Genomic DNA, 54,867 nt, shown 5'->3' on the forward strand with positions numbered 1-54,867 from the left:
GCTGAAAGGCGTTATTTTAGAGTTTTTAGAGTTTCGCAAATAGATGTCTGACAATAAGTCCGTCGCAAACAAATTTATGGATTTACCATTATTCATAAGCTAGAAATACAATTGTAACCGGCAGCGATCTGTAAGAGTAAAAAGGTGCCAATCTTTTAATTCGCCAATCAAAACAAGCTTTAAATAAAGAATTGGATAATGTCTTCATCAGCACAACCAATCGAGATGTAGTTGGTGGAAAATTATGTTTATCATGTGCATACCAACTCAGTATATTTATCTGGAGCTATTTTGGTATGAAGACCATGCACAATATTCATCTGGGGTTCAAGAAACGATGGTTTTGGTCGAGAAGGATTCACGTTTCAGGATTTCAGTAATCAGTGTATAATTTCTGATGTGAATTTTGCATGAAATATGTTTATACAGATTGCGGGTGCATAGATTGCAAAAAATATTCAAGCATCAATATATTTTGAAATTGCACCGAACAAAGGTCGATGGCGAGCCTCAGTTCACTAAGGTGTACTTCGTGGTCATGCAACACAGCCATTTGCTTCCTCCACCTCTGAACGCCATTTTCGTAAGACTTTCAAAATGCTCTTGTCTTTAGTGGTGCCATTACGGATGCGCGATTTGCATGAGAACTAAACCTTGTTTCCTGGTAAACAGGGTATGTGCAATATTTTAAGTGGACGGGTCCTCTTCATATGTCAGCCACTCAAAAGAATGTTTAGTGCCAAAGAATCGCTCCACACATCCATCCGCCAGTCTCATCGGAGTATTTGTTTAGTCTCAAACTTCGAGAAACATTTTCGAGGTCTGCGATAGACCTTAAAAATGTTTCATCAGAAACTTTTATATCCTTGAAAAAATCCATAAATATCAATGGGAAGATTGACCAAGCACTGATTGCTTTACATTCAAAGTCAGGGCCTCCTACATCCTTTTCCCAAATTACAAAAGGCAAAACGACATAGGAAAGTCAGTAGCCTGGGATATTTAAACCATCATTGAAAATATTTTCAGTTACATTGACGACCTCGTGAAGAATAGCCCTCCCTCTTACCCACAATATAAATTATTGACTTTGTGATTCATGGTCATCCTCTTCTGGGTACCCTAGATGTCGCTTCACTGTACCTCCACATTAAACATGCTGATAAATTAGATAATTGGTTTGTGCTTATTAGGGCTTGCAGAATAGTTGCGGAGCTTGTATAAATAATGCGTCATTTTAGCTATTTTTATTCAATGGTGAGCAATCCATCCAAATAATGCACTTCTATGGGCATAAGCATTGGGCAAAATTATGACTCTATATTTATAACTATCTTTGAGGTTGATTTACTGGACGGTGGTCTGTACAAGCTAGTCTCGTGCAAAGTGCACGTTGGTAACATATGTTTGTCCTGGACGCACCAAATTGAAATACGTTAACATTTTTATTGTCGACTGCAATAGCGCACAAGCTAGCAGAGCAGGTCGTTATTTTCTTTCTTTTCGGTCTGGACAATCAGTTTCTTGATGTTCAAGTCATTCAAATTGGAAACAAACTTCAGACACCACTTCAACAGAAACCAAACAAACTGCACTAGTGCTTGCTGTTACAGAATAGTCATACGCGGCATTGAAAATCCTTCATTCCCTACAGTCAGCCTCTACGCTTGCGAAGGATTTGTTCCAAAGTAGATAGCGTTAAGTCAAATTGTATGCTCCCTTCTCCGTACGGACTTGGCACGTTAGAAAAGTTCGCTATCAGTGATAAACGACTAAATCCAGAAGCTTTCCAAAAATAATCGACGCGAACTCATACAGCCCAAAGCAGCAATCAGTAGACATCTGCGTAAACTTTGTCATTACTAATCCAGAATCTAATCTCAATGTTATTGCGGTTACCAAGAAACATAACAAAATCTTCTGCAAAACTAAATGATGCGGAAAGTGCACCCCACGCCATGCGTTGTTTATATAGGCGCGCTCAGAACATACGTAATAAGGTTACGTCATCTACCATCAGTAGTCGCCTGTTCATCTGATATCGCCATGCAACAAACCACTGTTGTCCATGGCAGCAACAACTAACTTTGCCAAAAGCATAGAATGAACCTTCTCATGTCAGATAAGGGGAACTTTCAATCGACAGCGCTAAATGTGTCTACCTCCTGGAAAGTGCCAAACGCAGTGCTCAGACAAACTGCTACACCATTTAGGACTCAGCTAAACAACGACACTTAACGTCCCGTTCATTAGTACACCAGAATTCTCCTCTTTCGGAACACCAGTATCCTGGGGCATCAGTTGGATAACTTCAGAACGACTACCCTCTAATCAACGCTCAAAACTCATTATCACCGCGAAAGGTCTCAGTTATATCTCCTCCATAAACTCTATACCATCGCAGGCAGTATCAACGAATCAGTAGGAAAGCTCTCTTGGCTTCATACTGGGGATTTGTGAGACGAGTCTAACATCCTTACTATAATGAACCAAAAATTAGTTTGAAACCTATCAGGATCTAGTAAGACAAATAGGTGACTGTGTAATATTTTGCTTCTACATATTCCTTCGTGACTTACCTTTACGTACCTTTACCTTTGTAGTTACAGATTCTATGTTTATGGCCTTACCCTCTAGTTATGGTATTACAGCAATTCTTTTCATGTTTTGTTGCTGCTATTGTTATTAGCTGTCCCGAAGTGTGGCGGTCAATCTTAGATTGATGTAATATGCTTTTGTTAACCACAGTTTCGTTGTTTGTCATTTCTGTTTTAAATATGTCTTGCCCCCCTCTTTTCAGTTTTGTTCAGTTCTTTTTTTTTCTATGCTATGACGCTTGACAACAATGTGTGATTGCTTTGAACGCATTTCGGATCTCCCAATTGTTTTCTAACGTGTCCTTTGTTGACAATAATTTCTTAGTTACTGCAACAGCGGCATGCTTAGTTTCACTGTCTTTTACCCCTACGCTTACTTGTATAACCAACTTTACCATGTCGTTATAATGTTTTAAACTTTGGACCTCGCCTCTTTTTGGGCGTCGCATGTGATGATGTCTGAAGCTACATCAGCATGCTTCTATACCCTTTGTACTCTTGTCTAGTCACCTCGACGGAATACACCAATGACTGGGCCGGTGGTGGTATAGTCGCGCTGGACTGGCGCCCCCGATCATATTTTTTCTCGGGTGCTCAACTCCCCTGCTTTCGTTTCCCAAGTCTTTTCCCTTTATTTGTCATCTTTCGCTTGCCCCTCCTTTCCTCTCTAAGACAAATTAGAATGGACGCTCGGCGCCTCCTTACGCTCCTTCCCGTGTTACTGTTCGGCGTGTGTGCTCGCTTTTTATAATCCTCAGTCCTCAACATATCTACCTCCCCAATTAACTTACTTCATTTTCGCCCTCGCTGCGAAAACTTATTTTAAAAGGACATCCTTACATCCTTATTTTAAAAGGATTACCCGCTTGTGACGCACTTTATATAAGTAAATCTGTGTGTGTGTGTGTGTATGTGTATGTGTGTGTGTGTGTGTGTGTGTGTGTGTGTGTGTGTGTGTGTGTGTGTGTGTGTGTGTGTGTGTGTGTGTGTGTGTGTGTGTGTGTGTGTGTGCGCGTGTGCGCGTGTGCGCGTGCGTGTGCGTGTGTGTGTGTGTGTGTGTGTGTGTGTGTGTGTGTGTGTGTGTGTGTGTGTGTGTGTGTGTGTGTGTGTGTGAAAGAAGCGAACAGTCGGCGAGGCCAAGGCAAGCATTGGTTTTCTACTTTATGTTTTTTTTAGTTTTTACTTCGGTAATCACATATATTTGTAATGTAATCTGTTTATACATAGATACTTTATGTATGCGTCTATTTGTGTAAGAAATAGTGGTGCAGGAACAGGTAAAAGGGACAAGAGGGGGTATTTGTGACCAATCCTCCGGGAAGCCAAATCTGTACCCCAGTGACAGAGAGTGGAACGTTTCTTACAATATAAATGACGCGCTCGGCGGTTTACATAGCGAGCGGTTATGTTGAAAGAGCTGAAACACATCTTATACATGAAGGTATGCAATTGGGGCTCAATTGGTTATCAGAGAAGAAGACCAAATTAGAGAAGAATAAACAGCAAAATAGTGCGCGCTGTTAAATGCGTTCAAGTTTACAACGGAAAGGCATTAACCTTCTGCATTTGTACTTGCACACCACTATAATGCGCCGGAAAGTGTCGGTTCGTCGGTGCAGACCGGCCACAGACATCACAGCACGAAGACCGTGCATGGCCTTTTAATCTCTGCGTTCATACAATGAGGGGCATGATCTTGCTGTGAGTGCGCTCTTTTTGACCTCTCGCCTAGCTCCATCCGTACGTTTGACATTTGATAAACAATAAGCGCACAAAATCTGGCTACGACTGAATCAAACCTTAACTTGTCAATATGAGTGAAATAAATCATGATTTTGTAAAAAGACGAGAGCAATCTGAATATGCGACTGGTTTACCTTGCAACTCAGTCCGTGGTTGCTTCTTAAAAGCCCCTTATTGCAGGTGGCCTTTGCATAAAAACGCTTCAGTTTGAGATCTTCTCTTGCTTCCATGAAACTTTCGCTCTATTTTCCATTCACAATGGGATTTTTATATGTTATTTGTGGTGCTTTCAGGCCAAAGCACGTTGATAACATCACACACAATATGCGCCACGCTCCCAAATGAGGTTTTCATATACCTTTCCGCATTCTATTTCCTCGTAATTCTGCCCCATTTTTCTCGTACCTGTGACTGTCATCTATTACATTGTTCTTTAAATTATTATATTTTGCCTCATATATCGCTGTACACTGCATATTTGGCAGCTATACCAATCCCTAGAAAGACACAACGATATGTGGTTTCTGAATGCAAGCTTTATTTACAGTCCTTTATCTCGTGCTCATCAATTTAAGCTGTAGAGGCAAACGAACTTCATATTGAGAACGTTCGTGGCAAAACCAATCATACTAATCCGGCAGACATGCGCTTCCATACAACCTGCGTAGAGAATAAAATAAATAAAGCCAGAACCGAACAATTAACACAAAAAACGCGTGTAATCTACAGAGTCTACAGCCTGTGATTACGGCATAATTTGCGATATAAAGGCTAAAAGAAGCGACTTAGTAACGTGATTTGTACAGACCTTCAAAAACCGAAATTCCAATTACCTCTCTGCTGGCAGTTAGAAACAAAATTAGCAAAACGGCACTGTTTATCTCCGCATCACAGCGAAGGACTCTGATATATTTCAAGAGTGCATCCGTCGCCTGCAATTTTAATTATTTTTTTACAGCGGGCTTCTTTTCGTGCACTCAATCCTTCACCAAAGAGTGGGTTTTGATAAAGGCAGGGCGTCATGCTGCAACATCTTATGTATCCTTTACTTACTAGCAGCCGTAAGTCCCCGAAAGCACTCTCAACATACAGAAACCACAACCAACTAGTTTCGCATACGTATAGAAACATCCTATTCGCCTTCCAGACTTAATTACATCAAATCCGGTTTATCTCCGGTTTTAGGGGACTCTAGTTGCTATTTATGGTTTTGTAGCTGCGCCAGTCATATTGCATTGCTTTGTTTGAAGGCTTTTAGGCTTTGACTTTCTTTGATCAGATTTATCTCATTTCATACAATTTAAGTCTATCTGGTATAATTATTCTGTCGCCTAATTAGACCGGCACACTTCAGTAAATCATGTATGAAAATATTCTCCATTTCTTCAACATTAAGTTCGTCCTAACAATGAACGCGAATATATATATATATATATATATATATATATATATATATATATATATATATATATTTTTTTAGATCCTATGTTCTTTAGTGTTTTTCTTATCCCTTATCGTTTGTTCAACATCATTATGGGTAAATTCGTTCTGCCAAGACGTTTACAGTAATTAGACACCTAACTATACTTCAGCCAATATATTACATCTTTCTGATGAGTATGAACAATGACTCATGAACAATGACTCAAGCCTTACACTGTTTGCTATTTTATGTCCATATTGTCCAAATTACGGTATTAAGGGTTGCAAATGTATCCGTTGTGCTAGCAACACCGACCCGAGAGTCGCCGTTTTGCTCGCGTGCCTTTAGCCGAAATCGGCTGAAATAAATGCTTCAACTTGTATGATTGCCCAATTGCGTGCTCTCTTTATTAAAGCTACTGCTTTCAAAACTTGCTTCCATAGTAGGTTATTGTATTTTTTTAGCAATTCGCTGGCCAAAAAAATGTTATATTTACGTAAAACAGTATCGGCAGTCATACTACCGATTATTCTGTTGAGAGTAACACTGCTGGTTGCACTGCGGACTGCACTGTCGATAGTGAAATTGGTAGGTTGTCGATATTAATACTATCATAGTTGTTTACATTGCTAATATTTTCAGAAACTATCAGTTTTAAGGATATACAATTTAACAATAGTTTTACATCACTAATAATGTCGACAGCGCACAGCTAGAATGAACGTCGGGCTTTCTGTCGTCTGAGACACATTCGTGCTGACATGACATCCGGCTCTCCTGGTGCTACAGTGAATCGGTTAGCCCAGTGCAGGAAAGGCCAAGGACCCGCAAAGCTTTGGAATCCTTCGCTTCATAATAGAAGTGAAAGCGCGGTTCCATCCAGCGTAGCTAGATGAACTGACGAGAGGGGAGTTGTCTTGCAAGGGAGATCGTTCTTTTACCGAAAAATTCTTTTGATTCGGGTTAGAAAAAGGAGAGCCTCAACGGAAACGTCGATTTCTTCAGTCGAAGCCTCTAACGTATAAAAAAAATCAAAGTAGATGCTTGCTGGTGTTTTTGTTTCTTACGTAGGAGTTCGACCATACTAGATTTCCGATGAATCTCAAGTGATGATGTCGTTTCCAGAACTATTTGCAAATTTGTGGACGCGTTCCATGTTCAGCTGGGCTAATGTACGAGGATAGATGGCTGTATATAAATATCAGCCTGGAATGGTTTTTGGAACTATTGTCGTGCTTCGTGACTGGGTGTTTTCTGTGTAGTTGTGACAATTCATGAAAAGGAAAAACTCTCTCCCACAGTTCCTTTGCATTGTCGGCGAGCCCGAACTTTCGAATACAGTCTGAGCTGAGCTTACCACCGAGGACAGCTAACTTCAGTTCAATAATCACCGCGATCAAACCACTGTACAGCGATGCAACCCACTGCCCATCGGGATCTTCATCTTCCGTCGGGGCTGGTTTGAGTTATTTGTCGCCATCGTGTGACATTGCCGGCGTGGCGCAGCGAATGGGATGCATTAGTCAGTGCGACGAGACATTTGGAGTCATTGCAGCGCGCCTTACACTGTCCCCGAAAGCTTTCTAAGCCGGCATGTTCCGGCGTTTTAATTCTCCACATGCCTTTAAATATCCGCGACGCTTCGCTTTTTCCGGGACGGGCTGATGCTTCCTGCGCTAACCTGAGCCACCAAGCCTCATATCCATAGGCCTTACTAGCTCAGTGAAACAACTGTTGCACCGGTTTGATGTCTGGCAGACTTTTGCAACAGCCTGCATTCTTTAGCTTGATAAAGCAAGCTCAAGACACTCAATATGTGTCACTGTCGTTGGTCTTCAAGTTTATTGCTTCGAAAGGCCCACATATTGTCAAGCTGGCCGACTCCGCTCATATTTTGAATTTGTTTTGCAGAAGCTGGGACAATGGTTTGAGCACGAGGGCGAGTTCCTGACCGCTGTCTGTACGCATACTAAAATAAGGTTTTTGACTAGTAACAACCACTACGCAAAGCGCGCAAATTTCTTTGGAGAGAGCCTTTATTTTTCAATCCTCTCCACGTACGTCGCACAAAGGCAGCGGTATGGGGGCATTGGGCGTAGAAGGGTCGACGTGCCGGGAAGAAGGGCTCGTGTAGTGCCTTAGGCACGCTTTGGTTTTGCAGGCCTTGATATTTCGTTACCCAGATGTTAAATGTATTGTGTCCTGATTGGCTATAATTTCAGATCTAGCTTTGGTGACTGGCCATGTTGCTATTAAGCTTAAACCAAATGGCTCAGTGAAAGGGAGCAAATAAGTGATGAATTGCCGCCTCTGAACATTGTCTGTTAGCCGTGAAATTTAAGAGAAATGTGATTCCTGATTGTTTCAGAACCAGTTTTTTCTTTATTAACTCTTGTATTGAGGATTCTGCCGATGTACCGTAAAGGCCAAGTAAAACGCGAACAAAAAAGCTGAAATAAGCAGCTATGTGACCGTATTCGATATAAGATGCTCATTACTCGGGCAGATAATTCGATTTTCCACAAGAGAGTCTTTTCGAAATATGAATCTGTCTGGAATCAAGCCATTTAAAGATGGTGCTTGTTTATTTTCCTCCACATTTTAGTCATCTAGGCGGTGTTTCATTTGAGGTGACACTAATAACTTAAGAGGTGAGTCTGTAAATCGTCTCGTCCAATAAACATGCAGCATTTGTGTCCTACTTCATAATAGATTGTTTTTGCATTTATGACTTGTTTGGCGTATATGTGCGAGTACCTATGGCCATGACTATTCAGTAGTTCACAGAAGAAAACCCACTCAATGAGGCTACCTATACACAGAAGGAGCGACACACATAAAAAGCGCGTAATTCGCAGCATTATTTGAGCGCTGAATATACCTACATGCAGGTTCCTCATCCGATATTCTTTCTTACTGCATGTAATATGCAAAATGAAAATTCAGTTGCTCAGATTCTAAGATAGGCTACCATCATTTGCTCTTCCAAACTAACTTGAAAAAATATTCTAAACGCCCCAGATGCATATTCGCTCTACAGTGGCCCTGAGCAAAAAGGATCAAAAGTGGGCTATTTTACTCTAGAGCCTTTTTCCAAACCCTTGTAGTTAGTCTATGTGCAGATACCGGATGTAAAACCTCAGAAACATTGCTGTTTTTATGCTAGAGGGCTTATATACTGACAGGGAATTCTGTGGAAACACATAGAAAAGAATATGGGAGTAATTACTCATTCATATCTACACAAACGCCACCACACGGCTAGGAAGGAAAGCTATATAGCTTTCTCAGATACTTCGCATTTAAATATATTCATCCTTGCCCGGAGAAGAAACCTGACACAACTGCTTTTCCTGAGTAGTCGTTCTCCAACTAGCCAATCGGGACTGTCAGCCGAACAAATCATATTGCTAAAGCGAATCGATCAATATTTCGAAATGGGGAATGATGTTGGACGATTCGTCAGGGAAATTCCCCAATGTTAAATGGATTTTTAATGGAGGAACAATTGCTCATTTACATCTACCCAAGGACAGCGTTACAGCTACAAGGGCGAGCAATAGAGCTTTCTCAGATACTTTGTAAATAAAAGAAATAGTAATGTGTTACAAAAAAGAACACGAAGCCGAAAAAGGACTCCAGCTGTATTTACTACTTAGATGCAGTCGACTAGAAGCCAAAAACACACATAAACCGCTTCCAAATTCCAAGCGCGTACTAAATTCTCCCGTTTCTACCTCAAACAAACTGGGATAAATTTTCTTGAACCGTTTTGATCATGGCTGTTGCGATTTATGCTAGCTGATACCACTGTCGGACACAAATCATATTTCAGTGAAATATTGCAGTTTATTGGGCACAGGACAGGTCTTTTGGATGCTCAATAAATAGTCGATCGCGAATTCCTCATGGTGTTTTGCCACCCTCGTCTCTCTTTTCTACTCCTGGACGATCCTATTGGCGAAGCAAGTAGAGTACACAAATCCGGTGCGACCAATTATTTCCTTTGGTGGCTTTCCAAACATCATATTCAAGATAGGGAATTTGTCGGTAAGCAGCATGGTTTCCTATTCTGGTGGCATGCGACGCCATTATAAATTATTCGAGACAGAATATCATGATTTATCACTAACATTTGTTATTGGTCAAAAGAGCCAGCTGCTCACATGACATCACTTTGTCAATGAATCGGACATACAGGTCTAAATCACTCCGGGAATTTTACAGCGTAATTAGCAGGCCGCGCTGCAGGGTGCTTGTAGCAATTCCACGAATCACACGTTAACACCCTTATCGCCACAAAGTTAGAATGTGGGTGTGCAGCGGGGAAGGCTCTTTTGCTAGAAAAACGTGCTAAGGATGAACCGAACACCATCTCTTTTCATTTTCATACTAGTGCACTCTGTCTATCGTACCAGGCGACAGCAGAGCAGTGATTTATATCACAGCGGTCTTCTAGCTCCGCCTTATATCGTAGTGTACACAGCAGATCAATATTGCTTCGCGGAAACGGAGTAAAAATTCTAAAGGTTACTAATAACGCAACCAGCTGGCTTATTTTTTACCTCAAGTGAGGAATTTTAGTTAAAAGTTTGTTGGCACTAATAATTAGCATTCCAAACGAAGCCTTCTCGTTTCTCAATAACTAAGTTTATTTCTTAGCAAAAGTAAACATATTTATATACAATGCTATCATATTCTTAATAGTTAGCATCCCCTAAGACCAGTGCTTGCTGAAAGGGACATATTGGAATCTCAGGGAATCTCAGGCTTATCACGAGGTGATAGAACTTTAAGAGGGCGGATGAGATCACATGTTTTGCGGAGACCATGAGAATGCATCTTAATTCGGAGAATTTGTGAGAAGTTTTTGTCTAAAGTGGGCGTAGGCAGGTCATTATGGTGATTATGAAGTTTACTCTATTCTCCTTAGGCCGGCTGAACAATACAAGTCTTGTCTTATCCCAACAATATTAAGACATTAGTTAGTCATCGCCACGGTTAAATATATTTACCTAATAGGAACAATATGGACTGTTAATACTCACAATAATACTTACAGTTTGGCAAGAACCTCTGCCAATTGATCTATCATGAACACTTTTTCTTGCGGTGCAGCCACAGCCGTTACGTAGCGGTCGCTACAACCTCCCCCACTGCTTGTGGCTTCTGTTAGAGAGTAGAAAGCGTACTGGCTAATTATAATTGTTACAAATGTCTCTTGAACAATGTTAGTTTTTGTGCTAGTTGACTCATGATTTGAAAGGGTATACTATTTATAGCTAGAGGTTTCGTGCAAGATTGGAATTAGGTGGGGTTACTGAATTTAAAGGGGGAACAGCAAGGATGATAGAGGGGAAGGTTTTAGTAGTACTATGTGGAAATTATTATCATATACCCAAAAAGCAGCCATTTTTGCTTTTATTTCTGTCCTTGATGTATTGAGTAGGACTAGCAATGACTTCGATACACAGGAGGAAAACGCGTGCGATTAATTCTTTTTCAATTCACATTCATGTGTTGGAAAAACAAGGAATAAGGCCTAAAAGAATGAGCTGATAACCAAAGCGGCAGTTTAGGGTATATGCATTTAAATATAAAAACATGTTCGTTACGGCAGTGCAGATATTAGGGTGGTCTAGTCCTGTGCACATCAATGCAAGATGAAGAACCCCAGAGGAACGAAATTTTAGGAGCCTCCGACTACGGCATATCTCGCAGCATGAGTTGCTTTGGAACAATAAACGCCATAAATTGAACGACACTAAATATCCTATTGAGCACAACACGCGGAAAGAGACCTTGAAAATTTTGAAATACACGCGCACCCTTACCCTGAACAATAAATCGGCATATTCTGTTAACACAAATCATTAATTTGAATCCATATTCAGCAGTGCACCCGCATCAGAAAGGGGAATTTCGGAAACTTCAACATCAGCAACAATGGTTTTGCCACTTGATTCCGCTCAATATATTATGCCACGCATAGAGTTGGCCATCTTCAAGCCGTTATACGTGATGCTGTCGTTTTGTTTCATCTGGAGGGAAAATCACGGAACTTGGAAAATTCATTTCTTAGTCTGTATTTGGACTAACCTCTATTTTGTGAAGATGTTTTTCACATCTTAAGTGCACATCCCCCCTCCTGGCTATGTTGTTAAAGAACGTTTGAATTTTTTCCGAAACTACTATGATTTCTATTTGTCGTTTAGCGCTCTATAAAATGACATAAGCATGATTATGTTTTCGTCCGCTCACAGGTGCACTTGGTTAGGCCCGTAAGGAAGCAGACTTATGAGATGCACCCTGAAAAGTACATCTATCTCGTTGGTATGGTAACAATGGCCATGCAGATAAAATGTAGATTTTTATTTTCCTTCCGAGCGCTACACACAAGTACCTTAGCATCCAAGGACGTAATAATTCATGCAAGACATCGCGAAACCCTTACGACTGCAAACTCACAGCTCTAAGCCAACGACAGACAACCTGACGTAGGCTTTGTTGGGTATAAAAACGTCGACCTAGCGTTCTACGAGAAACGAGTTACGCTTGTACTCTCTTGAAATGTATTTGAAACCAGGGCGGTAGAAATCGTAGTTTCTTGCACCACAAGACACCTATGAACTACGTGTGCCAGTGTGCACAAGCCCGTCCTTCTGGAGCTATTAAAAATATTCCCCGTGGTCTGTAAAATAGTTGGGCAATATTAAGGCGCCATCAGAAAAACAAAGGGGATGTGTACAGGGCCATCCGCTTTTGGCTATTACGTTATCACTGCTTTCGAAGCAGCATTGCGTCCGACGCAGGCGCCTATTGAAGCAGGGCGACAAAATCAGAGACATCTGAAGGTGGTACTTCGCGTGGCATGCCACTTAGCATCATGGCATCGATAGGTTGGACATAATGGTGTCTTGAAATCAGTTGTTATATTCAGCTGGAAGTCGACAGCCCTGTACATCCCCTTGGTTGGTTTGTAGGGAGATTAGAGTTTTACGCGCAAAAGATGTGGGACAAGACAGGCACTGTATAGCTGTCTGTTTTGTGTCATATATGTGTTGCTATAAGCGATTTCTCTTTGAACATTCAGCTTTTGTTATCGCTGTGAAGGAAGGTCTTCATAAGCTGAGAGGTATCTGGCATTTGTATTTTATTTCTCATTCTGATAGTAGCTCGGCCAAGATATTGTGTAAAAATGGCATTGGATTAGCTCAGCAATGCCAGGATATGCGTAGGGAGAGGTACGCTTCTCTGGCGGCGCCTGTTGTGGCCCTCTATGTTTAGCAATGAGAGCCACATCATCTTCTGTTGGTTCTCTTTGCCTGAACTCTTGCATAGGCCCCATCGTGGCGGTTATGCTCCGTCTATTACGCTCGGCAGTCTGGCATCACTGTTTGGCAAGCCGCTCGTCTATCTGCTCGGGATCTCCGCTGCTTCCTTCGCTTTCTTACTCTCATTCTCGCTTTACGGCTGCTCCTTCGTTCCAAGTTGCCTTAAAGAAAATGTTTTCGTTACAGATTTAGATTTTAAAGTTGATGGGTGACTGTCACGTTAAAGATTTTTATGACAGATTCCCATGTCTCCTCAATTCACAGCTGCTACGTTGACAATTGGACACTCTGGTAGCAATCTATACCACATTCATCACAGCAGTCTACATAACGTGGCAACTCGAATAACAGAGCAATATTATTAATTTTAGGTCAGCGTCCACGACGCTGACCGGTAGCGTCTACCCTCCCTCTCCGCATTCCAGCTTATACTACCAACGTTTATTTTCGGCTGCTACTGACCTCACTCTACAGTTGCTACACCAGTACCGTACATCTGTTCATAACGCCGGCCCCAGCTTATGAAGTTTGCGACAGCTTCACAGCCGGGCCCTCTGCAATAAGCACATTTAAGCTTCATCTTTATGTAATGGAATGGCTTTTCAGATCTTTATACGGAGTAGCACCACATGTGATCCGATTTTAGCGTCAAACTTGTATTTGAACATTCCATGATTCCTATCCCGTGTTTCCAGCTGTATTCTGAGCCGGGTCTGCTGTCTCCAACATTCTTAAACATTATCAACCAGACTGTTGAAGTCACCATGCTCAACAAACACAAGATAATTATCCCTACATTAGAGGATGCGTTTTGCACGGACCCAAAGTTTATATTAATGTTTTTCTGTGCTCAGTGACGAATACACATCTTTATTGAATATTTCGACTACCTTTTTACGAGATGCCACACATAAATCCCATATATTGTTCACTAGCCCATTTGTATTCAAAAGCGCCGCTGCCTTCTTTCCGTATCCGCATATGAAATTTGCGCCTTCAATTTCTGCCTTTAGGCCGTTAGTGGTCGTCCGTTATTTACCGCTAGCAACCGCGCCTCTGTACTCGTTCATCTCATCTCGGAATGTTTGTCCCCTTGGCGCAGATTTTCAACTTCTATAGCTGGCCTTGTATCATCACGCTGCTACAATCTTTCTCGAATATCAACAGGCCTATCAGGAATTGTCAGTCCCAGCCCCAGTTTCACACTGAGAATACATAATGACAGCGCTTCTCTTCATGAGTCAAAGTTGCAAATTATGGGAGGTGGACATACCCGTGTGAAAGGACGTTTGGTTCCAGTTAAGGTGGACATAGCCGTGGGAAAGGGAGTTTGGCTAAAGTTAACCTGGCTGACAGCAAACGTCATAGGCGGGCTTTAGCAGCAGGTACGCCTGCGCAGTGTTCGATTACAACCCTTGATTATTCAGTATACGACAGGTGCTAAGCTACGAATAACTGTGCAGAACATTTTCTTTATGTTGACAGCTATATTCTTGTTTGCAAGACATTTCATACCTAGTTCCCGCCTGTGTTCGAACGAAGAATAGCCTAGCGAGAGGCCATCCTTCAACATTGCATATTTTACGTACGTCATCGCAAACAAGCTAGCCTATTTCTATACCTTTTGTGCCCAAAAGTTCACTGAACAGCATCCTACACTACCTGCTTTCGCAAGTTCATTTCCCCTTGGAACGTCTTTATGGTGGCATCATATCAGCCCATCGTGCAAGTCGGGAGAAAAGGTGCCCTACGCCTGGTTTGGATCTGAAAAGCTGTCTTATTTTAGCTATGGCGGACTCACAGCACAGCATTTAACTCGCTTAGAATTGTCAAAGAGGAAAATTGTTTACCAAATTTTGTTCTCAATACTTTATGCCAAAGATTGTTTTGTCAGGGTGCAGAGCAGCCACAGAATAAGCAGATTTGTTTTCTATTACCGTTCCCTCTCAGCGCTTTTTTCAAGAATTTCAAGAACGGCCGAAAAATGTGGGAGAAACTTCATGATAAATTACTGCTCAGTGCAGTGCATCATTGCCAATGCTTTTTACACACACAACACATTCATACCTAACGTCTCCAGCTTAAAATCGGCTGACGCCGTTCTCAACAAGACGTCAAACGTGCGCCAACCCTGACTTCATCAACGCCAGAAACCCACGTGGTCATCTATGTTGAGAGATAAGCTGACCACAGAAAGGAATTCAGCAGCAGTTTTTTCTGGCAGTCACAAAAATTAATTATATGCATGGGAAGCAGCGAGACACATTAGTTTCAAGCAGTCTGCACTTTATTTGTGTTATTTATGAATGCCCCCCCCCCCTCCCCTTTCCGAAGCAAAGCTTATCTGCAAGTTTGTCGGTAAAAACAAAAGTGTTTCATTTGCTTACAGCTCCACTCCCAGCACAGAGTAGCAAGAGCCTACAAGCGAAGCCTCGAATATTTTATATAATAAAATGCATTTATTAAAATTACATAAAACAGCTCAACAGAAGTTTAGTTTGAATTAACAACGTGAACTCTTCTTGCTCAACTTAACTTACAAATTGGAAAGGGACCAAGGCAAACCACTATGATTCACAATTCTCAGTAGAAATGCATCGTATGACCCTACCTGTGAATGTGACGTTTATCAAGCAGGACGAGAATGCTGCATGGAACACAAATTTTAATCAACCAGTATTTTTATGAGGTTTCAAACTCGCTATATAATCTGTAGAAAAGGACAGTTTGCCGCTGGTGTGCAATGAATGGAGATGCATCTTCTATAATAAGCAACTACAGGCATGGAAGTTATTACCGCAAGCTGTCGTAGAAAACAACGGCATAATTTTGTTTGTGTACATTTTCAGACTAAACAGATATTAATATCACATATATATTAGCGCTAGGACTCGGTCTCTCGTTAAAACGAATAAATATTAATGGCACGAGAGATGTGCAATGCGGAAGGGAGCAAGAACGACGGGTTTACCGCATTCATCCCCCGTTTCATTTCTGGTTCCGTGAAGAAACTGATGGCTGCCTAGCGTATCCGAGCATGACGCGTGCAGCCACTTAATCCTACATTGAGCCTCTGGCGCCATTGCCTCTCGATACAGGTATTTGTCACGCACAAGCCGTTCAACCCAGGATCACCTGCAATGCCGCTGCTGCTATTAAATGGCGCCGAACCTTTTTGCACAAGTCTCATAGAATGAATATTTCACCTTTCCCCCGCACTCATAGGTGTGTGAAGTGCTTCAAGACAAAATGCTGAATTTTGCAGCTACACTATGCGGGTCAAGAAGAAGAAATGGGCTTGGGCAGGACATGTAGTGCGAAGAGAGGATAACCGATGGTCGCTGAGGGTAACAAACTGGATTCCAAGGGAAGGAAAGCGTAGCAGGGGGCGGCAGAAAGTTAGATGGGCGCATGAGATAATGAAGTTCGCAGGCGTCAGGTGGATGCGGCTAGCACAGGAGCGGGTTATTTGGAGGAATATGGGAGAGGCCTTCTCTTTGCAGTGGGTATAGTCAGGCTGATGATGATGATGATGACTATGCGGGTCAGAGCGGCGTTTCGCGTAAGCCCCGCCCGTTAGGCGCATGGGCGAGAGCCTCGCCTAATTGCGGACGAGAACAAGAAGCAGAAGAAGAAGGAGCAGAAGAAGAAGAAAGTACGCTCGGTAACCAACAGCTAATGCTTTCGCTACATATTCGGCTCAGCAGCGTTGAACCCTAGTAATTTGTTTCGTGACCGTGTGCCGACGGAGGTGTGATGCTCGTGCCGGACAGGTGTTGCTTGAGCGCACGCGCGAGTTGCGAGAACGACGAGGTGACGCGTCGGAGAACGGATGCATCAAGGAAGAGACGAAGCAAATGAACGGCTTTCAAGTGTATAATTTAGGAAAGGACTGATGTCAGGTCCATGCTGTTAAGAGCCTCGTTGAATCCCAAACGCAAGACAGAGTGAGTCCATTGTCAGCTACAACTCAACGGTATTCAAACGCACGGGTAGACAATTCACAGACTTTTGGTCCGTGATTTCGCGAAGAACCTCTTGGATCACCAGTGCAGACCTTGCCTGATTAAGTGTTCAGCGTGACGGGATGCCATCGACGAGTCTGGCGCTGCTATCTACTGCTAAGTTCCTGGACCTTCGTTATTCGGTGAACGCTTTACCTTATGGTGCTGTGCGTATTTAATTTGTGTTAAAGTGGGATTTCGTAATCGCATCCTAGCATTCATTTATAAAAACGGCTTTGTTTTGTTTCCAATGTGATAATACCGGCGCGCCGTAGCGCTCCTCCTTTGCGTTTGGGGATGCGTTTACTAATGCTCTACAAAGTAACAGGGTCCCATACGCTCTAGCATTTAAAGCAGGCGAAAAGTAACTTGCTAGGCGTGGCAATAAATGTCGGTCAAGTTAACACTGAATCGGGACATAATCTGTATGCTCGGCATCCTGTTCATCGCTGAAATAGCTTTCGGTGGAGGCGAAAAGCAAGGCGTTCGTGTGCTGTGCAATGTCAGCGCACGTTAAAGAACCCCAGGTGGTCGAAATTTCCGGAGTCCTCTACTACGGCGTCTCTCATAGCCTGAGTCGCTTTGGGATGTTAAACCCCACAAACCAACCAACCAACTTCGGTGTGTTAAGGTTCTCTCTTTGCAGTGACCTCCAGAGCAATACAGCGCCTACTAGCTGCGCTTTGATTGATATCTACACGTGAAATCAGTATTGCTGTTTTCCAAACGCCCGGCGGATCCGGCAGCATGAATGAAACATGTTTGTCCAGCGTCCAACAACGAACAAGCAGCGTGGAAGCAAGAAGAAGAATAGCGTTTCTTCGAGATTGCGTGCTGGTATTTATAGCCTACAAGCGGCTGCATGATAACGTCCAGAGCACACGCGCGACTGATACATTACATCTCCCCCGGTGTTCTCTTTAAAAGTCTGAGAGCACAATACGAGACACTTCTTGGAAATTCTGGTTGCAGTGAAGACGATTGGGCTGTCTGTTTTGTCGGGTGGATCGCCTTGGCCCAAATTGAGTGGGCTGTATTGTAGACTGCGACGCTTCCACGTTTTCCTGCGAAATGTCTTCGCTGCCAGAGTCATCTTCCGTTAAGTTGCTTCAGAATGGCGCACGTTTGGCTAGAAGATGTTGTCTGTTGCGTCGAAGCACTTTGTTGTCCTCTGTAAGGACGCGATAAGACCTTGGTGCTACCAGGCCCATGCCTCGAGCCTTGCAGTCCCACGCATTCCCTCGTACTCTTGCAACTGCATCTTTTTGTAGTTCAGGCAGATTTTAAAAGTTAAATTGGTTCACAGGAAGGGAAAGGCGCAGTAACTGTCACACTTGCTCTGTGGACACCCGAACCGCGCCGTAAGGGAAGGGAGGAGGGTGGGAATGAAAGTGGAAAGAGAGAAAGAGGAGCCGTAGTGGAGGGCTACGGAGTAATTTCGACCACCTGGGGATCTTTAACGTGCGCTGACATCGCACAGCACACGACGCCTCTTCGTTTCGCCTCCATCGAAACGCAGCCGCCGCGGTCGGGTTCGAACCCGGGAACTCCGGCACAGTAGTCGGGCGTCTTACCACTGCACCACCCCGGCGGGGCTAGTTCAGGCAGATTTTTCCCTTTTGAGGGCCTTTGCTGGGGGCGTTGTTTGAGCCGGGACTTCTGTTGACTGGAGCATGACACGAAGTCTGGTATCCGAATGCGTAACTTTCTGCTTTGAAGAAGCTCTCCAGGGGACCGGCCTTCGGCTAGTGGAGCCGAGCGATAACCGAGAAGGCCCAACCAGAAGTCCTCGTTGAATTCGCCAGTCTTCTTCATTATTCTTTTGACAATTTGGACTCCCTTCTCGGCGAGGCTATTGGACCGTGAGAATCGCGGACTGGACGTGACATGCTTGAAGTCGTATCGAGAGGCGAACAAAGCAAATTCACGTGATGAAAACTGAGGACCGTTGTCGGTGCAGACTTCCAACGGAATCCCATACCGTGCAAAAATTGAGCTAAGCTTAGCAATGACAGTGCGTGTCGTTGTGTCAGTAAGTTTTTCGACATCAGGGAAGTTTGAAAACGCATCGAACACGCACAGGTAGGAGTTTCCGCCGTACATAAAGATGCCAACACCCACCCTGTACCAGGCATGGCCTAGGATCGGCCTAAGCAGCACAGGTTCGGTTTCTTGTTTGTAAGCGTATTTTTGACAAACAGAGCAGGTCTTCACCATGGTTTCAATGTCCGTATTCAGTCTCGGCCAGAATACCAAGCGACGGGCTCTCGCTTTGCACTTATTTATGCCTAAGTGACCTTCATGAATACGACCCAGTATTTCGGCTCTCATAGTCTTCGGAATGACGACCTTTGTCCCTTCATAATAATACCCTTAACTTCTGATAACTCGGGACCAAAAGGTTTCATCGAGGCTTCAATATATTCTCCATTCCTTAGCTGCTGCAACACTATTTGCAAGTCTGAGTCAGAGGCTGTCGCTTCTGCCAGTCGATCAAGCATTTTCTTGCTCACCAGATCTAAAGTCACGCTCACTGCATGAACGCCAACGTCTGCAGTGAAGTCATCACGTTCGCTTGGAACGGCTGGCGACGATCTTGAAAGCATATCGGCCAGGAACAGCTGATTGCCTGGAACAAAGTGAAGAACTTAATCGTATCTTAGCAAGCGCAGGAAAAATCATTGCAGTCTTGGTGGCATGTCACCAATGGCTTTCGAAGCAATTGCTATCAACGGTCTGTGGTCTGTTTCGATGGCGAACTTGCGGCCGTAAACGAAATAAAAAACTTTTTCACAGCAGAAAGTAATGGCCATTGCTTCTTTCTCGATTTGCGAATATCTTTGTTCTGCCTCCGTCATTGTGCGTGATTTATAGGCGACCGGCCGCCAATTACCACCGTAGTTCTGAAGAAGGGCAGCACCAATCCCATTTATCGAAGCATCAGCAGCGACCTTGGTCTCTTTAGCAGGATCGAAAATGGCTAGCAAAGGAGGACAACTCAGTGAGTCACAGACAGCTTACCATTCCGTACAGTGGTTTGCAGACCATTTAAAAAGGGAGTCTTTTTTAATGAGGCTTCGTAGAAGCGTCGTTCTTTCCGCTAGATGCGGTATATACTTTCCGAGGTAGTTCACTACCTCGAGCATTCTGTGAACGCCAGCTTTGTCCTTTGGCTGAGGCATTTTACTTAATGGTGCAATCAGTGCGGGGTTAGGTCTTATTCCGTCTGTGTTTATGATGTCACCCAAAAAGGCAATTTTCGTGACACCGAATTTGCATTTCGCCGCATTGAGCGTCATGGCCGGCCTTTTTGGCTAGTTGCAAGGCTGTGCCGAGGCGAGTATCGTGCTCTTCCCTCGTGCTTCCCCATATCAATATGTCATCGACATAGATTCGGACCCCTGGAGCCTGGTCGAATATTTCATTCACAGTTCTCTGGAAAACCTCAGGCGTCGAAGCAATGCCGAAGGGAAGTCGCAAGAAACGGTAGCGTCCGAAGTGTGTTCCGATTGTGCATACTTTTGATGTAGCTTCATCTAAGGGGATTTGGTGGAACCCCGAATGCGCGTCGATGCGAGAGAAAAAGGAGGCCCCGGCAAGCTCAGCCTCAATGTCATCTCGCTTAGGCATTTGATAATGTTCTCGCTTTAGGCGTTCTCTCGCGTTCTCGCTCTGGGGTCAATAAATATGCGCAGATTCCCATCCTTTTTTCTTGCTGCAACAAACGGACTCACCCAATCAGTGGGTTCGGTGACTTTGGCCACGATACCAGCCCGCTCCATCCGATCCAACTCTTCTCGCAGGGGCTCGAGCAACGCCGAGGGCACCCGTCGCACCGGATGGACTACCGGTGTTGCATCCTCGCGCAGAACCATATGGTAAGGGCGTGCTAGGCAGCCGATGCCATGAAACAACTCCGGAAATTCCTTAACCACTTGGTCAGTGCTGTTCATGTGCACAGTGTCCACGGAACGCGACAACAGACCTAACGCTTCACTTGCAGACAGTCCCAATATGGCCTGGTTACCTTTTTTTACAATGAAGTCAAAGTACCCACTTTGGTCGTTCACAACCACTTGGAGCGTAGCCACGCCGATGTGCTTTTGAACGTCACCGGTGTATGAGCGGAGGACTGAGGGGCTTGCTCCTAAACCAGACTTCGCTTTGAGCCTTTGAAAAACGGAGTAAGGCAATAAATTCGCGTGCGAGACTGCCTACTTTCAGAGACACTACTTGGGAAGCCACTCTCGCGTGAATGACCCAATCAGCTCTTTTGCCTAAGCAGACGTCGTATATTTAAAAACCCTCCTGCTCGCCGCGTGCTTCGCTTACTTGAGACACGCTTTTGCAACAGGCCGAAAAATGGTTAGCGCCACGGCACCGGAAGCATGTTTTGCCGAACGCTGGGCATCTGCCGCGTTCGTGGACACGGTTGCACTTGGAGCATTTGAACTGTCGGCGTGTTTTTATACGAACAACTTCCTGTTCTCGTTGAGCCTCGTCCTGCTTTGAACATTCTGCACACTGTTCACAGGCTGAAAAGTTGCCTTGCTGTCAATTCGTGCTACTTGCTTCTCCGCTTGAGCCCATGTATTGTTTTGTTCGGCGCATACCTCTTCAGCCTTGCAAATTTTCTCCGCCCTCAGTAAAGTAAGGTCCTTAACTTTCAGCATCTTTTCGCTTATTTCGGATTGTTTGTGCCAGACAACCTGGTCCCTGACCATGGAGTCACTCAAGGTTCCAAAATTGCAGCTTCGTGCAAGTCTCTTCAAGTACCGTGAAAAGCGTTCGAAGAGTTCGCCCTCAGCTTGCGTTCTTGAACGAAAGACATAGCGTTCGCACACTTCGTTATTGCTGCTCTTTGCAGTGTATCCTCGAACTTCTTTGTAACAGTTTGATAATCTTCCTTGCTTTCGTTTTCCGAAAACAAAAAGTTGTTGAATACCTCTAGGGCGTCTTCCCCGGCTACGGCGAGCAGCAGTGCCGTTTTGGCTCCTTCCGTCCATGGTTCTTTCGTCGACTCAGTGGCCTGCAGGAACAGCTCGAACCGTTGCTTGAAGAGGCTCAGATTCTTCGCGGTGCTACCGGACAGCACCAGCGGCTGCGGTGGCTTCACTAAATCCATCGTGCAGTGCACAGTGACACCACCGCTTCGATCAGCGCGTTACTGCATACGTGAACGCTATCCTACTCCTGACACCATGTTCCAGCCTCCAACAAACGAACAAGCAACGTGGAAGCAAGAAGAAGAAGAGCGTTTATTCGAGATTGAGTGCTGGTATTTATAGCCTACAAGCCGCTGCATGATAACGGCCAGAGCGCATGCGAGACTGATACATTACAATGTGCTCTACCGAATTCACATGGAAGAAATTACTCGCGTACTGACCGCTACACGTTGTTCTGCTAACATTGCGCAGAATTTCGTCTTCGGCATCTAAACACACATTGCAAAGTTAGCATCATTAATAATTCGGCTATTCGAGAGGTAAGTGTACGTCACTTAACACTGACCTCGCTCTCTTTATTCTGGACACATGCACGTCTTATATGACCGAATAGATGATAAAATAGTTGATAAAAAGTCGCATTGCTACTTGATAACTACCTCCCAATATGCCGAATTTCAAAACCAACTCACTCGGTAGGATTACCGGCGCAATAAAAGGACTTCAATTAGGAAGAAAAGCTTCTTTCGCCTTGCAAAACGACTAAAAGTTTCGGAACATTGGTACCCAAGCAATGATGTTTCCCGAACGTATGGATGTGCTACCAAATAAGCCAAGCATACATTTCTGAAAAACTCACTGCCTCTAATTTTCAGAGTAAACCATGTAAATATAGTTCAACTTTCCCATAGTGTTTGTCATATAATGGCTATTTATGTATGTCTTGGTGCTTTAAACACCGCCTTTGCGAGGTTGTTCTTCAATTGTATTTCGATGCGGCCCCTAAAGTGGCCGAGTGCGGTTTAATTCCAATGGACCCTGCTTTTATGCATGTTAAATGTATTGTAGTATTAATTCAGCCGCCCAAGCTATCCTCCCGATGTGGAATCGGCAACACTACTTCAAAGTTTTTAAACATTGTTTATTCTTACATTAATTTACGAATCTATTCACGCAGTCTTTTAGGCACACCACAATGCAGGCTGACTGTTTATTATTCTAATCTAGTTTTTTTTTCTAGAATATAACTAGATTTCAGTTCTTGTCAGCATGACGTTCGAAATATTTTTTTTACGCTACTCAACTCCTGCCTTTTACTAATATCTAAGCATCGTCTTTAGAAAGTGGTTTCCTAACTGAAAGCATTTTTCTCATCTTTGCAAAAGTTTTCAAAAATGCATGACATCAATGATTCCTTATTAAAAGGAGTTTACTGCACATTGACCGTAATCTTTTGAAATAGAGTGAATTCTTCTTGATTAACGGCACTTACTCGATATTAGCGAATGGTTCTGTATTATCACCAAGTGCACTAACTTCAGTTCACAAACGCTTGACCCTGTGCCCTTACTTTCTTAGTATATGTTATTGATCTTCTATTTAGACTTTACCGTAACCTTACGATCTTTGCTGATGAATATGTTATTTTTAGCATAGATGACCTCGGCGATAGTTATCTTCAGCGCGATTTTGAAAACGTTTTTATTAGGTGCCACCGATCCTATATGGTTTCTAATTCATTTAGGTGCAAAAAAATGTCTATTCCACGCCAGCATAGCCAGTAGAAAACCATCGACAAGATTAACAGAGTATCAATAGACAGCGTCTATTTTATACACGGACACTGGTGTTCACAGCCCTACCAACTTTTCCTAGTGCATGTACATCAAGTATGCGCCTAGGAATGCAAACCACGACCTTGGCTACATAACTGGAAACTTTGCTCAGGCTCCGTAACGACAGAGCTTACGTTTTTATAAGACAGTGTAAAGGCATAAGTTAGAATGCGTATTTACTACATTGGATCCCGGCAAACTGACGTTTATTTGTTGCTGTGGAATCTGTATAAAATCAATCAGCTCTTTTAATCTTTTTGGCTGTGCGATGTAGATGCAGTGCTTAAGCGCTAGGCTGCTGTACCCAAGCATCCGTTATGAAATCCCAGCCACTGCAGCTGCTTTTCGATGCAGGCCAAAAGCAAGGCACACGTCGCATGTGCGATGACAGTGCGCGGTAAAAACGGCACACGTAAACCGACATTTCGGGAGCCCATGAGTACGGCGTCTCTCAATTCATGGGTCACTTTATATATTTGAACCTTATACACTAGAAGAAATTACCATTCTCTTGAATTATTCTCGCACCGGCTAGGGTTTCTTGAATAAATCAAAACTTTAACTAATACTGCGGTTCGTAGAAACGTTTCACGCCTCAGCCCTTTACATGTTGTCCAAAAAACTGTGGCACATACCCACAGAGGGGGATCGGCCAAGAATAGAGTAGCAAAGAAACTTTTTTTTTTTGAAGTATACTAACATAATGCGAGGCACTATGTGCCGCCACCGCCTTTAGAGGTCAAAGTGGGGGGCGTACCGGTCGCTGAGGTTCAAACGATCAGGATCCTGGGTATGTATCTGCAGACTAACAGGAAAAATAGCGAGTCCTTGAAAAGGCTTAAAAATACGGTCAATGCTACCGTGAGGCTAATCAGGAGAATCGCTAATCGTAAGAGAGGTGTTAAGGAAAAGGACTTGTGTAAGCTGGTGCAGGCGTTTGTGCTCAGTAGAATAGTGTATGCGACGCCTTATTTGAAGTTGGACGCGACGGAAAAAGGCAAGGTGGAGGCTATGATTAGGCAGGCATATAAAGCGGCCCTTGGGTTGCCTCACAATGCGTCTACCGAAAGGCTGCTGGGATTAGGGGTGCACAACATCCTAGAAGAACTACGGGAGGCGCACTTGGTGATGCAGCTCGGTAGGCTTTCAAAAACAAAAGCAGGAAGGGACATATTGGAAAGGATCGGCATTGGAGTTGATGCTCCAGCTGGTGACACTAAAATTCAGATTAGGCGGGAAATGCACAAGGGCTTGTACATAAAACCTTTGCCCAAGAACATGCATCCAATACATCACGAGGACCGCAGGAAGGCAAGAGCCAAAGCTTTACATGTTAAGTACGGGAAGTACAACGGGGCAGTCTATGTAGATGTCGCCGAGTATAGGGACAAGGACGCATTTGCAATTGCGGTGGTGGACGGGCGGGTACGCTTGATCGCCTCCGGATCAGTCAAAACCCGCTCCCCAGAAACTGCAGAGGAAGCGGCGATAGCACTAGCTATTACTAGTAGTACTGCTGACTTGATCTTCAGCGATTCCAAAACAGCCATCCGAAATTTGGCGAGGGGCAGAATATCTGTCACAGCGGCGCGATTGCTGAATCGGGCCACGGGGCGAGGGACTACGGAGGCGGAAATTGTCTGGGTACCAGCACACTCTGGGAATCCTGGGAACGAGACGGCTCACATGAATGCTCGAGGTTTCGTCAGCTGAGTAGGTGAGCCGGACGTTCCGGGAAGGTCCACGAGAGATGGGCTGGTATCCTTTCATGACATTACTAACCATTTCAAACTTGAGCGGAGGATTTACCCACCCCCGGACAAGCAATTGGTGAAGGCGCAGGAATGCGTCTGGCGACGATTGCAGACTAGATGTTTCTTCAACCCATACGTGTTGAGCAAAATCTACCCGGACATTCAGCCGGAGTGCAAATGGTGTCAGGAATTGGCAACCTATGACCACATATTATGGAGCTGTAGCATAGCACCGCCACCGGCGGATATTATGCGTGATCCTTCCCTCGAGCAGTGGGAGGCCGTGTTGGCCAGCTCAGACCCGGTCGTCCAGACCAGGGCCGTGGAGTGGGCCACCCAGGTCGCCGTCAGCCATGGGTTGATGGCCATCTGATACGGAACCATCCTTACATGCTCTCTGACGAAAATAAAGTTTTTCCATCCATCCATCCATGAATGTTTTCTTCATTCCCTTCTTAGATTTCAACAGACTAATCATCAGCATGATGTATTTATCTGCATAAGGACACGAATGTGCGTTTAACTCACATACGAAAGACCAGCGATATATATATATATATATATATATATAATCGTTGTGAATGCGTGGTCAATGGGAACGCCGCTCCCGGGTGAATGCGTGGTCAAGGGTAACGCTGCTCCCGGGTGATGCATCAGGCAGCATAGCCAGGCCAAAGAACGCCGTTTTACTCACGAATCAAGGGGTATTATATAGCCAGAGGGGTGAGGAAAAGAAGGAAATAAAGAATGAAAAGATTGGTGCTGTTGCCGGTTCATAGATGGCGATAAATCGCCTCTGCTATCAGCAGCATCCCTTCCATCTAATAACCATAGCGATCCACAGGTTTCTTGACCCGGGTTGACCTGCGCAGCTGTGTCTCTTGGGGAGCGGGGTCTGCGGGCTCTGACGTGGATGCGTTGTTCTGAATAGCCAGCGGATGGTCCACAGGTTCTGCTGCTGGACTGTCTGTACCCGTGAGTGTGGAACCCTCGACGTTGCGCTTGCGGACTTGATCAGCATGACGAAGAACCACCACATTAGCCCCGCCGGGGTGGTGCAGTGGTAAGACGCCCGACTACTGTACGTAGTTCCCGGGTTCGAACCCGACCACGGCGGCTGCGTTTCGATGGAGGCGAAATGAACAGGTGTCCGTGTGCTGTGCGATGTCAGCGCACGTTAAAGATCCCCAGGTGGTCGAAATTACTCCGTAGCCTTCCACTACGGCTCCCCTTTCTCTCTTTCCGCTTTCAATCCCACCTTCATCCCTTCCATTACGGCGTGGTTTAGGTGTCCACATAGCAAGTGTGACAGATACTGCGCCTTTCCCTTCCTGTGAACCAATTATTATTATTATTATTATTATTATTATTGACGGTCACTAGTCGAGCGCCTGTTGTTGACTTCACCTTTCCGGGTGTCCACTTGTCACCAACACCGTAGTTACGGTAGTACAGGGTCCCCCGGAGCGAAACTCCAGCTGGCGTCGTCTGAAGCTGGCGTAGCTGCTCTGCTCTGGACAGGTTTGTTCCGGAGAGGAAAACACATGTCAAGTTTGGTGCGTAGTCGATAACCTAACAGTACTTCTGAAGGTGATAGGCTCGACTGTCTTGGGGCATTGCGGTATCGACACAAAGCTCGTGCGAGTGCGGTTTAGAGATCCACGCCAGGCATCTTTTTTAACCCATCCTTAACCGTTCTGACCGCGCGTTCTGCCAGCCCATTGCTTTGTGGATGGTAGGGGGGTGTTCGAATGTGGGCAGTGCCGTTTCCGTTCATGAATTCGGCGAAATCCGACCCGGTAAAGGGCGTGCCGTTATCAGTTACTACAGTGCGCGGTAGTCCGAACTGGCTTAAGAGCGTACGCAGCGCGTTTACTGTGCTGCTTGACGTTGCACGCGAGAGTGGAATGGCCTCGATCCATTTGCTGTGGTAATAAACCACGATCAGCAGCATTTTGTCCCTGATAGGTCCAGCGAAGTCGAGGTGCAATCGGGACAATTTTTTTTCGGTAGCTGGCCAGTTTACTGGCTCACGTGCTGGGGGCATTGGTAAAGCCTGGACACAGTTTCTACATTCATCGGCTATTCAGCTAATGTCCCGGTCGATCTCCGGCCGCCAAAATTTGGACCGAGCTACCTTCTTCATGGTGCAGACGCCTTGATGGGCTTCGTGCAATATCATCAGCAGTCTACCGCGTGCCTGTTTGGAGACTACTACACGACGTCCCCACAGTAGGAGGTCATCCTGAACAGATAATTCATGACGCTTTTTGTAGTAATGCAACATCTCAGTGTTATCGGAGCAACATGCTTTGGGCCCACCCTCATGGACATACCTGCGGACAAGTGCGAGTACCACGTCCGTTTCTGTGAGTGACCGCAGTTCCTCTATAGTAATGGCCGACTGGTCCCACTGGTCGATGGCGAAGACAAACTTTGCGTCACCTTCCGGCGCGGCCTCCGTTTCCTGCAAAGTTTGAGGTAAACGGCTTAGGGTGTCCGCGTAAACCATTACTTTACCGGATTTGCAAAGCAGCTTGGATTTGTACGCTCCCAGCAGAAGAGCCCATCTTTGTATTCTAGCGGCGGCCATGATGGGGGTCTGACGATCCATTCGTAGAAGGCCGAGCAGTGGCCGATGACCCGTCACCAGGGTGAACTCCCGGCCAAGGAGGTAGTCCCGGAAACGTGAAACACCAAAAACGAGAGCCAACGCTTCACGTTTGATCTGAGAATACTTCTTTTCGGCCGAAGTTAAGGTCCGGGAACGAAATCTGATGGGCCTCATTTCCCCATTAATGCGATGGAAAAGTGCCGCTCCCACACCGTGAGGCGAGGCATCGCATTCCAAAAGTAGTTCGAGCTTCGGATTGAAATATGTCAACACAGGTGCTGCGCAAAGAGCCTTTTTCGACAGTTCGAATGCTGCTTGTTCTTTATTGCTCCACATCCACCTGGCTCCTTTCGTCAGTAGCTTATACAAAGGCGCAAGTAAGGTGGACAGGTTAGGAAGAAACTTATGGTAGAAGGTGATAAACCCAAGAAAAGCACGCGCAACTCTAACATTATGCGGAGAAGGGGCTAGTCTGATAGCATCGATGTTCTTTTCAACCAGGTGCAACCCGTTTTTATCAATGCGGTGACCGAGATATGTTACTGCTTGGTCGGCGAAACGACATTTGTCAGCGCGCAGCTTAATGCCATTTTCCCTGAAGCGTTGCAGTACTGCTTTCAGGTTTGAGTCATCTTGGCTCTTGTCAGCTATCAGCACATCGTCAATATAGACCTGCACGCCGGTTAACCCTTGGAGCCCGGATTCAATTTTCCGCTGAAAGATTGCTGGCGCAGAAGTGATTCCAAATTGTAGCCGATTGTAGCAGTATAGCCCTTTTTGAGTGTTGATGACGGCCAGTTTCCGTGACTCCTCGTCCAACGCGACCTGGCTATAGGCATCTCGCAGGTCTAGCACACTGAACCGTTCTCCTCCCGCTAAATTGGCAAACATGTCGTCAATAACTGGTAGCGGGTATTGCTCAATCTCCCACACAGGATTTAGTGTAGCTTTAAAATCTCCGCAAAGGCGCACTGAACCGTCCTTCTTCAAGACGGGAAGAATGGGTGAGGCCCATTCCGGATATGGTACAGGCGATATTATCCCTGCTTCCGTAAGCCTATCCAACTCCTGTGAAACTTTTTCTTTGTAGGCAAAAGGAACCTTCCTTGCCTTGAAAAACTTGTGGGTTGCTCCGCTCTTGAGATGAATCCGTGCTGGCGGGCTTTTCAAGAGTCCGGTGCTCTCGCTGAAAAGATCAGCATAGCTGTTCAGCATTTCCCAGGCAGGTTGATGGGCAGCTGGCGGAACCGTGCGGGCCATGTTAGTCTGCGCCTTTACGTGCAGGAGAGTCATTCCGGTGTCCTCCAGTTTCTGCAATAAATCCCGGCCACAAAGACTGGGCCCTTTGCAGTTTAGCACCACCAGATTGCATTCCACTGTAGCTGCTTGATAACGCACGTCCATGTTCATGACGCCAAGCACTGGTAGCTTCCCGAGATAGCACGATAACTTTATCGGCGATTTCGTGAGCGGAGGCCATTCTTTGTGATGTTTGTCATAAATAGCTTTTGAAAGGACGCAGACTGGGGATCCTGTATCAATGTCCATTTTTAGGTCAACGCCGTTCCATGTGAATGTTTTCTGAATAGGCGGTAGCAGCGTCTGCGCCGCCGTACGGAGGGACCATATCTGCGATGTACTGCTATCACTGTCTTCCGATTCCTGCCGCTTCTGTGCTTCCATGGCACCAGTTCTGTTAACGCTGTCAGCCGCGGAGCACATCTTCGCTAGATGCCCGTATCGTCTGCATTTGAAACATTGCCGTCTGTTAAAGCTACATACTGCAGTCTTGTGGCCGTAGTTACCGCAGCACTGGCATTGCGTTCGTGGTTTGATCTTCGCCTTTGTTATCTCTGGTTGGCGCCGATGAGTTATCTTGAACACGTTTGGATCCCGAGCCTCCCCGGTTATGCCTCGCGAATCAAATTCGGCGCTTTCTGCAGCTAGTGCTAGAGCCTCTGCTTCCTTTAGCGACAGGTCTTTTATTGCCAGAAGCTGCTTTTGTAAACTCTTTGATCTGACGCCACATATGATGTGGTCTCTGATCATTCTGTCTAGCATAGACGAAAAATTGCAGTTCTGTGCTATTTGTCGTATAGCGACAATAAAATCCTGCACGGATTCTTCTTCTTTCTGATAGCGGTTGAAGAACTTGAAACTTTCTGCTATTTCGTTTGGTGTAGGATCATAGTAGCTGTTCAAGGTCTCGACTATATCGTCGTAGCTCAACGAACTTGTTTTTGCTGGCGTTACTTTACTGCATAAAACTTCAACGGTCTTTGTCCCAAGGGCGGCTACGAGTAAAGCCCTCTTCTTTGCATCAGCTGAGATTTCATTGGCCTCAAAGTACGCTTCCACTTTCACCAGGTAAGCTTGCCACTTATCTTTTTCCTCATCAAAGACCGGTAGCTTGTGACCCATGTGTGGCGCTGTCCTGGGCCCTATATCCTTGCTTCAGCCTCGTCGCCACTTTTGTGAATGCGCGGTCAATGGAAACGCCGCTCCTGGGTGATGCATCAGACAGCGTAGCCAGGCCAAAGAACGCTGTTTTATTTACGGATCAAGGGGTATTATATAGCCAGAGGGGTGAGGGAAAGAAGGAAAGAAAGAATGAAAAGATTGGTGCCGTTGCCGGTTCATAGATGGCGATAAATCGCCTCTGCTATCAGCAGCATATATATATATATATATATATATATATATATATATATATATATATATATATATATATATATATATATATATATATATATATATATATATATATATATTCTGTTCAGAAGGCCAGGTGGAGACGACAAGGAGGCAAGGCAAGGATGCAGTGTCTGACATCGTTTATTCTGATGGCGAACCAAGGCACGTGGCACAGGCGGCGCCGCGGGATGCATAAGAGGGTATGTACACGTGAAAGACGAAGATCCATGGAGGGCTCACAATATATACATTTTTGTTTCCCTTTACATCCTCACCTTATGTAACGCCCTGCGAACCGTCAGACTGTTGCACTATATAAATAAGAAGTGTTATGCCTTCGCTCAGATACCACAGAAGCCCCCAGTCAGCGCGGCCGGCACCCATCTCTTAATCAAAATGGTCAGCAGTGGTTATATCTTTCAGCCGGGAGGCTGGCAAACGGAGCCTATAGTGTGGCATACATAAGCGGTCATAAAAATTTCGAATGGAATAAATTGTCAGCATCTAACTGTGCGTTTATTTTGGTGCTTTGAAAGCGTTACCATTTTATTTCTGTTCTCCGTTCAGGATGACCCACTTCAAGTGAGTCCTTTAAAGGGTAATAAAAAATGTAGCCTTAAATTGTGTCTGAGGTTCGAATTAAGCAGTGTAACTGTCAATAAAGATAAAAGAAATATAAGCAATCCTTCTTCTTGTTACCCAGTTCTATGCTATACGTTTCTCAGCAATAAGATTTCCACGGTAGAAAATGACAGCAGAGGGTCACTTCGCTTTGTAACGCAAGAGAAAACTATTATTACAATGACAGGGTTTATTTAGCGATATCTTACTTCCAGAATAGTATAAATTACTGCTAGTTCTTTCCGCGCGTTAACTGGAACTGGGCTGTGAGGGGCCGAGAAGTAGACGCTGAAAAATATTTTAGCTCAAACAATTTGCATTCATCAAGAATGTCGCATAAGCATTCTTGATTGCTCCGTTCAGTGCATTTAATACGTAGGCAATTACCATCTCAATATTTAGACTTTGATTAACGCCAGCCTTTTTTTTTTCTGCTGTGAACGTGTACATGGGGGTGCGCCACATAGTCACATTTTACAGCGAAGATGGATGTAGTTTAGAATGCATGTCGCAGACTGTATGGATAGCCGCAAGTCTTTTCCAGTACAGAAAATAAACGCTTTTTCCTACGTGGCGGAAACAGCACCACAGGTGGATAAATATACCACCCTTTGGTCTTTTGCACTTTAACTTTCATTTTGCAGATGAAGAGCTGAAGCCTAGACCATGCAGCAGACGTTTCATGCAATATTTGTGCACGCCCATGGCACCCTATTGAAATATTAGCTTGAAAAACGGGCATTTTTATTGATTTATACTTACGATAAAAAATCTTGTTGTGCTCTGCATGCCAAAGGTCTGGTCTGCAAAAAGTAATGTATTACAAGATGTGGTTATGCGGTTCTGCTTGTGTTTCATAGAAGGCTCCCGTATAAATGTACTTACATCAATAAAAAAATAAGGGCGCCTAATTTGTCCTTCTCCCACGTTTGTTGTCCCAACGCTTGAAAGGATGCTTCGGCGCTCTCCTGCGTTATATTTTTTCCGCCGTACCTTAAAAGGGTGTAAATTAACACCTGCAACGCCAAAATGTGCATCGATTTTCTTTACAAATAGCTCCTTATTAAAAATATGCAAAGACAAAAGGTAAAAAAAAACTACAGAACCGTGTCAAAAATACGACAAAATATTCTGTAGTTCTGTCATAAACATCAGATTTTTCTGTAGTTCTGTAGTACTTTTCTGTAGCTCTGTAGTTTTTCTGTAGTATATTTCTGTTGTCTGTAGTTCTGTAGTACTTTTCTATTGTAACTACAGAAATTTCTGATGTTACTACAGAATGTTTTGTTGTCACGACAGGTTTTCCGTCAAAAACCGCACTGAAATTCTGTTGTACCATCATAAAATTTTTTGTAGTTTTTTCCGACATTAACCCAAGTGCACCGGCACCTGTCGCCCTAGGCATGTGCTCTCTAGCAATAGTGGCATTTGAGAATCATTTCTCATTTCTGTTCTCCTAAAGAAACGCCACTTAAAGGTAAGGGTTCTTGTTTAAAAGGTTCTGTCATTATGATTATTGCTGATATGTCTTGTAACGTAGCATTGCTTTTCGTATTGTAATAAAATCAATCGAGATTGTAAACAGGAAAATAAAAAATTCTCCTACGCTTTCCCTCATTTTAATGGAGAATTGAATGCGGAAGAAATAAATTATTCACAACTTGAAAAAAAAAAAAAGACCGCAAACCGCGTGTGAGATTCTAATTTATGTCTGCTACATTTATTTCTTACACAGCACCGGAGAAGGTAAAGTATGAAATCGATTCTTAGAATTCTAATTGGATTCTTGCCGTATAATGTCTAGCCTAAATAATAAAGTTCTGCCAACACAGTATCTTTATATTACGCCAAGCGTATTGCGTTTGTTGCGCCCATACGGCTTAGCCATATCGATTTAATAGGACGCCTTAAAGGACAATTGAAAGCCCTGCCGGAGAAAACAGCTGGGCAGCGCCGAAGTGGACGCCATAGGATTTCGCACCATATTTGTGTCTGGCAACACATTACGCAAACGCTATGTAGTGCCAGTGCGCATCAATTTCAAGGGCGGCTCACGGGGTAAAAAGATGGATGATGTCTCAATCTGGAATATAATATGCGTAGTGTTGGTTGATTGATTGAGGGTGCTAGATATCGAGATTGTTTGATTAGTGAGAAGTTATTGGCGGTTAGGCAACGAAACCACTGTACTGTGGTCGCAAAATCTTGTATCTGCGCCGGTGTGTTCGAGGAAACGTGGGGTGCACTACTGCGGTAATAATGTCTGGCATTGGAACAGATGCGCGTTATTTGTGGGGGCTTCGTTTGTGTATGCGTCTTTTTTTTTTTACTCGGGTGCATGACCACAACGGTTACGCACGTGTGAACGCCGAAACATGCTGCATAACTTCACACACGGAACAGCTAACATGAAAACGCCTTTCACACTGATCGCACCAACAGCATGAGTTACCCTAAGGGCTTACCCAATCAACATGGTTACTTACTCTTCATTCTTAGATAGCTCTAAGTTTTCTTTTGTAGCGAGAACTACAGTGGCCACAGCCTAGCCATTTCGCCCTGCCTGTACTAAGAGCGAAGAAAGAAGAAAAAGAAGAAGAAAAAAGGAAGAAGAAGACAAATAATTCGGTATTTGGTTGGGGCGAACGACCACAGAAAAATAAGAAAGGGAAGATCATACGAGAAGCAAACAGCAATAGGAGAAGAGGAAGAAGAAAAAAATTAAAACGAATATCTCGCTAGAAAGAAGAAGAAGACATAACTCGGTAGCTGGTAGACGCGAACGACAATATAAGGAGAGTAAGAAGAAGAAGGAGAAGATGGATAACTCGGCAGATGGTAGAGGCAAACGACAAGAGCGAGTTGCTGGGACAGAAGGGTAGCTCGAACGCTGTGACATCGGTTTGTCCAGGAGTTCGACGTAGAGACGAGGTCATAAGACTAGGAGTTTTCTAAATGAAATGAGAATGGGCAACGACGAGAAGCAAGGGGTGCTCATATGTGAAGTGATTCCGCTATGGTAAAAATAAAGCTGAAACCATACAGTAGACTACTATGTACAAAAGCCCTGTCTTTACTTTCAAGCAAAACCTAAGCCTAGCTATCCAGATAGCTCTCACGTAACTCCAGGTTTAACCAAAAGCTAAACTAGAGATAAGTTGTTTTTCCACAGACCGTTTATTTATGAAATAACTTAGATGGTCCTCTGTGTATTCTTCATACTAACCAATTTCAGAAATTACTGCCTAAACATATTACCTGATATTCCTCTGAAATGTTGTATAACCTAATTATGCTAGAGACTGCAGCATTTGTAAATAAATAATTAAGTAGTAAGACTGATGCCGAGAAGGCAGGGAGCGCTCAGTAAGAGGCAGCTAGATTGTTGAAGCGATGTCTGGACGCCGAGGTACAAGCATTAGAATTCAGGAAATGGGGAACTCGCTATACAGCGTACTTAAGCGTATTCGTAATTGTGTTTTAAAATAATATTTACACAAAAACAAAATACGAAAGCAGTTCACAACCCGTGTATTCCTGATGTTTCCGAGTAAAGATGTATTACGAATTTGGCAGCTATTTTGTTCTTATTACATTTTTTCGCTATACATAAACTAAAATGGTATGGGCCAGCTGCTTTTCGGTTACATGAAACAACCTTTATAACCTCTACAAGCCACACATTCATTTCAACGACTGCTGGCAGTTCCCACTCAAAAATACAAGTGTCTAAATATTTCTCTTCTCTCGACCTGTCGACAGCGTAACATTGATTTACCGCTGCAATTCCTAAAGCCAAAACTAGCTTCAGAAGTCTCTTTGAACGTCTGTTTCACCTCTTTAAAAAGTATCTGCGCAATTATAAGGCTGCTGCAAACCTGATATAAAATCCTCTGGGCATGTCTTTTTAGATGGAATACTCATCTGCTTATCCCCACTAGCTAACAGTGAGCATATCCTGTCAGCTATTGCGAAGGACAAAAATTGTGCGGGCCCCGAGAGGAACAGCGAAAAGGCTAGAGCCAGCCTTGGTCTCAAGTAACTCAAAGAAGCCGATGAATGTGCCTTACCGACGGTAATCAAATCTCTCCTTTTTTGGAGGAGGTGTGAGTCGCCAGAAATTAAACAGAGCATCTTCTGAAGACCATACGGCGAAGCTCGTGACGTGTCTTGAGTACACTCGTAGGTTCGCTATGTAGCATTCTTCTCGCCCTTTCCCGCGGAACGACCAATTTTGTAGGCACACTTAAGGTCAATGCTAACCAGTATGACAAGACCCCGTTTCGCGCCTCTACTGGCAGATCCTCATTCACCTGCATGCATATTTCAACTCTCCTAATAAATAAACATTTCATGTTTTCCTTTACACCTCCCAGGTAATCTTATTCTTCCTGTCATATGTGAAAAGTCACCGATGTAGAAATAAAGCGCCGCTTATACAAGCAACATCAACATGTATTGGCAAATTTTGTTTTCGTGAGGGATTGTGTTCCCGTCGATGGCCACCGAAATGAACCCTTAGCAGGAGTTGTTCGGTGCAGTTTTATTTAAACGCACTTTCACTCTGAGAGTTATACCTCTTCTGCGTTCACATGTGTGCTTCGCTTTATTCAGAGTTATTCTTTGAATTTCTGCCTCAAGATTTCCGAAGATGGCACCACATTCACATATGCAGCATGTTGTTTGACCTCGCGCTGTGCAGGAAAAATTGTCGTGTTGGTCTCAATTTGAGCGTCAAATATCGTCGCGCCCAGGGACGAGACCGCATTCGAGCGCACCCTGTATAAACGGCGACACACTCTGGCGGTGCATAGTAAACAGCATCGTGTTTACAAAGTTCCACCTGTGCCACTCATTCATTTACCCAGGTTAATCGCTTCATGCATACGGGCATCTCTAAAGAAAGAGGCAGCACCCTATGCCAAGGATGCTGACGAGACCATAAATCATTTTGAAAGCCAGACTAGACCTTTCCCGAGAAGCTTACGAAGCGCGGTGCCAGACAAGATCGAAGCTCGAGGCAGCATTAAAGATTGTGGCTGCGGCTGGTGGCTACCATCCATAAAACTTGTTTCAAGGGTGGTTGCACATGAAACATGTTTGCTCGCTTAGCAAAATAATGGCGGCTGGGATTCAAACCACGGTTGTTTTGCATGTGATGGGAGAATCTACCACCAAGCCACCAAGGTATCATCATTCAATTTTTATAACAGATGCTTCCGTTCTTTAGATAAAATTTATTCCTTCGAGTTGGATTTAATAAACATTTGGTTTTTTAAGGGATGGTATGCAATGTTGGCCGTGCTGGTTTGTTAGGTGAAATCCTCTCTCTAGGCTCAATGGCAAAATAGAGCCTCAGCAAAATTCGTCCGCGAGATGTGTCATTGACATTGCGAGAGTGACAGATACTGCGCCTTAACTATCGTGTAAACAAATTAGAGAACACCGGTGACTTTTGATGCGTACAAAGCAACGCTTGCTCTTTGCTACAAGACAATGTAGGCACTATCAAATTCTGGCCGCGGCAGCAGCCCGTTAGTGTACACAAAATGCAAGACGCCCGTAAGCACTACGCGATTTAAACACATGGTGATGATCTCTGTGAGGTAAAATTTGGTGTATCTCTCAAATTTGCGGATTTTGAAAGTCTCAATCTGTTTAGGACGGTAAACTTACAAACGCATGAAACCACAAATATATGGTTCGGATTGGTGTGAAAGAAACAATAAAAAAGCCATAACCTTTCTTTTTACGAGGTGTTTCAGGCCGAATGTGAGATTCTTGGGAACATTGTGTAACCTTGCAAAGTCAGGATCCTGAAACTTCTTGGTTACCTGTAAGCAAATGTCCATCAAGGATGTCATCAGTTCTATTGTGTGCACGCTTATTGAGCTTGTAAGCACAGCTGAAACTGAAAGGCAATAAAATAAGGTTGATGTAGTGAGTCATATTTTCCATAAAATATATTCATAGAGGCATGCTGCCATGGCAGAGGGTGTAGTACAGTTCTCTTCTTTTAAATGCCTTACAAACAATGACCTCCGCTTAAGGCTGCTTGGTACTGCTGCTGTAAAAGGGCAAAGATCTCCTGACTAAGCCGTTACGGTACCTAGCCGCTCAGCAGATGAGCGCTCGTATATGTCCACGTAGTCGCCACGTCAAAGAGGGGAAACAAACATTTCCGAAGAGACATGGTAGCTGCTGAAACACACGACCGCAAGATACCACCTCCACTTCTAAAAACCGTGTGGGCGGTTTATTTAGATTGAACGCGGGCATACAGATACCACACGAGACTTTAAATTAGGTTTGGGGAGCTGGGGAAGCGCCCGCAGGTGAGCCCATTATCTTCCTTATTATCAGCTTACCGGTATCGCTCAAGAGGAAAGTATAGAACAGTTGCATCTTGCCTGTACTTACCTATGGGGCTAAAACGTGGAAGGTAACCAAGAGGGTGCTACTTAAGTTGAGGACAACGCAGATGGCTATGGAACGAAAGATGGTAGAGGTAACATTAAGAGATAGGAAGCGTGCAGAGTGGGTCAGAGAAATATCTCACGTTACTGACATTCTTGTGGAAATCAAGAAGAAGAAATGGGCATGGGCAGGACATGTAGTGCGAAGAGAGGATAACCGATGGTCGCTTAAGGTGGGTTCAGACGGGAGGACAGGAGCGCGGATGATCCGTGCGCGTCATCGCTACCCGCGTCCCACGTGACACCACGTCACTGCTCTGAGCGATGGCGAGAGAGCGGCGTTAGGCACTATAGCGGCGTGGCCGTCCGGACGGAGCGGACTGAATATGCCAAGCGTCTTTTTCAGTCCGCGCAGACCGAGATTGTGTTTGATCGTTTTGCTTTATCGCTGCTACCTCCGCGTTGCTACGCCCGCGCTTTTCGTCTCTTATTCAGTTCGAGCGGGGTATTGTTTGTTGTGCATGCGCTGCGTCGTTCGCTCTGTGTTCGCTGCAATGCATTGTTTTTTGTGCGTTTGTGCTTGTTGGTGTGCCAGAGTTCTAGCTTTACTCTGTTTCTAGTGCTGATTATGGGAGAAGTAGCGAAAAAAGCGCTCAGTGATGAAGGGACAGTCACGTTTTAGCCGCTCGTAGAGAGCTGCCCACCGATATGGAATATTGAAGATGCCTGCAATAAAGGACGCTTGCAATAAATGAATTTTTATCGCTTCCTCTGTCCTCGCACACTAAACGTAAAACAGCCAGAACAGTGAGACGATGGTTGCGCTCGTCGTCCATGTTCAAACTATCGGTCGAAAGGTTTTCGGCAGCGCAGACGAACAGCGGGGGAGGATGGTACACGCGAATGCTCCGCTGGCTTCGTGTGAATGCTCGACGGCCGCATGTACACGGTGACGCATGGTCACGTGGCAGCAGATCCGTGCTCACGCGCGCGGACCGTCCGCGCTCCATTCCTTTTGTCTTAACTCACCTTTAGGGTAACAAACTTGATTGCAAGGGAAGGAAAGCGTAGCAGGGGGCGGCAGAAAGTTAGGTGGGCGGATGAGGTTAAGAAGTTCGTAGGGGTCAAGTGGATGCAGCTTGCACAGAACCGGGTTAATTGGAGGAATATGAGGGAGGCCTTCGCCCTGCAGTGGGTATAGACAGGTTGATGATGATGATTCAGAGTTCAGAAAGTTCTTTTCGGTAACCGAAGGTGGAATTCTTACCGCACCACCCGCTTTTCGCCAGTATGTCCTCCCTAGTACCGCAATGGATAGTCTGAGAGAGCGATAAGCAAATTTTTGGGAGGGAAGAAAATTTTCCTAAGATTTTCTCTATTTTTTTGACAGCCAAAGGCATCACACCGCGGCTTTCACATTTTTGTGGCAGATGTGCTCCGAATGTGGAAGTAGGCTGAGAAGTAGCGATCTGGCTTCCGGGTTAGGTTGTTGTCAAAGGCTATAGCAAAATGAGCCATTGGTTAGTAATAGGCAAAGCTGTAGTGGCGTTGGTTTAAATCTCATTTGCGTAACTACCATGTTATTATTCGCGAAGCAGCTTAGAGAATTAAAGCGCTGTTCGACGATGCTGAATTCCCACTTCGCCCTACAATAGACAGCAGCTGATTCCAACTCGTCATACATCTGGCGAAGTGATGTGCCACAACCCGCCAATCAACATGTATCCTGCGCTATGACCCGCCAATGCCCATCGGAGTAGTATGCTCGTAATTTTTCTGCAGCACCAAGCTTCATGCGCGGGGTCCTGATATCAACTATAACTACTGCGGGCGGCCTTCGCTAGAACGAGCTTGCTATGGCGGCGGCTAATGACCTGATTCGCGTTGATGATGTAGCGAAGCAGCATATTCATTTTGAGTGATAGCACACAGTTCAGATCCTCGGCTTGTCAATCTTGAGCAAGCCAAGAACAGTCAACGTCCCCATTGGACAGATTTTAAAACTGCAGTTATTCTCCGAAAGTCATTATGAAGCCGCATCAACAAGGTCAGATAGCCTGCGCAGTCTTACACACAAATTTTTTTATGAGGAGCCCCTGTACCTGTCACTCTTGTTAGATGCCTTTTAGGTAGCAAAACTTACGAATGGCGTCCATGAAATCCAGGATGTTCTCCAATGCTATTCATTTTATAGTGATACTAACTAGCAAACACTGTCTACTTATGTAACCCCAAAATTTGTCCAGGAAAAATCAGGTGCACTTATTTCTTTTATAATTTTCACCTGAAATTAGTTCAGTTGATTGCCCAGTTCATGTTTTATATTTGCAGTTTTCCACCGTCAAAGCGCCTGAAAGTGTTTTCTTCTCTTTATTATCTTGCATTCATTCTTTCCGGTGCTCAGACCTAAACTTAATTGCACAGCTGCTTACTGGTTCTGATTAAATTTTCAGTTTTTTCACAGTTGGTAACCCTCGACAGAGCTGATACCCCTCTGTGCCGTTTGCTCTACACTTGCTGAAGTACCCAGAAATGCAGCGCCACGTACACAAACACGTGAATAGAAACGCAACCCAGGCGGCAACTACCAATTTTAATAGGAAACTGAACACGCACTTCCTCTTCAAAACTCAGCCAGAAGTTCCTCTCCTACACCGAAGTACATCTCATTCCACTCCTACTATTTGCCAAGCATATGTCAATCCAATAGTAAATGTTAGCAGCACAATCATCCCAGTCCATCACTCACATAGCTTCCACCTCACAGACACACACTAGGTAAAAACGCCCAACAACTTCAGCTGCCACATATAACGTTTACGTTCACTCCTTCTCTTCAGGTAGGCCAATCTGCCGGAATGTCTTCAGTAAGACAAGTTCATCTAAAAGCACATCTTATAAACACAAATCTCTCCAGCAACTCATATTCAAGAAAGACAATTTCTTTTCTGCGTAAAGATAGTGAGGCTTCACTAAAACATGCGCCATATTTCGTCTGTGTCCAAAACGCCTCTAAATTTCCCGGGTTCTTGTCCCGTATCTTCCCTAAAATTATAAGCCTACTAAACAACGGCTCAAATTAGCACTTTTGTCAATGAAGGAATAAATTAGACTTCTTCTCATCCTCTATGAATTTCTCATGCTCCCTTGATCTATCATTAATACACCTTCCAGCTAGCCTATATACACGTTTCTGCATGTCAGTGGAATCTTATAAAGCACTCCATCCGCATAGTCTGTAAAACGCTTTACATGCCTTTTATCACATTGTGCTTTCTTACTCTTCCCTATTCTTGCATACAAATCGCCCAGCTTTTCGGGCGCAGAAAACACATCCGGACATCACACCTGCCTTCTATCTTCTGTTCAATTCGTTATCTCATTTTTTTTCAACTTTCTGTAGGTTAACATTAAAATTATTTCAAACAAATATTTTGTGAAATGCATGTAGGTGCTGACAGTAATATTACATGATCAGATGTGGGCATTGAAATACACCAGTACTTACCTCAGCCAGCAGTTTTTTGGCAAAGCTGTATGGTTTCTCCTTGTAAAGTACCACTTCAAGCTTTGAATCATACTCAAGACGCACTGGAATACGATTATCTTGGGAGCCATATCCTGGTGGGTGGTTAAAAGACAGACACCTGTTTATGTCTCACAGTAATGAAGCACAAACGATATTTAGCAAAGTGGATATAACATCTTAAACACCTCTTAGGTAAAAAATGCCAAGCCTCGAATACAAATTAAGGCATTCCATCTGTGCGCCCCACCTGGAGTATGCGAATGCTCCAGTCAACCCTTGTATATTTTAATGGAAGGTGGCATATCACTGAATATAACACTCCTCAATACTGATGGCTAAAATGAAAGAAGGGTTAAGAAGACACATAAAAAAATAAAGTATATCTTCAAAGCAAATTACAGATGGCACGTTCACTTCATTGGTAGTGGGACCAAATTTTTTTTCTTCCTTATGGTCAATCTAATTGAATAGACTCGGATGAAACCCAATCAATCCTAAAATTACTTTAAAGTGAAAGTTGGACTAGAGGTATTTTAGAGTGTCAGCATGGCTTTGGTTGTGGAGCCATTTGGGAAAATTATTATTATGGCAGTAATAAATTACCGCTCCACTAATATTTCATAAAAGTTCCAAATTATATCGTTCAGTTATCATGTGGGAAAACAAAATCTTATTCACAGTGAAGCCATGAAAAACGCAAACACTGCAAACAAAGATGTGGTGTGCTGTTATTTGGTTCGTGCCTGATACTCCTTGCTCACAAAGACGGTAACAACAAAAGAAAAAGGCACCTTTGAAAAGGCGAACAAGGGTTGACACAAGCTCCGACACAGGATTCCGGAAGAATGCCGTACTGGCTGTAGTGACATAAAATATTTCCGCGACCCAATATTTTCTCTGGTGTGCTTCTTAAGAGTTAGTTCTGTGCTTGCCTAAAAAGCATTGCTCGGTCCCGTGCACTAATGGTTGAACCCTGAACGCTTTGCCGCCTAACCTGTATTTTAAGCTCTGACGCCATACTAAACAGGTCACATATTTCCTTCGCTAGCCTTTTTGCCGCCATAGTGCGCGCACAACCTCGCCGCTCTGGAGCCCCTAAAATTGTGGTCCTCAAAGGCGTAACTTAGCTTTGCTTTCAACGAGTAGTATTTCCGCTATCGCTTTATAAGATTGGTATAGAACATGTTTAACGACGGCAATGCCGATCTCAGGCTTTACAAAGCAACAATTCTCACCGACGCCCTAGCCTGCTCGTCACCAGAACGACTAAAAATGGCTGTCATTTAGCTTTAGGTAGACCGAGTACGTCACGATGGCTTCACGCGGCTACGCAGGTAAAACAATGAGTTCTAGTATACAGTTATACTTGGCAAAGGTTTTGTTCGCTTAGCTTCTGATCTCTTAGCTTTACTCAATTCTCGGGTCTTTCTTACTCTTTCAGCTCAAATCGGAATGTGCGCTGGATTAACCGAAGTAGCCAATCTTCTATAATATTGGTACGGCGGCTCATATGGTCTTCCTCTGGCCTCACTGACCGGGGGCGCTATGCGCCCCCTTAAATGCTCACAGACTTGGCAGCTGCATTCACATGGAACCACGTCACTTTTGACACAGACCGCCCCCGCAATGCAACTCCCCTCTCCCACACTCTGACTTTGATTTTCTACCTTTGACCTTTCCTTTCTATCTTTATCTTGACTTGCTCAAGACCTGGTATACACACGGCGATCTGAACAACACACAAAACTTACAGCAAAACATTGCTTTACCGTCTGTAGTGAAGATGTGAAGGTGTCATTTCAAAACACATGAAACTGATGCACGGGACTCTCATTGATCACTCAATCGAAACGAAGCCGCTTTGCCGGTCGCAACTACTTTCATCGATGAGATCAGCGACCGCGGTCATGCTGACGTCTTCCATCACGTAGCAGCACTGCAATAGGTCTAGCTAATCCGCAACAGAACTCACTCTCGAGGTAGCTCCTTTGTAGAGACTCTCTAGAGGTGCTCATTATCCTGGGCGTGAATTTTGTACTGGAGTTTGGGGTCTGTGGCACAGTTGTCCAACCAGATTATTAAGGTAGCCACACTTCGCCCAGCTTCTTACTCAGCCTGCTCCACTGCGGCTGCTGGAGACACATATGTGATTCTACTTTACCGCTAGCGAGGAGCTGATGAAAGTTGGACAGTTTGCAGTTGATACTGTAGTCTTCAGATTATATGGATTCTTTCATTGCCCAAAAGCTACCGCATCAGCCCCAGACATAATGGATAGCGTTCTTCGCTCCGCATATAACTTTGCTGGTAGAGCTCTCGCTATACCCTTTGCTCATGCGAGTGTCAGCATTTTTGCCACTACGCAGGAAACGGTCGACCAAACGCAGATATCGATCATATCTTTACCCATCCAATTTTGTCGCTTTTTTGTGTCTGACCATGCGACGAAAGTATTTTACTTCATTGACATGTTTCTCCACATCTTCTATTCCGTCCTGACTGGTTGAATAACGGCGTCTTGAAGGGTAAAGATAGTCGCAGGTTCACCATCTAAACACGTAGTAAAAAACCAGTGGCAGATGACAGTAGGAACTGACGTGCTCTTTGCTGTCTTTTTGCTATCATTGATATTTATTTAGCTTAACTGGAACATGCGTTTGTGGCAATAACCATTCGCCGCTGACAAGCGGCACTCTGCATTGTGGACTCGTACTGCAGCACAGCTGTAGCTGCGCACGCAGTTTCATATCGATTCTATGTCTGTATGGCTTGTCAAGTCACACATGGCCGTTCCTTTATTCATCCTTGGCAAGGCATTTTTTCAAATTTAGACACACTTCCCCAGCGCCATTTATTTTCTGAATAGTTGGCCAAACTTCTACTTTTAGTGTTTTGACAACTGAACCTCACCTGCGCCTTAAAGATCATCGCATAGCATCACTTTGGGTTGCTGTCACCACAAAATATTTCAACAAATGGTCAAACTTATCCTTTGCCGTTCTTCATTCACGTCTTTTGCCTTGTATCGCATATGGCAATAAATTTACTGCTAAGAGCCGACCCTGTGGTAATGCTTGCGCCCTCATCAGGGCCAAAGCTTTGAACAGTCACACATTGTTTCACATTAATTATTTTACTTCAGCAACACACACATCTGTCACCATCCCCAAAGTACAGGAATAAAGGCATAACATCGCATTTTCGTAGACTATTCAGATGCTCTCAAGATAGCAATGTTTCCACTGTAAGCTCTATCTGAATGCCTCCACCTGTCAGCGCTTCTTCTTCATGATCATATAGTCTAACGTGTCGTTTTGCGCGTTTCAAAAATATCTTAAGTACGACCACCAATAATCGCATAAACTTTTTCACGTTTTTGGCTCTCTGAAGTATTTACACAGTAATCCGGTCATGTCGCGAACAGCTGCAAAAAGCGAGTTTTCTGTCACAGAAGGGAGTTTCATCGGCCATCGCTTTAACGCTCCAGCATACGCCCGTTACTGGGCAGTCTAACAAAAGTAAATCCAATTTTTAAACCCTTCACTACCTTCCAGCTAATGGAATTCCGCAGTATAGACAACTATAACCACCACGTCATTATTTGCTGCGACACCAAAATGCAGCCCCTCAATGCCCTTCGCTATTTCAGCCAACGAGCGAAACGTCTGCTCGCATGTATATTTAGATCAAAGATGTCATAGCCGATTCGAGCTCTATTCATGTAAAATGTATCCCTGCAGATATATTGATGGACGCATTGCGCATTGCTGCTGTCTTGCCATGGATCGTAAAATCATGATTTACACCCTGTTGTCTTGCTTATAAGAAGCATGACACCAAAAACGCTTATAGATCCCTTAGGCCAAGAACTACTTGTCATTATACTTAGCTGAGAAGGAATGTACCTCCATCTAGATGAACGATACTCTCATGCCGTTAAAGTTGCACTGCACTCTTTGCACCTTCAGTGTCAAGCAGCCCTTCATATGCCCTTTCGGCATTGCTGAATTTATAAGCGTCATGCAACACGTCAGAGGGTCTGAAGTTGATTCCAATTGTCATTCTGGCGCTTACAAGAACACGGCATTCTTTGCATATCTCGTTAACGATTTCACGGCTTCGATTGGTAATCAGCGTTTTGATGACACGTCTCAACTGCTTCCTACTAATGACACTTCTTTAGAGATCAAAGTTTAATTTTGTAATTTTCCGCTTATTTTATACCCTTTCCGGCTCTCACCTCCCTATGTGCCTCGATCGAACCACCAAATTGTTTTGATGCAGTCCATCGCTTGCGTCGTCGTCTAATTCGCGGACCTAGCGTTTCATCCTGTTTCATTGTGTTTTGAACAGTATCAATATAGACATTCATCTCTGGCTTCCCACGGGCTCAGCAGTCCATTTATATCTTCGTGACACCTCTCGGCACGTTTCATCAATGTATATCCATTTCCTTCAGATAACGTCAATCTAGTCGGTCCCACTTTACAGGCAGAAATAGACGATATCTTTTTACCATTTCTCAAAATTATTCTTGATGAACTGAGGAGAACGCTTATTGGAGCACAAAACGAGTAATTCTCAGTAAAAGAGCCCCTACAAAGCCCTTCAGTAATCATAACTTAATGTATGTCTCTTCGACAGCGCGTGTTGGCTAGAAGATCTCGGTTAACAATAACTGTTTAAAAACGACAGACTGCCATCTGTTATTGAAGAGCATTTCAGAAAAATATACCGGTAAGTAAGTGTTTGACTCGCAGCATCGACATTTTCTCAACCATTAAGTCAGCGCTTGTTTTTCTACACCTCCAAATTCGCATCGCCCTTTGCAGTGACATCTCTGCCGGCCTAAAGAGCCTAGTGGAACTACCCTTCCTGGGTGTAAGGAATTATTCGACCCCTCGCATACTACGACTTCTTTCATTCTGGTTAGTCCTGCAGTATTCACGCACTGTGTCTTGCTTTGCAAAGGAGTTAGGGTCACATATCTGTCAACTGTTGTGTGCTCGTAATCGATAGTCGCTGTAGCTCTGAATCCGAATCACCGTCAATAGGATGACAAAAAGCGGTTTATATAGTACTTGCAGGGCAATATGTATAGTGCAAGATGAGTGTAAGGGCCGAAGGGCGGAAGTCATACATTGCTGTACTCGCACAGCGGCGGCCCCAGAGGCTACACGCGTCCCTTCTTTGCATTCGACGGGCGCTCGTGAGTCCCGGTGACCAATGATATCTGGAAACGCGCTTTTTGCTTAAGCAAGCTACAGCACGAAACTCGCTTATCCGGCTCTTGTCACACCGTCGAGTCTGATAAAAAATATACATCATCCATACATCACACGTTTGAAATGAAAAAGTTAAAAAAAAAAGATGTGCATTAAACACATATGAGGGACACCTATAAAAAATGGCATTTCTGCGCACAAACTGTGATTAAACGCTCGTAACATGCAGGGCAGTCTAATATTGGAGACCACGCCACTGAGAAAACACAGAAAAGTAATTCAAGCGGAAGAGGCTAGAGCAGCTTGAATGAAGCGCGTTATATCCGCCATCGGAAAATTGCTGTTGAAGATAAACGCTCTGTTGATTGAAGCGTTTACAGCGGGGCGGATGTCAAAGACGTGAATAAGAAGTGCATAATATTAACCAAACCTGCAGACTGCTTTCGTAATGCATATTTAGAAAGTACCAGTTTCCCCCGTAATGATATTTTGGTCACATAAATTTATTCCAGCTTGCAATGATAGCCAATAAAAATCAATAGTATGTTGTCATTCAGTGTATGTACCACATGTAAAAGATTTCAATCTTACCTTCGTAAGACGTGTACCTTCCAGCACTCAGACCACAATGAAATAATGTCTCACTTGTATACCTACAGGCACTGCATCTTATCAGGTACCCTTATATGGTTCAGACACTGGCTGTTGATAGTTTGTTGACTCGAGGTCGTATTCTACATAGGCATTTGAGATAATCATATCTAGCGCATATGATTATGGTAGCGCACACAAGAAGCTAAAACTAGACGTTTTTTGTCGCTCGCAATTCTCCCGGAGGCTCACTGTTAGTAGCAGTCAGTTAGCTTAAAATGGTGAGTTTAAAATTTAGCTTAGTAGGCTTATAATTTCGTACCAACTGAGCTTTTATCACCCAACCTTGTATAATAAAGCAATCATAAATAAAGGTGAAAAGCGTGATACGAGATCACACAATTCATTCTGTTCAGAACATTAATCGAGTTTGAGAGAGGAGACGATTGTACCTACCTATATTGAAGGAAGCTACGGTATAATCACTCAACAATATGTGCCGAACCACCAAGCAAGCCTATTAGGAATATCAGCAGAAGTGTGAGCTATCGATATCTCTCTTCCATATGAATGCAATGAGAAAGATGCAAATAAAGAGATCCTGGTGATTCTTTCCCAAAGAAGAAAAAAAAATTATTACGCACACTTTATTTGTAAAGCATCCTTAGAGCACAAAGTTTGAATAACATTCCTTGGGGCTCATTTCTAAAACCCCAACAATCTTATTCAGTAACGTTTACACAACTCATCCGCCAATGTAAGTAATAAACCTTGATTATCGCAAGTTTATATTTTAGAACAAAACGCGATAATAAAATTCCTTTATCACATTTGGAAATATATTCTTTTTTTGTGGGTAGAAATCAACTAAAATGTTTTTTTGATCTGCGTTGCCTCTTAAACTTTATCTTTTACCATAACGTCTTTGGTTTTTCTGTCTCATCCTTAGAACATCCTTAGCAGGGTGTTATCTTTTCACAGCTATCCGCAACAATACTGACCGCTCACCAACCTTCGCTGTTTGTACAGCAGCGCATGCTGTGCATTTCCTTCCACACCTTGGTGATGAAGAGCTGTGAGACCATAACAACCATGCGTCATACTTACGAAACCAATTTTACAGAACGAAATTAAGAAACGTAGCCTGTTTTTCGAAACATACATTTGTAATGAGCATTTCATGTAATGGTTGCATTCGTCTGCACTTGGATTCGAATGCATATGCTCTGGCCTATTGGAAAATATTTTGTTACAAACTGCTGGTCCAGTACAAAACTAAACTTGCAGTTTGGCGAAAACCTAACTTAATGCACTAAGTTTGTGATCTAGCTGAGCCGCTGAAAAGATCCACGTACTAAAAGAACGCAAAATATTTGTAACAGCTGTTTCAACGTCTCACTTGTATGTGAACATTGAGAAAGGTTCTTGGAACGACGGGGTCATTGTCACTGTGCAGAGAAATTTGTTCCTCAAGCTCTAAAACATTTGTCATGGCACTAATTGTTTCAATTTTTTTCTGAGGTTAAGAAGTACATGACAGGCGCCGGCGGCGCAGCCATCCAGCAAGATATTTGCAAAGTAAAGCATGTCCTGTTGACGCCTGGCTTTTCTGCCGCGTCTGCTCGGCTAGCTAGGAATGCCACTTTGAATGCAATAACAGCGCCAATGTTTATATTATTATAAGAATGCGCTTTCGTTGTAGACTGTATACAGATTGGTGCCTGTTTTTTATACTATTGTTTTGTTTGCTTTACATGAATGCTCTTTGTGGCCAGGTAACCACATTATAGGCTATGAAGATTCTGCTTGGAGGATGACATGATGGGCGTCCGTAACAAAATGCAAATACAAAAGAAAACGTTGCAAAAATATAGACAGGATCAAACTTAGATTACAATGATTTACTCACAAGGTCACTCCATAGCTCAAGCTAAAACTTACATCTGACACACAGAAGAAATTTAGACCCAATAGACGGAACATCGTGGAAACGTAGAACTGCATAACTTTTCCTAGGTTACTAGCTGAGCAGGGAGGAGTCCCTCACGCAATCTACTAGACCGAAATAAATTGAGTCATATCAGACGGCAAAAACCTAAAGCGATCAATTCCTGTTATCAGCGCAAAAATATGCAGCAATGAATATATAGAAAAAGAGGCTAGAAAACAGAATATTTAAAACAGCCTCAGATAGGACCGACCGTTGTTTGTTATCGTGTAAACCACAAACATATCAGCAATAATGTCAACGGTTTCACCATGGCAGCCACATATTCTCTACCGGTTTCGCTTCCTCGCATACCTTGGCGGCCGCATCGCACCGAGGCTTTGGCGGATTGTGCCCCACCGCGTCTACTTTTACGAAGTTTCTTGTTAAACAAGCGATTTCACATAAGGCTCCTTAGCTCATGAACGCTGGCATTCCTGCTTGCTGCTCTCCTGGAAACAACCTCATTTCTTCGAGGTTTTGAGTTTTGCACGTTTCTGCAGCCTTACCTGCTGCCTCATCTGCAGTTGTTTTCCTGGGCTACCGTACATACTTTAGTCGTCTACTTTTTGAGATCTCGCTTTGTCACTCCGCCGCAATGGCTATGCCTGCCACAGCCTCTTATTGACGGAGGCGAACAGGAAAGTGCCCGTGTATATGCGATATCAATGCGTCTTCCAGAATCACAGGTGGCGGAACGTTTCGGAGCCCTCCACTGTCCAGTCTCTCGTAGCCGGCGTCGCTTTGGGATGTCGAACTCTATAGAGCAAGCCAATTACTATTTCGTCCATATCATACCAGTATTTGTAATTTAACCCCTTAATTATACCCCTGTCATACGGAATGTTTCGATCCTCAATGAACTCGATCTGCATTGAACTCAATACAGATCGAGGTTGTCACACAGCAACGTTCATGTGCAATCGAGCTCGAGCGTACTTGAAGCTGGTTCCTCAATCGCACTTGAGATTTCAAGCATACTCGAAAATGGTCATCGACACCCTCGACATTAGCGAGCTCTAAAATTTGAAAATGAATGGATAACATATATATATATATATATATATATATATATATATATATATATATATATATATATATATATATATATATATATATATATATATATACCGGGTGTCCCAGCTAACTTGAACCAAGGGTTACAAAATATTATATTTGAGGTAGGTCAGTGAAACCAATTGCATACAACTGCCAGCCTGTTTGCGCACTACAGGAAATTTTTTGTTTTGCAATTACTTAATTAGCTAATTATGTCAATTTCTCTAATTTATTAAATATCGACTTTAGACATTAAATGTGAATTGAAAAGTTGTAGAGCACCTTCAGAAACCCCCATTCCATTAATTGCGATAAAGAGTCTCACGTGTATCTTTTTTTCCGGGCTCAGAAGAAAGCCCACGAAACACAAATAATACCACGTGACTAGCGCATTTGTGCGCCGCGATTGTGGTGCTCTCAGTCGTGGTTTGGGCGAACGAAATTAGCTGTGGCCGTGTCTTCTCGGCCCCGTTAAAGCGGCAGGCCGATATGACTTCGATGGTTCGAGCGAGCTCGAGCTCGCCCGTCGCCACCGCCAGGCCTACGCACCGCAGCAGCCTACATCACGACAGGCGGATGGCGATAAAGAACCGACTAATAAAGGTACAGCGCTAAATTTAGTCGAGTCACATGATGTCATCTCGCCCCTTCACCCAAGCCTGTATGCGCAGATTCAGTGGCTGATACCTTATCGCTCATCCGATTGTCGTGACGTTCGCTGATAGGAGAGGAGGAGGCCTTGTTAGAATCTCGATGGTGTCGGCTCGCCGCTCTCGCTGCTACTTGCACTGTCATGTGGGCCGGCTGTCTGACGCGGGCGAAGAAGCCATCGCAGTCATATCGGCCTGCCGCTTTAACGGGGCCGAGAAGACACGGCCACAGCTAATTTCGTTCGCCCAAACCACGACTGAGAGCACCACAATCGCGGCGCACAAATGCGCTAGTCACGTGGTATTATTTGTATTTCGCGGGCTTTCTTCTGAGCCCGGAAAAAAAGATACACGTGAGACTTTCTTTATCGCAATTAATGGAATGGGGATTTCTGAAGGTGCTCTACAACTTTTCAATTCACAATTAATGTCTAAAGTCGATATCTAATAAATTAGAGAAATTAACATAATTAGCTAATTAAGTAATTGCAAAACAAAAAATTTCCTGTAGTGCGCAAACAGGCTGGCAGTTGTATGCAATTGGTTTCACTGACCTACTTCAAATATAATATTTTGTAACCCTTGGTTCAAGTTAGCTGGGACACCCGGTATATGAATGAGAGAAGCCAACAGTCGGCGAGGCCAAGGAAAGCATTGGGGATTGTACTTTGTCTTATTTTTTTTTATTTTTACTTCGATAATCACATAAATTAGTAATGTAATCTGTTCAGGGGAAATATAATTAAACACAAAGTAGAAGAAAAAACAACGTGCCGATTGTGGGATCCGAACCCATGACCTCCGAATATCGCGTCCGGTGCTCTTCCAACTGAGCTACATCGGGCGCTGTCCCCCCTGCTACTTTCTTGGGTATTAATGTTGTCTGTATACGAACCTTGAGAGTGTTCACCAGCGCCACCCTCAATTTTAATTATATTTCCCCTGAACAGACTACATTACTAATTTATGTGATTATCGAAGTAAAAATAAAAAAGAAAAAAAAAAGACAAAGTACAATCCCGAATGCTTTCCTTGGCCTCGCCGACTGTTGGCTTCTCTCATTCATGTATTATAACGAGCACCCTCATTTCCCCTTCATTTATCTGCTTATATATATATATATATATATATATATATATATATATATATATATTAAAAAGCATGATGGCACACTTTTAGAGCATTGCGAGAACATTCGTCGAACATTAAGCGAGCTAATTTTAACATCTCTACACCACGGTCCACCGCCAGTGGAAGTAAAGAGGTTATCCTCTTCGACTGCGTCGGCGCGGAAACTGTGGAGCGAAACACTACAGCACTAATCGACTGCTCGGAAGATAGATTAGGTGACGTGAGACGCCTAAATCAAATTGCATCTGTATACGCTCAATTTACGCAATCTTAACCCCAATCTTGCGTTTTCTTTTGAGGCTCATTGCAACTGACGGCAGACAAAAGACCACGAAGAAAATTTCACAATGCTCATTGAAAACGCCCGTGTAGCACCGGATGCTTCAATCCTTCTTGAAAGCCGCAATCCAGATAGAGTTAAATGAGGATCAGAAGTGTTCGTGTGACAGAGGTATTACTTAGCTAGGAAAAGTCATCTCGAATTTTACCAGATTGCAACACTGTGGCAATGTTATTAAACCGGCTCCTGTACTCACTAAACTGTACACTTGTTGGAAAGGGCGAGCTGAAATACGAGAATGGTATATTAAGGCCCACTTTGGCGATAAATGAACATAATGCTGACATATATGAAGAGAAGGCTGACAGGCAAAATCTAATGACACAAAGTGACACAAGTGTTACAGAGGATGACACAGCTTAGGACCACGGACCAGCAATAACCACCTAAGTGCCAGCGTCCGATAACATAGCACAGATTCCGGTGTTGCTGGAGTTACGGCTCTAAAAAACTGTCGTTGCTGCGTCTCGCCTTGCACATCGCAACAGTGATTACAGGCTGAGAAGGCTTTAATCACAGAAGATACAAGTACCGCGCACATGGAAATAAAGTTAGAATAAAAGGATAGGGGCAGCTGTCCTTTTTTGCTGCACATACGAACAATATATGACTAACAAAATTATTTTTTATAAAACCAAAATAATTGTTACGTACTCTGCTCACCGAAACTTCCAACGATCATGAAGAACGGGATCATTATTAAAGAGGTGCCCATCTTTACTGACTTTCGTGTATTTTCGCCTGTTCTCTGAGTATGTCCGCTACATCAAAGCGTCTTACACCGCAATTGCATGAGCACGCAAGTTTTTTATATATCTTCGTGTTCTCAGCATCCATGGATTTTTCTTTATTGCAGAACAAACGCATAAAAAGCTTACATTCCTAGTCTATGCTATTGTGCATGTGATACAATATCACTTGCTCAGAATGTGCACACCTAATGATGAGAAAAAGAAGTACTGTATCTTCATAAATTGCAAAAAATGACCGCATGCTATCACGGGAGAAATTAAGCTCAGGAACAAGCCAACCACGCGTAGACAACGTGACTCTAAATACATAGTTCGTTCCACAGTTGTGTGCGCTCTCAAGGCGGAATGAAGCCTAGTAGAAAAGCATATACAATGAAACCGTTTACTGGCACTTGTTTCCTGATGCAGAATGGGCATCCTTTTATAGTGCATATATTTAGTTTACCTAATTCAGTCGGCAAGTTGATCCTAGACAGGATTTAAATATCTTTATGTTTTTAAATACCTAAAATAAACAGAATTGTCGACTACAGGACTGGCTCGTATAAAATTTTTTTTCTACTAGCGTATTTGCGGTGCTTAAATTGCAGTGCTGTATTTTGCTTCCTTCTTCAATTCACCTTCTTTCACATTCCAAGAAAATATCATTGATCACTTATGTCGGGTAAAACTCTTGGCGTTAAGCAGTATACATGTTGAGATTGCTAAACCTATCCGAAATAAATAAAACCACTCTGGGAGCCAGAGAGACTGAAAGGTTCTGATTCATAAACCCAACAGCACTTCCTTCGAGCTGGGCGATCTTTGCTCTCTTCATGTTAATGCAGCTATGGTCGAACGCACAGGTTGATGCCGGTCTTTCATTTAAATATTTGAACAGGGAAGCAGATGAGAACAAAGATAAATACTATCATTATTCTAACCGGCCTGCGAAGACAGGATAAGTGCTGCTGAAACTATGCACTGCTAGCAGAGGTAAGCACGTTATGAATGTGTACGCTGGCAGCAGTATTTTACTGCTGCCTGCAACCTGTAGTATGGAGCGGACAAACACGCATAGTGCAAAGGGGGCCACTATGGAGCAGGCGAAGTGTTTTTAAGCCTAAAGTGCCCAAAGAGGGCTCATTGTAGTAAGTTAAGTAAGCCGTACTTTTGTAACTATACACCTGGGGCAAGCAACTGTTTTACCGTTCAGGATTGAAGAATAGGAAACGCAAGCTCAAGTTCCAGCGTACGATGACAGCGCCTCTCCTACGATGCCTCCCCTGGCGGCAAGCCGCCGAGGCAACAATCTAATTATGATAACCTTGGCAACCTTTGTTAAGGTGCACATTTTCACATTCATATGCATATATAATTTAAAAGCTACAATGTGTAACCTTTACCCTTTTACCATGTCCAAAAATTAGACATCGTGAAGGTTACTTCTATTTTATACATAGGTTACAAGTATTTGAAGCATTACAGTCTTTGCAATGGTACACAGCATTGGAAATGGCATAGGTTACTTGCTGTAACACGTGTGCCCTTTGTATAGTGTAATACTAAAAAGTTAATCAAAAATGTCCCCTGAGCGTGCCAAAAGTCATGAGATCCAAAACTTTGGGTATCGATTTCAA

The 54,867-nt window shown here is 43.8% G+C and overlaps 1 protein-coding gene across 3 annotated transcripts; it reads right to left on the reverse strand.

The window, feature by feature from the left end:
- Positions 1–4,862: 4,862 nt before the first annotated feature.
- Positions 4,863–53,274, reverse strand: LOC146173770 (uncharacterized). Of its 3 annotated transcripts, none has more exons than XM_084583409.1 (7): positions 53,151–53,274; positions 41,493–41,605; positions 37,310–37,402; positions 32,454–32,584; positions 32,331–32,371; positions 10,824–10,932; positions 4,863–5,000 (listed from the first exon to the last, which is right to left on the reverse strand). In XM_084583409.1, exons 1-7 carry the CDS (start codon positions 53,209–53,211, stop codon positions 4,970–4,972), a joined length of 579 nt encoding a protein of 192 aa, XP_084439535.1. In that variant the 5' UTR covers positions 53,212–53,274; the 3' UTR covers positions 4,863–4,969. The 3 variants fall into 3 exon arrangements, with proteins under 3 accessions (XP_084439535.1, XP_084439537.1, XP_084439536.1); XM_084583411.1 differs by having other exon boundaries at positions 10,812–10,932; XM_084583410.1 differs by having other exon boundaries at positions 53,160–53,268.
- Positions 53,275–54,867: the final 1,593 nt, after the last annotated feature.

This window comes from Amblyomma maculatum, chromosome 11 (assembly GCF_055883805.1).
Source record: "Amblyomma maculatum isolate TAMU_Amacu chromosome 11, ASM5588380v1, whole genome shotgun sequence".
Classification (NCBI taxonomy): Eukaryota; Metazoa; Arthropoda; class Arachnida; order Ixodida; family Ixodidae; genus Amblyomma; species Amblyomma maculatum.

Coding starts and splice junctions, on each gene's coding strand:
- LOC146173770 (XM_084583409.1), bottom strand. CDS start 53,211: ATGGGCACCTCTTTAATAATGATCCCGTTCTTCATGATCGTTGGAAGT. Junction 37,403..41,492: donor CCAAAAAACTGCTGGCTGAG/GTAAGTACTGGT, acceptor ATTTGCTTACAG/GTAACCAAGAAGTTTCAGGA. Junction 32,372..32,453: donor GCCCTTATTTTTTTATTGAT/GTAAGTACATTT, acceptor TACTTTTTGCAG/ACCAGACCTTTGGCATGCAG.